This window comes from Hyla sarda, unplaced genomic scaffold (genome assembly GCF_029499605.1).
Source record: "Hyla sarda isolate aHylSar1 unplaced genomic scaffold, aHylSar1.hap1 scaffold_264, whole genome shotgun sequence".
NCBI lineage: Eukaryota > Metazoa > Chordata > Amphibia > Anura > Hylidae > Hyla > Hyla sarda.
Window position 1 is genome coordinate 286,595 of NW_026609332.1, and position 72,089 is coordinate 358,683.

The 72,089-nt window shown below is 51.0% G+C and overlaps 1 protein-coding gene across 5 annotated transcripts; it reads right to left on the bottom strand.

Annotated features, from left to right (window-relative positions):
- Positions 1–10,920: 10,920 nt before the first annotated feature.
- On the bottom strand, positions 10,921–58,328 carry POMGNT1 (protein O-linked mannose N-acetylglucosaminyltransferase 1 (beta 1,2-)). Of its 5 annotated transcripts, none has more exons than XM_056553248.1 (22): positions 58,193–58,328; positions 52,036–52,246; positions 50,873–50,972; positions 50,680–50,795; positions 45,795–45,860; positions 45,280–45,393; positions 44,950–45,067; positions 44,659–44,757; positions 40,822–40,949; positions 35,907–35,977; positions 34,953–35,028; positions 34,660–34,743; positions 34,513–34,554; positions 32,449–32,507; positions 31,768–31,840; positions 31,563–31,691; positions 22,990–23,115; positions 21,192–21,256; positions 20,191–20,235; positions 17,480–17,615; positions 16,007–16,116; positions 10,921–12,620 (listed from the first exon to the last, which is right to left on the bottom strand). In XM_056553248.1, exons 2-22 carry the CDS (start codon positions 52,216–52,218, stop codon positions 12,542–12,544), a joined length of 2,019 nt encoding a protein of 672 aa, XP_056409223.1. In that variant the 5' UTR covers positions 52,219–52,246; positions 58,193–58,328; the 3' UTR covers positions 10,921–12,541. The 5 variants fall into 5 exon arrangements, with proteins under 5 accessions (XP_056409223.1, XP_056409222.1, XP_056409221.1 ...); XM_056553247.1 differs by having other exon boundaries at positions 17,480–17,611; positions 58,189–58,311; XM_056553246.1 differs by having other exon boundaries at positions 58,189–58,311.
- Between the last annotated feature and the right edge of the window lie 13,761 nt (positions 58,329–72,089).

Genomic DNA, 72,089 nt, shown 5'->3' on the forward strand with positions numbered 1-72,089 from the left:
TCCTCGTCAGTAAAGTGGTCAATATCCCCACCTACTATATGCCAAGAGAAGGGATCAGAAGGTTCATTCTCGTCAGTATAGTGATCAGTATCCTCACCTACCATACACCAGGAGGTTCATCCTCGTCAGTATAGTGATCAGTATCCCCACCTACCATATACCAGGACAATCAGAGGGTTCATCCTTGTCAGTATCCAAATAACACAACAGCAGGCATGAACACCACTTTGTATCGATTATTTAGTTTTTTTCCTCCTCGTCTTCTCACAGCCTAGACTCTTTAACTTTTCCCCCTTCAGACCCAAACTATGTGAGGGGGAAAGCGACTTTAGGGGGGATTCCGTTTCTATGGTAACAATGACGCCTTTTCTTTATTCTGTAGGTCCGTACGATTACAGCGATAACAATTCATAGAGGATTTTATTTTACTAGAAATTAAAGATCAGGGTCATATATACCAGTATGTGCAAACAGATCATGACATGAAACGATCAGCTGCCAGAGATCATCAACCAGTACAAACCTACAGATTAGCGGATTTACTGTAATACTGCCAAAGGGGGGATCAGACGGTTCCTCCCCAGTATAGTGATCAGTATCCCCACCTACCATATACCAGGAGGAGGGATCAGAAGGTTCATCCCCGTCAGTATAGTGATCAGTATGCCCACCTACCATATACCAGAAGGAGGGATCAGAAGGTTTGTCCTCATTAGTATAGTGATCAGTAACCTCGGCAATCACCTACCATATACCAGGAGGAGGAATCAGAAGGTTTGTCCTCGTCAGTATCCCACCATGTACTAGGAGGAGGGATCAAAGAGTTCATCCTTGTCAGTATAGTGATCAGTATCTCCATCTACCACGTACCAGAAGAGATCAGAAGGTTCATCCTCGTCAGTATAGTGATCAGTATCTCCATCTACCACGTACCAGAAGGGATCAGAAGGTTCATCCTCGTCATTATAGTGATCAGTATCCCCACTTACCATATACCAAGAGGAGGGATCAGAAGGTTCATCCTCGTCACTTACCATATCCCAGAAAGAGGGATCAGAGGGTTCATCCTTGTCAGTATAGTGATCAGTAGCCCCGGCAATCACCTACCCTGATGTTCATCTTGTACGCTGTTTGCTCTTATCTACTACTTTCACGTTGCTGATGATGTCCTTACAAATCTCTTGCCGGCACCATGGAGTCTGTATAATCACATGACTACTTCATTCTCCCTGGGGGGGGGAAGTTTTCTTGCGTTTGGGATAAGGCGCACATCTTGTCATAAAACTTTTTACACCGTAAATCCACGTAACGCAACAATTTTCTTGTGTTTGGGATAAGGCGCACATCTTGTCATAAAACTTTTTACACAGTAAATCCACGTAACGCAACAGCAGGCATGAAAACCACTTTGTATCGATTAGTTTTTTACTCCTAGTCTTCTCACAGCCCGGACTCTTCTACTTTTCCCCTTCAGACCCAAACTATGTGAGGGGGAAAGCGACTTTAGGGGCTTCTGTTTCTATGGTAACAATGATGGCTTATCTTTATTCTGTAGGTCCGTACGATTACAGCGATAATAATTCATATAGGATTTTATTTTACAAAAAATTATGGGGGAGATTTATCAAAAACTGTCCAGAGGAAAAATTGCTGAATTGCCCATACACAAGCAAACTGAGTGGTTGCTAATTTTTGAAAAGGCCTCTGAAAAATGAAAGAAGAGATCCGATTGGTAGCTATGGGGAACTCAGCAACTTTTCCTCTAGACAGGTTTTGATAAATCTCCCCCTATAACTTTTTGAAAGAAAATAAGTCTGTTTATAATCCTCCTCCTCAGCCCCTATAAGCGGAGGGGGAATGAGGACTGAGCAAGGAGGCAGAAAAAGGAGGGGTCACAACTGTCCTGTCACTAGGAAGGATAGCGCACACTGCACTAATTGTCCTGACTGCTGGACACACCACAATAGGGAGGTCTATGTTTTTCATGTTTCATTGGAGCAACAAGTGAGTCTCTTCATTCTGCCCATTAAAGCTCCTCCCTCCAGACTTCTCTGTCCTCCTCCTACCTCCATACTCCTCTGTCCTCCTGATTTGCTCCTGCTCTGGACAGTTTCTAAAAGAAACAGAGGTGTCAGCAGAGAGCACTGTGGTCAGACTACACAACTTCCTCTGTCATATACAGCAGCTGATACTGGAAGGGTTAAGATTTTTATATAGAAGTGATTTACAAATCTGTATAACTTTCTGGCAACGGTTGATTTGAGTGCGGAGATTCCATAGTTATTGCCAGAGGTTGTATCTCCAGCCCTGGTCGCACTCACACCTGAGATGTCTTCATCTTCTTAGACTCGGCAGATGATTAGAAATGAGCGAACGTTTGAAAAATTTGATTCGGCCGATTCGCCCAATTTTTCAAAAAGATTTGTTTCAATCCGAATGTATTCGCTGCTAATCTACATTAAAAACTGTTGTGGCAGCATGAGGAGACCATATAGTGGCTGAACGACACAGCGTGGAGGTGTTGGCAGCATGAGGAGACCATATAGTGGCTGAATGACACTGCTTGAATGAGGCTGAAGCATGAGGAGATCATATAGTGGCTGAATGACACTGCTTGGATGAGGCTGAGGAGACCATATAGTGGCTGAATGACACAGCGTGGAGGTTTTGACAGCATGAGGAGACCATATAGTGGCTGAAAGACACAGCTTGAATGAGGCTGAAGCATGAGGAGATCATATAGTGGCTGAATGACACTGCTTGGATGAGGCTGAGGAGACCATATAGTGGCTGAATGACACAGCGTGGAGGTTTTGGCAGCATGAGGAGACCATATAGTGGCTGAAAGACACAGAGTGGAAGTTTTGGCAGCATGAGGAGACCATATAGTGGTTGAATAGCACAGCGTGGAGGTGTTGGCAGCATGAGACCATACAGTGGCTGAATGACAGCCTGAAGTTGGCGGCAGATGAGGAGACAATAGAGCCTCACAATCTCTAATAATAAAAGATGAATTTTGAAATTTCAATTGAAGATGTATAGAAAAGGTAAAAGAAAAAAACAGGGATATGCGCCCCTAGTGAAGGATGTTTTAAAGGTGAGATGGAGACAGGTTAAATTGTTGCACTCACCGATTTTCGTTGTGCTGAGAGCACAACACCTATGATAGCCTTAGATGAGATCTCAGGTCTGCAGCCACGGTCCTCTGGAGCAAAAACGATTTCTGGTCTGCACGTTGCCAGTTGAAGGGTCCAGTTCGGACCAGAAACGCGTTGCTTTCTGTGCTAATAAACCCCATTTTAGATACTGAGAAGTAGGGGTGTGAATCGCCAATAATTTGGCGATTCGATTCGAATCGCGATACCAGGGTGGCGATTCGATATATCGCAATATATTGCGATACTGTCATGTTGACGATATATCACGATATATCGCTATATTCCCTATTAAAAGCTTGGGAAAACTTATTCTAGATGAGAAAGAACAAGATCCCGCGAGAGTTGTCCTGTGAGTGCGTACGTTCTCCTTCCTGTTTGTTCTGAGTCTGTAGTCTCGCGGTAGCAGCCTGCGAGTGGGACAGAGCTGATAACAGGTACACTGCCAACTAGTGGTCAGGAGTTTAAGTGTTATAAAAAAAATAAGACAGACAAATAGGACTGTGACTCAGTGAGTGAAATACAGTAAATGTTAATTATAATAATTTATAAAAAAAATCGATTCTCAGAATTTTAAAATTGATTCAGTATCGCGGAACAAAAAATCGCGATAATCGATTTTTTCTTACATCCCTACTGAGAAGGGTCTATAGAGCTTTCTTTCCATCAGGACCAGCGCCATCAACGGCCCAACTTTGCTTTTTCTTGTTACTTAATTGAAGATGTATGGTACCTAGTGCTACCATAAACTTATATAGGTAATGTCCTAGGCTCAGCAGCATCACTAACTGATGTAGTTGCTATATGACACATACAGGAGCAGGCAGCAGCATGAGTACACAAGCGGGATTCACAACTCCTAACATTAAAAAGGTGACTGTTGAAATCTCTATTGAAATGCATGTTAGCTAGTGCTACCATCCAAAAATGTAAGGCCCGAGCCCAGCAGCATCACTAAACCATGTAGTTGATGAATGACACAGACAGGAGCAGTCAGTACAAAAGAGGGTTTCATAACCCCTAAGATTGAAAAATAAACGTTGAAATCTCAATGAAGCATGTATGTAAGCTAGTGCTAACATCCCAAAAATTTAGGCACAGGCCCAGCAGCATCACTAAACCATATATTTGCTGAAACACACAGCCTGGATCAGGCAGCAGCAAAAGTACACAAGGGACCTAATAACCTCTAACATGATAAAGGTGAATATTGAAATCTGTACAGAAGATGTATGTTAGCTAGTGCTAACATTAAAAAAAAATTTTGGCACAGGCCCAGCAGCATCAGTAAGCCAAATAATTCCTGAAACACACATGCGGGGTCAGGCGGCAGGATGTGTACATAAGAGGGCTTCACAACCCCTAACATTAAAAGATCAATGTTGACATTTCTATTGAGCATGTATGTTTGCTAGTGCTACCATAAAAAAAATGTAGTTCATATCCAAGACAGTCCCAGCAGCATCAGAAAACAATATATTGGCTGACTGACACAGCCTGGAGATGGGGAAAGCATAAGAAGTCCATATAGTGCCCGAATGGTACAGCCTGAAGGTGGCCGAAGCATGAGGAGACCATATAGTGGCTGAATGGCTCAGCCTGGAGTTGGCAGAAGCATAAAGAGACAAAATAGTGGCTGAATGAAACAGCCTGGAGGTGGCAGCAACATCATCAGGAGTCCAGAAAGTGACCCGGTAACAGAGTGGCAATACCAGGTGGCAATACCAGTACCCGGTGATAAAGATGGCTGGAATGTTTGTGAATGGGGAGCAGTGCCTTAAATCTGTTTGGCACTATCCTTATTTGTGAAGTGTTGGTATAGCACAATGGTCAATCTACTCTGATGCATCTGGCATTGGTAGGTGGAAATCCTGGCTGATCCATCTTCACAAAGGTCAGTCTCCACATTTTTTGTGGACAGACGAGTTCTCCTCGGGGCGAGTATGGACCCCGCCACACTAAACACCTGCTCTGATGGCACACTACTGGCTGGGCAGGACAGCTTTTCCAGGGCAAACTCTGCTAGTTGCGGCCATAAATCAAGTTTGGCTGCCCAGAAGTCCAACAGATCTTTAAGGATTGTTGGCATGGGTATGTCAAGGTATGCCACCACCTGCTGGTTCAGGTCCTGCTCCATGTCTACCTGCTGCTGATGAGTTGCTTCACTATGCGGGTGAAGAAAAGTACTCATCAGCCACTGTGCTGCTGATGGAGCTGGTACTGCTCCTGCCACCCCACCCCTCCCCAGCATCCATGGGAGTGGAAGGTGAGCATAGAGGGCGGCCCCCCATCAGCCAACTGCAACGTAGGATCTCTCTGTAGTAGGTCAGTTTGTCCTCCCTCTCAGTGGGTATAAAAAAAAAGGCCCCCATTTTGTGCTGGTAGAGAGGGTCCAATAAGGTGGAGATCCAGAAGTCATCCCGCTGCCGAATGTTGACAATTCGGCGGTCACTAGGCAAGCAACTGAGCATGCATCGTGCCATTTGTGCAAGTGACTCGGAGGGACTCCCTGCCTCCATCTCCACTGCATACTGCCACAGTGTGTCTGGATCCACTGTCTCGCCTTTCTCATGACCCTCTCGCTCCTCTAGTTAATTATGCTCCTCCTCTCCAGTCAGATGACTATAAACACCGCCCATCTCATGAAACCTAAACTGTGCTCCACTGTGCCCCTCATCCTCATCCAGTTCAGCCCCCACAGGGCTCATCTGGCCGTGAGATGTAGGGGCAACGTCTCCAGTGCCCTGACCAGCCATCGTTTCCAACACTTGTTGTAGGAAATGAAGCAGTTGAATGACGTCGTTCATCCCGTAATCCTGGCGACTTACATATATTGTGGCTATCTCAAAGGGCCTGAGCAAACGGCAGGTGTCACGTATGAGCTGCCACTGGTTCACATTGAAGTTACACAGGAGAGTACCCCTATCCGCTTGGATCATCAAGAAATCGGTGAGGACTTTTCTCTGTTTGTACAGTCGGTCCAACATATGGAGGGTGGAAATCAAACGTGTGGCAACGTCACAAATAAGACTATGTTAGGGGATAACATTTCGACGCTGCAGCTGAAGGAGGGTGTGCTTTACGGTGTACGAGTGGCTGAAGTGCATGCAAAGTTTCCTTCCCATTGTTAGGATTTCTTGTAAATGGGGGGGGGGGGGGGGAACACTTCAGGAACTGCTTGACTACCAGATTTAACATGTGTGCCATGCAGGGCGCATGCACGGCCAAGATGTTCTTCCCGTTGTCGGTCACCATGGTTCCCATTTCCAGTTTTTGCGGAGTAAGCCATGCTCCGATTTCTTTACGAATGACTTAGCAGTTCCTCCCCTGTGTGACTCTTCGCCAAGACAAACCATGTGAAGAACAGCGTGACACCGCCATGGCCTGCACACATGGTATGCTGAAGGGCCACAGACTGGTCCGGGCAGTCGAGGCTGAGGACACAGCGGAGTCGCACACTGTCACAGGACCAACGGGCTGACCGTAGTCACAGCTCCAGACGTCAGCGCTGCCGTGCACTTTGGTACACACCGCCAGGCTCAAGGACTGGCCCACCTTCTCTTGCACAAAATTGTGCAGGGCTGGTACTGCCTTCTTCGCAAAGAAATGACGGCTTGGCACTCTCCACCTCGGCTCGGCACAAGCCATCAGTTCTCTGAAAGGTGCAGAGTCCACCACTTGAAAAGGGAGGGACTGCAGAACCAGCAACTTAGACAGGAGCACATTCAGTTTCTGCGCCTTTGGATGAGTGGGCGCATACGGTTGTCTCTTGGACATGGCTGCGCCGATGGATTGTTGGCGGAATGGCTGACTAAAGGTGGGAGAAGCAGGAGTATCTGGAGCGACAGGAGGGTATGACACACAGCTCCCTTCGCCTGAGGTGTTGAAGCCTTGGCTGGCTGAAAGAGGGAGCTGCGTGCCACAGGGTGATGCATCAGGCTGGACCACTACATCAGAGCCACGGTTCTCCCAGGCTGCTTTATGGTGGCGAAGCATATGTTGATATGCAGGGCGGTGTTGCCAACATTGTGACCCTAGCTACACTTCACCTTCTGCCGACATCTTGCATGTGGCTGTGACCCTCCTTCGGATGCTTCATGAAAAACTGCCACACAGCTGAGTAGCTGATTTTCCCACCAACAGTCCGCACTAATTGACTGTTACTGCTGCCATCTCCAGGAACCCCTGTTCCACTACCTCCCAGGAAGGTAGGCTGCTGCGAAGCAGGTGGTCTCCCCCGGGCACGTTTGGCTCCAGAATTTCAACTTCTGTCACCACGCTAACTGCCAACCATGCTACTGCCTTGCTGGCTTAGCTGCTGCCTCACGGGCAACCTGCAACCCTCTTTTCCTGATGAGGAAGCAGCTCGTTCAGCACCCAGCTCCCAATTGCGATCGGCTTCATCATCATCATCATCAAGTGTCTGCACATCATTGATGTCTGCTTCAGGACCCTGAACCCTGGCAACACTACTTGCCAGCCTAGCGAAGGAAGCGGCGCATGTCTCCTCCCCTTCTTAGCTGTCCAGTAGCTGCTGACTGTCCTTTATTAGATCGTCCTCAGTGAATAGTGGAGCTGAACCCACAGCATAAGATACTTCTCTAGGAGAGGGAACAGCATAGGACAAAGGCAATGGGAGGACAGGGACTGCTCCCGGGCCATGCCAACTGAGGGTTGTGTCAGAGGAACCCACCGTGGACTGGGGGGTGTCAGATTTCACTTGTGATGAAGTGGATGACCGTGATAACCAAATCGACAAAGGCAGATGGGTTGCTGGTCGAGACACAACCGCTAGCTGATAACGGGAGCTCAAGCCTCGTGCAGTGACTCCTGCTGTCACTCGCCCCTAGTCTGCTGCGACCTCTGCCTGAAGGATTTAGGCCTCTGCCACTCCTCTGTGCACGTCCTGACACTTCTCTGCCTGACATACTTAGTGCATATACGAGGGGAGTACAATACGCTTCACTATGCTTAACCCCTTAAGGACGCAGGACGTAAATGTACGTCCTGGTGAGGTGGTACTTAACGCACCAGGACGTACATTTACGTCCTAAGCTTAACCGCGGGCATCGGAGCGATGCCCGTGTCATGCGCGGCTGATCCCGGCTGCTGATCGCAGCCAGGGACTCGCCGGCAATGGCCGACGCCCGCGATCTCGCGGGCGTCCGCCATTAACCCCTCAGGTGCCGGGATCAATACAGATCCCGGCATCTGCGGCAATTCGCGATTAAAATGAACGATCGGATCGCCCGCAGCGCTGCTGCGGGGATCTGATCATTCATAACGCCGCACGGAGGTCCCCTCTCCTTCCTCCGTGCGGCTCCCGGCGTCTCCTGCTCTGGTCTGTGATCGAGCAGACCAGAGCAGGAGATGACCGATAATACTGATCTGTTCTATGTCCTATACATAGAACAGATCAGTATTAGCAATCATGGTATTGCTATGAATAGTCCCCTATGGGGACTATTCAAGTGTAAAAAAAAATGTAAAAAAATGTAAAAGTAAAAAAAAAGTGAAAAATCCCCTCCCCCAATAAAAAAGTAAAACGTCCGTTTTTTCCTATTTTACCCCCAAAAAGCGTAAAAAACATTTTTTATAGACATATTTGGTATCGCCGCGTGCGTAAATGTCCGAACTATTAAAATAAAATGTTAATGATCCCGTACGGTGAACGGCGTGAACGAAAAAAAATTTAAAAAGTCCAAAATTCCTACTTTTTTAATACATTTTATTAAAAAAAAAATAATTATAAAAAATGTATTAAAAGTTTTTTATATACAAATGTGGTATCAAAAAAAAGTACAGATCATGGCGCAAAAAATGAGCCCCCATACCGCCGCTTATACGGAAAAATAAAAAAGTTATAGGTCATCAAAATAAAGGGATTATAAACGTACTAATTTGGTTAAAAAGTTTGTGATTTTTTTTAAGCGCAACAATAATATAAAAGTATATAATAATGGGTATCATTTTAATCGTATTGACCCTCAGAATAAAGAACACACGTCATTTTTACCAGAAATTGTACGGCGTGAAAACAAAACCTTCCAAAATTAGCAAAATTGCGTTTTTCGTTTTAATTTCCCCACAAAAATAGTGTTTTTTGGTTGCGCCATACATTTTATGATATAATGAGTGATGTCATTACAAAGGACAACTGGTCGCGCAAAAAACAAGCCCTCATACTAGTCTGTGGATGAAAATATAAAAGAGTTATGATTTTTAGAAGGCGAGGAGGAAAAAATGAAAACGTAAAAATTAAATTGTCTGAGTCCTTAAGGCCAAAATGGGCTGAGTCCTTAAGGGGTTAAAACAGTATTTGCCTAGAATAGTAGCAGGTGTGCACTTTTGGTTGTCCTTTCACAGTATGTAGGCCCTTGACAGATTAAAAGGAACAAAAAAATAGTACACTACTTAGCTGTAGGTATGCACTTATGAGGGCAGAAAAATGTGCTACAATGCGCCCAAAAACTCTAATTTTTTTTAAAACACCAGCCCGTGATTACTTTTGGCTGTCCTTTCACAATATGTAGGCCCTTGAAAGATTAACAGGTACAAAATAGTACACTACTTAAATGTATGTATGCAGTATGCACTGAGGAGGGAAGAAAAATGCACTACAGTACCCTTAAAAAAATATATATATTTTTGTAAAACACCAGCAATACACAACAGTGCTGCAGCCAAAAAAAAGCTGTGTAATAAACACAAAATTGCACCGTCACAGAGTATTAGGAATGGACTGCTGGGTATTATACCGTCTACAGACTAGTATAACCAGTAGATGATTTTTTTTGTGAAACAAAAGACACTGAATTGTGCTGAAAAATTCTTCCTGCCTCCTCTGCTAAGGTTTATGAAGTTGATGCAGCTTGTTGAAATGTATGAGGCAACACACTGCTCTCTGTAATACTATGCTGAAGAAAGTGACTGGGAGGTTAATGCTGCAGCAAAAATCCTTTCCAGTGAAAAAAAACACTGCTCTCCGTCCACAAGAACGCTGATGTGACTAGGAGGATGTTAAATGCTGCTGGAATGCGCTTTTCTCTGCTGTATGAGTGGTAGCGGGGAAAAAGGAATCCGATCCTGGCGCTCACCCGTGCGGCAGCTGAGGAAATGATGTCAGCTGACATAATTTCCTCAGCTGCCGCACGGGTGAGCGCCAGGATCGGATTCCTTTTCCCCCGCTACCACTCATACTCAGACCGTCCGGCCGGGTGGATCCGGACAGCACACCGTGGATTTCCACTTACCCACACCAGTTGGGCCCCTTCAAGCTGCAACAGGTGTTATGCTCTCAGCATAACACCACCAGGTGAGAGCATTCCTTACGCTTCCTCACCTGTCACTTGTAATAAGGATAACGGCACATAGATAGGCGCATTGTCCCTTTTTGTCTTTCATACTTCTCTTTTCTCTGCTGTAACACACACAGCAATGTCCGTCCTATCTGTATGCAGTGTAATTAATGATATAACGAGCCGCAAAATGGCTGCCGAATATATAAGGCTGTGACATGGGGTCACTAGCTGCTGATAGGCTGCATCCTGCATGCGATTAAGGGTCATCCCAGCTACTTCCCTTCCCAGCATCCCTTGCCCCATGTACTGACATGTGGATTTGCCATTTTAGATGCCCTGGAGCCTTGAACGCTGTAAAATGAAGTTTAATAAAGTGCAAATTGAATATTTCCTGAAATTTGTAATGAATTCAGGCTTGTCAGCTTCAATTCGCTCATCTCTACTGATGATATAAACTCTGCTCAGAAAGTCATTGGTGGATTTTATTGAGTCACACAAACATGATGTCAGCAGGAGGAGGCAGGCCGGGATATGCTCCTCCCCCTCTGAGGCTCTAGTCCTGTAAACTGCGATGCGTCCTTACCTCTGATCACAGCAAAAATCTTATTGTATTGTGTTCTGTTCACATCTGCCTGGTGTGAATAAAGCCGAATGAGCAGCTGCACAATCCTCGGGCTGGATGAATATGGATCCTGGTCACATCACAAGACGTGAGCGGTTGACGGAGAGCAGAGGCGGGGATGTCCAGATCATAAGTCATCCCTCCAGGACTAGGACCATGTGGCCACCTGCCCATGCCATCTGACTGACAGCAATAAGGCACTGAAGGTCATCACCGATCATAGGCAGGCAACGGCAGACCAGCTGTGGACAAGATGTGGCCAATCGCTCCTAGTCATCATCAGATGCGGCTGAACGCTCATCATCACCACCAGACACGGCCGACCGATCATCATCACCACCACCTCCACCACCCACCATCAGCGGCGGCCGACCACTCATCATCATCACCACCAGACACAGTCGACCGCTCATCATCACCACCACCTGACACGGCCGACCACTCATCATCATCATCACCACCACCAACATCCGCGGCCGACCGTTCATCATCATCAGACACGGCCGACCTCTCATCATCAGCAGCCAACCAGGATGAGGCCGACCACTCGGCATCATTATATGCGGCCGACCGCTCATTATATGCGGCCGTCCACTCATCATCACATGCAGCTGAATACTCATCAGACACGGCTGACCGCTCATCATCATAAGACACAGCCAACCACTCATCAGATGCACCCAACCGCTTATCAGATGCAGCCGACCACTCATCATCATCATCAGCAGCAGATACGGGCCGACCGCTCATCATCATCATCATACGCGGCTGACCGCTCATCATCATCATACGCGGCCGACCGCTCATCATCATCATCATACGCGGCCGACCGCTCATCATCATCATCATCATCATACGCGGCCGACCACTCATCATCATCATCATCATCATCATACGCGGCCGACCACTCATCATCACAAGACGTGGCCGACCGCTCATCATCAGCAGCAAATGCGGCCAACCACTCGTCACAAAATGCGGCCTACCACTCATCATCATCATCATCATCATCAGCCACGGACAATCAGGCCGTTTATCAATAAATAATTTCACACCAAAAAGAAAATCCATAAAATGAGGTTAGAAACTCCCTCAGGTTCAGTCCGAACCGCTCATCACTGATCAGTGCGACGGCGGCAGCGGACGAGTGCAGCGCCGCCATTTTCTGCCAGACACCACATATTCCAGTGGATAAACCCAAAAACAGAATTCATCAAAGTACAGAACGCTACAACCAGAACCGCTCAGTAAAACGTGCAGGAATTACACGAAAATGGTGCCACGACATGGGAGGGTCCTCGAGAATAGCGCCATGACATGGGAGGGTCCTCGAGAATAGCGCCACAACATGAAAGGATCCTCCAGAAAGGCACCATGACACAGGAGGGTCCTCCAGAATGGCACCACAACATGAAAAGGGTCCTCCAGAATAGCGCCAGGACATGAGAGCTGAAGAACAAGTGTCAGGACTGGTCGGCTCCAGCGTCTTCTTTGGGTGGAGGCTCCAGGTAGATGGGGGTCAGGGACGGAGGCTTCTTACTCCTACAACACAGACCAATCCGTTATCTCAGGAGAAGGACAACAAGTCCCAGCCTTATCTGCGTCCACTCCCCAGAAACATCAGATCTGCCAGACCCCTCAGGAGGACATCACTGTACATCCCCCCCCACACACTATAATATACCAGACTAAGGGAAGACATCTGCCTAAAATCTGTGCATAATGTGCACCATGACACCCCCCACTATACACAGATGGAGGCGCCGCTGCTCAGGTCTTACTATACTCCCTATACAGATGGAGGCGCCGCTGCTCAGGTCTTACTATACTCCCTATACAGAGGGAGGCACCGCTGCTCAGGTCTTACTATACTCCCTATACAGATGGAGGCGCCGCTGCTCAGGTCTTACTATACTCCCTATACAGAGGGAGGCACCGCTGCTCAGGTCTTACTATACTCCCTATACAGATGGAGGCGCCGCTGCTCAGGTCTTACTATACTCCTTATACAGATGGAGGCACCGCTGCTCAGGTCTTACTATACTCCCTATACAGAGGGAGGCACCGCTGCTCAGGTCTTACTATACTCCCTATACAGAGGGAGGCACCGCTGCTCAGGTCTTACTATACAGATGGAGGCACCGCTGCTCAGGTCTTACTATACTCCCTATACAGAGGGAGGCACCGCTGCTCAGGTCTTACTATACTCCCTATACAGATGGGGGCACCGCTGCTCAGGTCTTACTATACTCCCTATACAGATGGAGGCACCGCTGCTCAGGTCTTACTATACTCCCTATACAGATGGAGGCACCGCTGCTCAGGTCTTACTATACTCCCTATACAGAGGGAGACGCCGCTGCTCAGGTCTTACTATACTCCCTATACAGATGGAGGCACCGCTGCTCAGGTCTTACTATACTCCCTATACAGATGGAGGCACCGCTGCTCAGGTCTTACTATACTCCCTATACAGAGGGAGACGCCGCTGCTCAGGTCTTACTATACTCCCTATACAGATGGAGGCACCGCTGCTCAGGTCTTACTATACTCCCTATACAGAGGGAGGCACCGCTGCTCAGGTCTTACTATACTCCCTATACAGAGGGAGGCACCGCTGCTCAGGTCTTACTATACAGATGGAGGCACCGCTGCTCAGGTCTTACTATACTCCCTATACAGAGGGAGGCAACGCTGCTCAGGTCTTACTATACTCCCTATACAGATGGGGGCACCGCTGCTCAGGTCTTACTATACTCCCTATACAGATGGAGGCACCGCTGCTCAGGTCTTACTATACTCCCTATACAGATGGAGGCACCGCTGCTCAGGTCTTACTATACTCCCTATACAGATGGAGGCACCGCTGCTCAGGTCTTACTATACTCCCTATACAGAGGGAGGCGCCGCTGCTCAGGTCTTACTATACTCCCTATACAGAGGGAGGCACCGCTGCTCAGGTCTTACTATACTCCCTATACAGAGGGAGGCACCGCTGCTCAGGTCTTACTATACTCCCTATACAGAGGGAAACGCCGCTGCTCAGGTCTTACTATACTCCCTATACAGATGGAGGCACCGCTGCTCAGGTCTTACTATACTCCCTATACAGAGGGAGGCACCGCTGCTCAGGTCTTACTATACTCCCTATACAGATGGGGGCACCGCTGCTCAGGTCTTACTATACTCCCTATACAGATGGAGGCACCGCTGCTCAGGTCTTACTATACTCCTTATACAGAGGGAGGCACCGCTGCTCAGGTCTTACTATACTCCCTATACAGATGGGGGCACCGCTGCTCAGGTCTTACTATACTCCCTATACAGATGGAGGCACCGCTGCTCAGGTCTTACTATACTCCCTATACAGAGGGAGACGCCGCTGCTCAGGTCTTACTATACTCCCTATACAGATGGGGGCACCGCTGCTCAGGTCTTACTATACTCCCTATACAGATGGAGGCACCGCTGCTCAGGTCTTACTATACTCCCTATACAGAGGGAGGCGCCGCTGCTCAGGTCTTACTATACTCCCTATACAGAGGGAGACGCCGCTGCTCAGGTCTTACTATACTCCCTATACAGATGGAGGCGCCGCTGCTCAGGTCTTACTATACTCCCTATACAGAGGGAGGCACCGCTGCTCAGGTCTTACTATACTCCCTATACAGATGGGGGCACCGCTGCTCAGGTCTTACTATACTCCCTATACAGATGGAGGCACCGCTGCTCAGGTCTTACTATACTCCCTATACAGAGGGAGGCACCGCTGCTCAGGTCTTACTATACTCCCTATACAGAGGGAGGCACCGCTGCTCAGGTCTTACTATACTCCCTATACAGATGGAGGCACCGCTGCTCAGGTCTTACTATACTCCCTATACAGAGGGAGGCGCCGCTGCTCAGGTCTTACTATACTCCCTATACAGATGGAGGCGCCGCTGCTCAGGTCTTACTATACTCCCTATACAGATGGAGGCACCGCTGCTCAGGTCTTACTATACTCCTTATACAGATGGGGGCACCGCTGCTCAGGTCTTACTATACTCCCTATACAGAGGGAGACGCCGCTGCTCAGGTCTTACTATACTCCCTATACAGATGGGGGCACCGCTGCTCAGGTCTTACTATACTCCTTATTCAGATGGAGGCACCGCTGCTCAGGTCTTACTATACTCCTTATTCAGATGGAGGCACCGCTGCTCAGGTCTTAATATACTCCTTATACAGATGGAGGCACCGCTGCTCAGGTCTTAATATACTCCCTATACAGATGGAGGCACCGCTGCTCAGGTATTAATATACAGTATACAGATGGGGACACCGCTGCTCAGGTCTTACTATACTCCTTATACAGATGGGGGCACCGCTGCGCAGGTCTTACTATACTCCCTATACAGAGGGAGGCACCGCTGCTCAGGTCTTACTATACTCCCTATACAGATGGGGGCACCGCTGCTCAGGTCTTACTATACTCCCTATACAGATGGAGGCACCGCTGCTCAGGTCTTACTATACTCCCTATACAGAGGGAGACGCCCCTGCTCAGGTCTTACTATACTCCCTATACAGATGGAGGCACCGCTGCTCAGGTCTTAATATACAGTATACAGATGGGGACAACGCTGCTCAGGTCTTACTATACTCCTTATACAGATGGGGGCACCGCTGCTCAGGTCTTACTATACTCCTTATACAGATGGAGGCACCGCTGCTCAGGTCTTACTATACTCCTTATACAGATGGAGGCACCGCTGCTCAGGTCTTACTATACTCCCTATACAGAGGGAGGCACCGCTGCTCAGGTCTTACTATACTCCCTATACAGATGGGGGCACCGCTGCTCAGGTCTTACTATACTCCCTATACAGATGGGGGCGCCACAAATAAAATGGAGTCCAATATTTTTTGGTTTGCTTAGGACTTACGAGTACGGAGAAGAAGGGAACCCGACCACCAGGTAATGGTTCTTCTTGCGGAAAAGACGCCAAAGTCCCTTATGGTTTCCTCTAACATCAAGGTCCCAAATGTGGAGGCACTGAGGAGAGAACATTGTATTACATCATCAGGTGGGGGGGAGGGCATAGAGTAATGAGCCCCTCACTAGAGGAGGCCGGGGGGGGGAGGGGGGGGGAGGAGTAATGAGCCCCTCACTAGAGGAGGCCGGGGGGGGGGGGAGGGGGGGGAGGAGTAATGAGCCCCTCGGGAGAGGAGGTCGGGGGGGTAGTAATGAGCCCCTCGGGAGAGGAGGTCGGGGGGGTAGTAATGAGCCCCTCGGGAGAGGAGGTCGGGGGGGTAGTAATGAGCCCCTCGGGAGAGGAGGTCGGGGGGGTAGTAATGAGCCCCTCGGGAGATGAGGTCGGGGGGGTAGTAATGAGCCCCTCGGGAGATGAGGTCGGGGGGGTAGTAATGAGCCCCTCGGGAGATGAGGTCGGGGGGTAGTAATGAGCCCCTCGGGAGATGAGGTCGGGGGGTAGTAATGAGCCCCTCGGGAGATGAGGTCGGGGGGTAGTAATGAGCCCCTCGGGAGATGAGGTCGGGGGGTAGTAATGAGCCCCTCGGGAGATGAGGTCGGGGGGTAGTAATGAGCCCCTCGGGAGATGAGGTCGGGGGGTAGTAATGAGCCCCTCGGGAGATGAGGTCGCGGGGGGTAGTAGTGAGCCCCTCGGGAGATGAGGTCGGGGGGTAGTAGTGAGCCCCTCGGGAGATGAGGTCGGGGCGTAGTAGTGAGCCCCTCGGGAGATGAGGTCGGGGCGTAGTAGTGAGCCCCTCGGGAGATGAGGTCGGGGGGTAGTAGTGAGCCCCTCGGGAGATGAGGTCGGGGGGTAGTAGTGAGCCCCTCGGGAGATGAGGTCGGGGGGTAGTAGTGAGCCCCTCGGGAGATGAGGTCGGGGGGTAGTAATGAGCCCCTCGGGAGATGAGGTCGGGGGGGTAGTAATGAGCCCCTCGGGAGATGAGGTCGGGGGGGTAGTAATGAGCCCCTCGGGAGATGAGGTCGGGGGGTAGTAATGAGCCCCTCGGGAGATGAGGTCGGGGGGTAGTAATGAGCCCCTCGGGAGATGAGGTCGGGGGGTAGTAATGAGCCCCTAAGGAGAAGAGGTCGGGGGGTAGTAGTGAGCCCCTAAGGACAGGAGGTCAGGGGGTAGTAATGAGCCCCTCAGGAGAAGAGGTCGGGGGGTAGTAGTGAGCCCCTAAAGAGAGGAGGCCAGTGATAATAGGAGAGGTGGACATGGTGACCTCCTGCAGTCAGTGTTGCCCTCACTTGTCCTACATATACTACACCGCCCATCATGTTCCCAGGCCTCCAGCCTCTCTCTCCAGCCACCAGCCTCCAGCCTCTCTCTCCAGCCTCCAGCCTCTCTCTCCAGCCTCCCTCAGACGTGGCTGTTTGGCCCCCGCACCTTCGCCAGCTGAGACCATGTGGTGAAGTCGTTCTCCTGCTCCATGCGGATGTACAGGACGTAGGTTTTCCCTTCAGTGTCGGGGACGGAGGAATCTTCACAGGGATTCCTGGAGTGATCCAGCACCTCCGCCTGACTGGAGGAAGCAGAGCTGAGTGAGCGCAAGACAGTGATGAGAGAGGGGCCACACACACAGAGGTCATATATAGAGGGGCCACACACACACACAGGTCATATATAGAGGGGCCACACACACACACAGGTCATATATAGAGGGGCCACACACACACAGGTCATATATAGAGGGGCCACACACACAGGTCATATATAGAGGGGCCACACACACAGAGGTCATATATAGAGGGGCCACACACACACGTCATATATAGAGGGGCCACACACACGTCATATATAGAGGGGCCACACACACACACAGGTCATATATAGAGGGGCCACACACACACAGGTCATATATAGAGGGGCCAAATACACAGGTCATATATAGAGGGGCCACACACACACACACACAGGTCATATATAGAGGGGCCACACACACACAGGTCATATATAGAGGGGCCACACACACACAGGTCATATATAGAGGGGCCACACACACACAGGTCATATATAGAGGGGCCACACACACACACACACACACGTCATATATAGAGGGGCCACACACACACACGTCATATATAGAGGGGCCACACACACACAGGTCATATATAGAGGGGCCACACACACACACACACGTCATATATAGAGGGGCCACACACACAGGTCATATATAGAGGGGCCACACACACAGGTCATATATAGAGGGGCCACACACACAGAGGTCATATATAGAGGGGCCACACACACACGTCATATATAGAGGGGCCACACACACGTCATATATAGAGGGGCCACACACACACAGGTCATATATAGAGGGGCCACACACACACAGGTCATATATAGAGGGGCCGCACACACACAGGTCATATATAGAGGGGCCAAATACACAGGTCATATATAGAGGGGCCACACACACACACACAGGTCATATATAGAGGGGCCACACACACACACAGGTCATATATAGAGGGGCCACACACACACAGGTCATATATAGAGGGGCCACACACACACACACACGTCATATATAGAGGGGCCACACACACAGGTCATATATAGAGGGGCCACACACACACAGGTCATATATAGAGGGGCCACACACACAGGTCATATATAGAGGGGCCACACACACACAGGTCATATATAGAGGGGCCACACACACACACGTCATATATAGAGGGGCCACACACACAGGTCATATATAGAGGGGCCACACACACACACGTCATATATAGAGGGGCCACACACACACAGGTCATATATAGAGGGGCCACACACACACACAGGTCATATATAGAGGGGCCACACACACACAGGTCATATATAGAGGGGCCACACACACACACGTCATATATAGAGGGGCCACACACACAGGTCATATATAGAGGGGCCACACACACACACGTCATATATAGAGGGGCCACACACACACACACGTCATATATAGAGGGGCCACACACACAGGTCATATATAGAGGGGCCACACACACAGGTCATATATAGAGGGGCCACACACACACGTCATATATAGAGGGGCCACACACACACGTCATATATAGAGGGGCCACACACACAGGTCATATATAGAGGGGCCACACACACAGGTCATATATAGAGGGGCCACACACACAGGTCATATAGAGGGGCCACACACACAGGTCATATATAGAGGGGCCACACACACACACACAGGTCATATATAGAGGGGCCACACACACACACACAGGTCATATAAAGAGGGGCCACACACACAGGTCATATATAGAGGGGCCACACACACACACACACAGGTCATATATAGAGGGGCCACACACACACACACACACAGGTCATATATAGAGGGGCCACACACACACACGTCATATATAGAGGGGCCACACACACACACGTCATATATAGAGGGGCCACACACACAGGTCATATATAGAGGGGCCACACACACAGGTCATATATAGAGGGGCCACACACACAGGTCATATATAGAGGGGCCACACACACGTCATATATAGAGGGGCCACACACACGTCATATATAGAGGGGCCACACACACGTCATATATAGAGGGGCCACACACACACGCGTCATATATAGAGGGGCCACACACACACGTCATATATAGAGGGGCCACACACACACACACGTCATATATAGAGGGGCCACACACACACAGGTCATATATAGAGGGGCCACACACACACACACACAGGTCATATATAGAGGGGCCACACACACACAGGTCATATATAGAGGGGCCACACACACACACACACAGGTCATATATAGAGGGGCCACACACACACACAGGTCATATATAGAGGGGCCACACACACACACAGGTCATATATAGAGGGGCCACACACACACACAGGTCATATATAGAGGGGCCACACACACAGGTCATATATAGAGGGGCCACACACACACAGGTCATATATAGAGGGGCCACACACACACAGGTCATGTATAGAGGGGCCACACACACAGAGGTCATATATAGAGGGGCCACACACACAGAGGTCATATATATAGAGGGGCCACACACACACACACACACAGGTCATATATCGAAGGGCCACATGCAGAGGCCAAACCTGAGGAGCCGATGCACTTCTATCTCATATGCGTCCTTTCTTAGGCTGCCCAATACAGGGAGAAAAGTGTTATACAACAGTCACTATATAAAGGTTGTACATCAGGGGGCGCTCCTGAGCTATATATTTATATATGATCTGAGGAGAGGCAGCCATCAGGGGGAAATCCATCTCTGCCCCTAAGAAGTCACCAGCACATGAAGACTGTGCCCCCATAACATTACATCAGTCACATGAAGACTGTGCCCCCCATAACATTACAGAGTCACATGAAGACTGTGCCCCCATAACATTACATCAGTCACATGAAGACTGTGCCCCCCATAACATTACATCAGAGTCACATGAAGACTGTGCCCCCCATAACATTACATCAGAACCACATGAAGACTGTGCCCCCCATAACATTACATCAGAGTCACATGAAGACTGTGCCCCCCATAACATTACATCAGAGTCACATGAAGACTGTGCCCCCCATAACATTACATCAGAGTCACATGAAGACTGTGCCCCCCATAACATTACATCAGAGTCACATGAAGACTGTGCCCCCCATAACATTACATCAGTCACATGAAGACTGTGCCCCGCATAACATTACATCAGAGTCACATGAAGACTGTGCCCCCCATAACATTACATCAGAGTCACATGAAGACTGTGCCCCCCATAACATTTCATCATTCACATGAAGACTGTGCCCCCCATAACATTACATCAGAGTCACATGAAGACTGTGCCCCCCATAACATTACATCAGAGTCACATGAAGACTGTGCCCCCCATAACATTACATCAGAGTCACATGAAGACTGTGCCCCCCATAACATTACATCAGAGTCACATGAAGACTGTGCCCCCATAACATTACATCAGAACCACATGAAGACTGTGCCCCCATAACATTACATCAGAGTCACATGAAGACTGTGCCCCCATAACATTACATCAGTCACATGAAGACTGTGCCCCCCCATAACATTATAGTAACAACCCACCTTTCAACGTTGTAGAGCTGAACATTCGGGACGGTGTTGAACTTGTGTTTTTTAAAATAAGCTTCCTATAAGAGAAAGAGTTATGTGAGGAGGAGGGGCTAAGTGAGGAAGAGGAGGAGCTGGAGCTAAGAGAAGAGAAGAGGAGCTGGAGCTAAGAGAAGAGAAGAGGAGCTGGAGCTAAGAGAAGAGAAGAGGAGCTGGAGCTAAGAGAAGAGAAGAGGAGCTGGAGCTAAGAGAAGAGAAGAGGAGCTGGAGCTAAGAGAAGAGAAGAGGAGCTGGAGCTAAGAGAAGAGAAGAGGAGCTGGAGCTAAGAGAAGAGAAGAGGAGCTGGAGCTAAGAGAAGAGAAGAGGAGCTGGAGCTAAGAGAAGAGAAGAGGAGCTGGAGCTAAGAGAAGAGAAGAGGAGCTGGAGCTAAGAGAAGAGAAGAGGAGCTGGAGCTAAGCGAAGAGAAGAGGAGCTGGAGCTAAGCGAAGAGAAGAGGAGCTGGAGCTAAGCGAAGAGAAGAGGAGCTGGAGCTAAGCGAAGAGAAGAGGAGCTGGAGCTAAGCGAAGAGAAGAGGAGCTGGAGCGAAGCGAAGAGGAGCTGGAGCGAAGAGAAGAGGAGCTGGAGCAAAGAGAAGAGAAGAGGAGCTGGAGCGAAGAGAAGAGAAGAGGAGCTGGAGCGAAGAGAAGAGAAGAGGAGCTGGAGCGAAGAGAAGAGAAGAGGAGCTGGAGCGAAGAGAAGAGAAGAGGAGCTGGAGCGAAGAGAAGAGGAGCTGGAGCGAAGAGAAGAGGAGCTGGAGCGAAGAGAAGAGGAGCTGGAGCGAAGAGAAGAGAAGAGGAGCTGGAGCGAAGAGAAGAGAAGAGGAGCTGGAGCGAAGAGAAGAGAAGAGGAGCTGGAGCGAAGAGAAGAGGAGCTGGAGCGAAGAGAAGAGAAGAGGAGCTGGAGCGAAGAGAAGAGGAGCTGGAGCGAAGAGAAGAGGAGCTGGAGCGAAGAGAAGAGAAGAGGAGCTGGAGCTAAGAGAAGAGGAGCTGGAGCTAAGAGAAGAGGAGCTGGAGCTAAGAGAAGAGGAGCTGGAGCTAAGAGAAGAGGAGCTGGAGCTAAGAGAAGAGGAGCTGGAGCTAAGAGAAGAGGAGCTGGAGCTAAGAGAAGAGGAGCTGGAGCTAAGAGAAGAGGAGCTGGAGCTAAGAGAAGAGGAGCTGGAGCTAAGAGAAGAGGAGCTGGAGCTAAGAGAAGAGGAGCTGGAGCTAAGAGAAGAGGAGCTGGAGCTAAGAGAAGAGGAGCTGGAGCTAAGAGAAGAGGAGCTGGAGCTAAGAGAAGAGGAGCTGGAGCTAAGAGAAGAGGAGCTGGAGCTAAGAGAAGAGGAGCTGGAGCTAAGAGAAGAGGAGCTGGAGCTAAGAGAAGAGGAGCTGGAGCTAAGAGAAGAGGAGCTGGAGCTAAGAGAAGAGAAGCTGGAGCTAAGAGAAGAGAAGCTAAGAGAAGAGAAGAGGAGCTGGAGCGAAGAGGAGCTGGAGCGAAGAGGAGCTGGAGCGAAGAGGAGCTGGAGCGAAGAGGAGCTGGAGCGAAGAGGAGCTGGAGCGAAGAGGAGCTGGAGCTAAGAGAAGAGGAGCTGGAGCTAAGAGAAGAGGAGCAGCTAAGTGAGGAGGAGGAGGACGACTCCCATAATCCATAGTGACCATGGATGATGGGAATCACAGTGCATGGATAGAAGCCAAAAGGATCTACATCAGTGGTCCTGGGGAGACAATGGCTACATGGGGAGGTCCATGGGTCAGAGACCACTGGTGTAGACCCCCAGCACATTATGAGAGAGACTCACGTGGAAATATCCGTTCATATTCAGGCCAACGATCCCGAAGTGGTAGGATCTGGACACGTCTGGGATCAGACACTCCCGCCCCTTCCTCTGCTCCGGCATCCGCATCCACATATCCCAGTCCCACAGCTGGAGGAAAGAGACAGGTTACCAAATGCTAGAGCACCCACCCATCAGTAACCGCCACTTACCCCATCACCACTGCCACAGCACCCACCCATCAGCAACCACCACCTACCCCATTACCACTGCCACAGCACCCACCCATCAGCAACCGCCACCTACCCCATCACCACTGCCACAGCACCCATCCATCAGCAACCGCCACCCACCCCATCACCACTGCCACAGCACCCACCCATCAGCAACCACCACCTACCCCATTACCACTGCCACAGCACCCACCCATCAGTAACCGCCACCTACCCCATCACCACTGCCACAGCACCCATCCATCAGCAACCGCCACCTACCCCATCACCACAGCACCCATCCATCAGTAACCGCCACCTACCCCATCACCACTGCCACAGCACCCATCCATCAGCAACCGCCACCTACCCCATCACCACAGCACCCACCCATCAGTAACCGCCACCTACCCCATCACCACTGCCACAGCACCCATCCATCAGCAACCGCCACCTACCCCATCACCACAGCACCCACCCATCAGCAACCGCCACCCACCCCATCACCACTGCCACAGCACCCACCCATCAGCAACCGCCACCCACCCCATCACCACTGCCACAGCACCCATCCATCAGCAACCGCCACCTACCCCATCACCACTGCCACAGCACCCACCCATCAGCAACCGCCACCTACCCCATCACCACAGCACCCACCCATCAGCAACCGCCACCTACCCCATCACCACTGCCACAGCACCCACCCATCAGCAACCGCCACCTACCCCATCACCACTGCCACAGCACCCATCCATCAGCAACCGCCACCTACCCCATCACCACTGCCACAGCACCCACCCATCAGCAACCGCCACCTACCCCATCACCACTGCCACAGCACCCACCCATCAGCAACCGCCACCTACCCCCATCACCACTGCCACAGCACCCACCCATCAGCAACCGCCACCTACCCCATCACCACAGCACCCATCCATCAGCAACCGCCACCCACCCCATCACCACTGCCACAGCACCCACCCATCAGCAACCGCCACCTACCCCATCACCACTGCCACAGCACCCATCCATCAGCAACCGCCACCTACCCCATCACCACAGCACCCATCCATCAGCAACCGCCACCCACCCCATCACCACTGCCACAGCACCCACCCATCAGCAACCGCCACCTACCCCATCACCACTGCCACAGCACCCATCCATCAGCAACCGCCACCTACCCCATTACCACTGCCACAGCACCCACCCATCAGCAACCGCCACCTACCCCATCACCACTGCCACAGCACCCACCCATCAGCAACCGCCACCTACCCCATTACCACTGCCACAGCACCCACCCATCAGCAACCGCCACCTACCCCATCACCACTGCCATAGCACCCACCCATCAGCAACTGCCACCCATCATCACTGCCACAGCACCCACCCATCAGCAACCGCCACCCACCCCATCACCACTGCCACAGCACCCACCCATCAGCAACCGCCACCCATCACCACTGCCACAGCACCCACCGCCCACCCCATCACCACTGCCACAGCACCCATCCATCTGCAACCACCACCCACCCCATCACCACTGCCACAGCACCCACCCACCGGCAACCGCCACTTACCCCATCACCACTGCCACAGCACCCACCGATCAGTAACCGCCACCTACCCCATCACCACTGCCACAGCACCCACCCATCAGTAACCGCCACCTACCCCATCACCACTGCCACAGCACCCACCCATCAGTAACCGCCACCTACCCCATCACCACTGCCACAGCACCCACCCATCAGTAACCGCCACCTACCCCATCACCACTGCCACAGCACCCACCCATCAGCAACCGCCACCTACCCCATCACCACTGCCACAGCACCCATCCATCTGCAACCACCACCCACCCCATCACCACTGCCACAGCACCCACCCACCGGCAACCGCCACCTACCCCATCACCACTGCCACAGCACCCATCCATCAGCAACCGCCACCCACCCCATCACCACTGAAACAGCACCCACCCAACAGCAACTGCCACCTACCCCATTACCACTGCCACAGCACCCACCCATCAGCAACTGCCACCCACCCCATCACCACTGCCACAGCACTCACCCATCAGCAACCGCCACCCACCCCATCACCACTGCCACAGCACCCACCCATCAGTAACCGCCACCTACCCCATCACCACTGCCACAGCACCCACCCATCAGCAACCGCCACCTACCCCATCACCACTGCCACAGCACCCATCCATCAGCAACCGCCACCTACCCCATCACCACTGCCACAGCACTCACCCATCAGCAACCGCCACCCACCCCATCACCACTGCCACAGCACCCACCCATCAGTAACCGCCACCTACCCCATCACCACTGCCACAGCACCCACCCATCAGCAACCGCCACCTACCCCATCACCACTGCCACAGCACCCACCCATCAGCAACCACCACCCACCCCATCACCACTGCCACAGCACCCATCCATCTGCAACCACCACCCACCCCATCACCACTGCCACAGCACCCACCCACCGGCAACCGCCACTTACCCCATCACCACTGCCACAGCACCCACCCATCAGTAACCGCCACCTACCCCATCACCACTGCCACAGCACCCACCCATCAGTAACCGCCACCTACCCCATCACCACTGCCACAGCACCCACCCATCAGCAACCGCCACCTACCCCATCACCACTGCCACAGCACCCACCCATCAGTAACCGCCACCTACCCCATCACCACTGCCACAGCACCCACCCATCAGTAACCGCCACTTACCCCATCACCACTGCCACAGCACCCACCCATCAGCAACCGCCACCTACCCCATCACCACTGCCACAGCACCCACCCATCAGCAACCGCCACCTACCCCATCACCACTGCCACAGCACCCATCCATCAGCAACCGCCACCCACCCCATCACCACTGCCACAGCACCCACCCATCAGCAACCGCCACCTACCCCATCACCACTGCCACAGCACCCACCCATCAGCAACCGCCACCCATCACCACTGCCACAGCACCCACCACCCACCCCATCACCACTGCCACAGCACCCACCACCCACCCCATCACCACTGCCACAGCACCCTACACCCACCCCATCACCACTGCCACAGCACCCATCCATCTGCAACCACCACCCACCCCATCACCACTGCCACAGCACCCACCCACCGGCAACCGCCACTTACCCCATCACCACTGCCACAGCACCCACCCATCAGTAACCGCCACCTACCCCATCACCACTGCCACAGCACCCACCCATCAGTAACCGCCACCTACCCCATCACCACTGCCACAGCACCCACCCATCAGCAACCACCACCTACCCCATCACCACTGCCACAGCACCCATCCATCAGCAACCGCCACCCACCCCATCACCACTGCCACAGCACCCATCCATCTGCAACCACCACCCACCCCATCACCACTGCCACAGCACCCACCCATCAGCAACCGCCACCTACCCCATCACCACTGCCACAGCACCCACCCATCAGCAACCGCCACCTACCCCATCACCACTGCCACAGCACCCATCCATCAGCAACCGCCACCTACCCCATCACCACTGCCACAGCACTCACCCATCAGCAACCGCCACCCACCCCATCACCACTGCCACAGCACCCACCCATCAGTAACCGCCACCTACCCCATCACCACTGCCACAGCACCCACCCATCAGCAACCGCCACCTACCCCATCACCACTGCCACAGCACCCACCCATCAGCAACCACCACCCACCCCATCACCACTGCCACAGCACCCATCCATCTGCAACCACCACCCACCCCATCACCACTGCCACAGCACCCACCGGCAACCGCCACTTACCCCATCACCACTGCCACAGCACCCACCCATCAGTAACCGCCACCTACCCCATCACCACTGCCACAGCACCCACCCATCAGTAACCGCCACCTACCCCATCACCACTGCCACAGCACCCATCCATCAGCAACCGCCACCTACCCCATCACCACTGCCACAGCACCCACCCATCAGCAACCGCCACCCACCCCATCACCACTGCCACAGCACCCACCCATCAGCAACCGCCACCTACCCCATCACCACTGCCACAGCACCCACCCATCAGTAACCGCCACCTACCCCATCACCACTGCCACAGCACCCACCCATCAGTAACCGCCACTTACCCCATCACCACTGCCACAGCACCCACCCATCAGCAACCGCCACCTACCCCATCACCACTGCCACAGCACCCACCCATCAGCAACCGCCACCTACCCCATCACCACTGCCACAGCACCCATCCATCAGCAACCGCCACCCACCCCATCACCACTGCAACAGCACCCACCCATCAGCAACCGCCACCTACCCCATCACCACTGCCACAGCACCCATCCATCAGCAACCGCCACCCACCCCATCACCACTGCCACAGCACCCACCCATCAGCAACCGCCACCCATCACCACTGCCCCAGCACCCACCACCCACCCCATCACCACTGCCACAGCACCCACCACCCACCCCATCACCACTGCCACAGCACCCTACACCCACCCCATCACCACTGCCACAGCACCCATCCATCTGCAACCACCACCCACCCCATCACCACTGCCACAGCACCCACCCACCGGCAACCGCCACTTACCCCATCACCACTGCCACAGCACCCACCCATCAGTAACCGCCACCTACCCCATCACCACTGCCACAGCACCCACCCATCAGTAACCGCCACCTACCCCATCACCACTGCCACAGCACCCACCCATCAGCAACCACCACCTACCCCATCACCACTGCCACAGCACCCATCCATCAGCAACCGCCACCCACCCCATCACCACTGCCACAGCACCCATCCATCTGCAACCACCACCCACCCCATCACCACTGCCACAGCACCCACCCATCAGCAACCGCCACCTACCCCATCACCACTGCCACAGCACCCATCCATCAGCAACCGCCACCCACCCCATCACCACTGCCACAGCACCCACCCATCAGCAACCGCCACCTACCCCATCACCACTGCCACAGCACCCATCCATCAGCAACCGCCACCCACCCCATCACCACTGCCACAGTACCCACCCATCAGCAACCACCACCCATCACCACTGCCACAGCACCCACCACCCACCCCATCACCACTGCCACAGCACCCACCACCCACCCCATCACCACTGCCACAGCACCCATCCATCTGCAACCACCACCCACCCCATCACCACTGCCACAGCACCCACCCATCAGCAACCGCCACCTACCCCATCACCACTGCCACAGCACTCACCCATCAGCAACCGCCACCTACCCCATCACCACTGCCACTGCACCCACCCATCAGCAACCGCCACCTACCCCATCACCACTGCCACAGCACTCACCCATCAGCAACCGCCACCTACCCCATCACCACTGCCACTGCACCCACCCATCAGCAACCGCCACCCACCCCATCACCACTGCCACAGCACCCATCCAACAACCGCCACCCATCACCACTGCCACAGCACCCACCACCCACCCCATCACCACTGCCACAGCACCCACCCCATCACCACTGCCACAGCACCCATCCATCTGCAACCACCACCCACCCCATCACCACTGCCACAGCACCCACCCATCAGCAACCGCCACCCACCCCATTACCACTGCCACAGCACCCATCAGCAACCACCACCTACCCCATCACTACTGACAGCACCCACCCACCAGCAACCACCACCCACCCCATCACCACTGCCACAGCAGCCATCCATCCGCAACCACCACCCACCCCATCACCACTGCCACAGCACCCATCCATCCGCAACCACCACCCACCCCATCACCACTGCCACAGCACCCATCCATCAGCAACCGCCACCCACCCCCATCACCACTGCCACAGCACCCATCCATCCGCAACCACCACCCACCCCATCACCACTGCCACAGCACCCATCCATCAGCAACCGCCACCGACCCCATCACCACTGCCACAGCACCCATCCATCCGCAACCACCACCCACCCCATCACCACTGCCACAGCACCCATCCATCAGCAACCGCCACCCACCCCATCACCACTGCCACAGCACCCACCCATCAGCAACCGCCACTTACCCCATCACCACTGCCACAGCACCCACCCATCAGCAACCGCCACCTACCCCATTACCACTGCAACAGCACCCACCCATCAGCAACCGCCACCTACCCCATCACCACTGCCACAGCACCCACCCATCAGCAACCGCCACCTACCCCATCACCACTGCCACAGCACTCACCCATCAGCAACCGCCACCCACCCCATCACCACAGCACCCACCCATCAGCAACCGCCACCCACCCCATCACCACAGCACCCACCCATCAGCACTGCCACTGCACCCACCCATCAGCAACCGCCACCCACCCCATCACCACTGCCACTGCACCCACCCACCAGCAACCGCCACCCACCCCATCACCACTGCCACAGCACCCATCCATCAACAACCGCCACCCATCACCACTGCCACAGCACCCACCACCCACCCCATCACCACTGCCACAGCACCCACCACCCACCCCATCACCACTGCCACAGCACCCATCCATCTGCAACCACCACCCACCCCATCACCACTGCCACAGCACCCACCCACCAGCAACCGCCACCTACCCCATCACCACTGCCACAGCACCCACCCATCAGCAACCGCCACCCACCCCATTACCACTGCCACAACACCCACCCACCAGCAACCACCACCCACCCCATCACCACTGCCACAGCAGCCATCCATCCGCAACCACCACCCACCCCATCACCACTGCCACAGCACCCATCCATCCGCAACCACCACCCACCCCATCACCACTGCCACAGCACCCATCCATCAGCAACCGCCACCGACCCCATCACCACTGCCACAGCACCCACCCATCAGCAACCGCCACCCACCCCATCACCACTGCCACAGCACCCATCCATCAGCAACTGCCACCCATCATCACTGCCACAGCACCTATCCATCAGCAACCGCCACCCACCCCATCACCACTGCCACAGCACCCACCCATCAGCAACCGCCACCCACCCCCCATCACCACTGCCACAGCACCCACCCATCCGCAACCACCACCCACCCCATCACCACTGCCACAGCACCCATCCATCAGCAACCGCCACCCACCCTATAACCACTGCCACAGCACTCACCCATCAGCAACCGCCACCAACCCCATCACCACTGCCACAGCACCCACCCATCAGCAACCGCCACCCACCCCCCATCACCACTGCCACAGCACCCATCCATCAGCAACCACCACCCACCCCATCACCACTGCCACAGCACCCACCCAACCATCAGCAACTGCCACCCACCCCATCACTACTGCCACAGCACCCATCCATCAGCAACCACCACCCACCCCATCACCACTGCCACAGCACCCACCCACCAGTAACGCTGCCTACCCATCAGTAATCACCATTGCCACAGCACCAACCCACCCATCAGTAACCACCACCCACCCCATCACCACTGCCACAGCACCGCCACCTACCCAGTTATCACCACTGCCACAGCACCAACCCACCCACCAGTAACCGCCACCCACCTATCAGTAACCACCATGTGCCACAGCACCAACCCACCCATCAGTAACCACCACCCACCCCATCACCACTGCCACAGCACCGCCACCTACCCAGTTATCACCACTGCCACAGCACCAACCCACCCACCAGTAACCGCCACCCACCCATCAGTAACCACCATGTGCCACAGCACCAACCCACCCATCAGTAACCACCACCAACCCCATCACCACTGCTACAGCACCGCCACCTACCCAGTTATCACCACTGCCACAGCACCAACCCACCCACCAGTAACCGCCACCCACCCATCAGTAACCACCATGTGCCACAGCACCAACCCACCCATCAGTAACCACCACCCACTCCATCACCACAGCCACAGCACCAACCCACCCATCAGTAACCACCACCCACCCCATCACCACATGCCACAGCACCAACCCACCCATCAGTAACCACCACCCACCCCATCACCACTGCCACAGCACCAACCCACCAGTAACCGCCACCCACCCATCAGTAACCAACATGTGCCACAGCACCAACCCACCCCATCAGTAACCACCACCCACTCCATCACCACAGCCCCATCACCACAGCACCCACCCATCAGTAACCGCCACCCACCCCATCACCACCCAACCCCATTACCATGTGCCACAGCACCCACCCCATCAGCACTGACACAGCACCAACCCACCCATCCCCATGTGCCCAGCATAAGCACCAACCACCCCCCCAACCAGCACCACCAGCCATGTGTGCCCATACCCCTGGATAACACCGCTCTCCACAACCACCACTTACCTTCTCTGGAGTTGGCCATTTTGGCTCCAGTTCATCCTTGTAAAGATTTTTCCTGAGCACCCAGCCCAGCCCAGGCATAGTCTCCACCCGATAAAGGAGGGAAGGGTCCTCGGCCGTGTGCTCGTACCCCTGCAAAAGACAGCGGTGGTCACTACCCGTATACCACATGAGTGGCAGCACCGTGTACACATCACCATCCGTATACCTGATCATTCCAGGCGGAGATGCAGTACAGACTTTCGTCCTCCTCCAGGAGATGGATGGTCTGACTAAGGAAACTGAGGAGGACACGAAGAGGGTCAGCAAGGAAGGAGCCGAGGGGGGGAGCGCTGCGCAGGTACAGGCGGGGCAGGTGCGGCGCAGGCACAGACGGGGTGGATGTAGGGGTGGCACAGACGGGGCAGCGGTGAAACCACACAGACGGGGCAGGGGTGGCACCGTGCAGGCACTGTACAGACGAGGCAGGGGTGGCACCGCGCAGGCACAGACGAGGCAGGGGTGGCACCGCGCAGGCACAGACAAGGCAGGGGTGGCACCGCGCAGGCACAGACAAGGCAGGGGTGGCACCGCGCAGGCACAGACAAGGCAGGGGTGGCACCGCGCAGGCACAGACAAGGCAGGGGTGGCACCGTACAGACAAGGCAGGGGTGGCACGTGCAGGCACAGACAGGGCAGGGGTGGCACCGCGCATAAGGGGCAGGGGTGGCACCGTACATAAGGGGCAGGGGTGGCACCGCACAGACGGGGCAGGGGTGGCACCGCGCAGACGGGGCAGGGGTGGCACCGTACATAAGGGGCAGGGGTGGCACCGCACAGACGGGGCAGGGGTGGCACCGCACAGACGGGGCAGGGGTGGCACCGCACAGACTTCTATCATTAAATTCACCTGAAGAAGTCCACAGAGATGTCCAAGTCTTCTTCAAGAACAACGGCAAATCGGGAATCCTGAGGATGAAAAGAGGAATAAGGCGACATTCGTATACAGTCAGGTCCTCTCCTCTCTACAGATCATACACGTGTATACAGTCAGGTCCTCTCCACAGATCATACACGTGTATACAGTCAGGTCCTCCCCACAGATCATACACGTGTATACAGTCAGGTCCTCTCCTCCCCACAGATCATACACGTGTATACAGTCAGGTCCTCTCCTCTCTACAGATCATACACGTGTATACAGTCAGGTCCTCTCCACAGATCATACATGTGTATACAGTCAGGTCCTCCCCACAGATCATACATGTGTATACAGTCAGGTCCTCTCCTCCCCACAGATCATACACGTGTATACAGTCAGGTCCTCTCCTCCCCACAGATCATACACGTGTATACAGTCAGGTCCTCTCCACAGATCATACACGTGTATACAGTCAGGTCCTCCCCACAGATCATACACGTGTATACAGTCAGGTCCTCCCCACAGATCATACACGTGTATACAGTCAGGTCCTCCCCACAGATCATACACGTGTATACAGTCAGGTCCTCCCCACAGATCATACACGTGTATACAGTCAGGTCCTCCCCACAGATCATACACGTGTATACAGTCAGGTCCTCCCCACAGATCATACACGTGTATACAGTCAGGTCCTCTCCTCCCCACAGATCATACACGTGTATACAGTCAGGTCCTCTCCTCCCCACAGATCATACACGTGTATACAGTCAGGTCCTCCCCACAGATCATACACGTGTATACAGTCAGGTCCTCCCCACAGATCATACACGTGTATACAGTCAGGTCCTCCCCACAAATAATACACGTGTATACAGTCAGGTCCTCTCCTCCCCACAGATCATACACGTGTATACAGTCAGGTCCTCCCCACAGATCATAGACGTGTATACAGTCAGGTCCTCCCCACAGATCATACACGTGTATACAGTCAGGTCCTCTCTACAGATCATACACGTGTATACAGTCAGGTCCTCTCTACAGATCATACACGTGTATACAGTCAGGTCCTCCCCACAGATCATACACGTGTATACAGTCAGGTCCTCTCTACAGATCATACACGTGTATACAGTCAGGTCCTCTCTACAGATCATACACGTGTATACAGTCAGGTCCTCTCTACAGATCATACACGTGTATACAGTCAGGTCCTCTCCTCTCTACAGATCATACACGTGTATACAGTCAGGTCCTCTCCTCCCCACAGATCATACACGTGTATACAGTCAGGTCCTCCCCACAGATCATACACGTGTATACAGTCAGGTCCTCCCCACAGATCATACACGTGTATACAGTCAGGTCCTCCCCACAGATCATACACGTGTATACAGTCAGGTCCTCCCCACAGATCATACACGTGTATACAGTCAGGTCCTCCCCACAGATCATACACGTGTATACAGTCAGGTCCTCCCCACAGATCATACACGTGTATACAGTCAGGTCCTCCCCACAGATCATACACGTGTATACAGTCAGGTCCTCCCCACAGATCATACACGTGTATACAGTCAGGTCCTCCCCACAGATCATACACGTGTATACAGTCAGGTCCTCCCCACAGATCATACACGTGTATACAGTCAGGGCCTCCCCACAGATCATACACGTGTATACAGTCAGGTCCTCTCTACAGATCATACACGTGTATACAGTCAGGGCCTCCCCACAGATCATACACGTGTATACAGTCAGGTCCTCTCCTCCCCACAGATCATACACGTGTATACAGTCAGGTCCTCTCCTCCCCACAGATCATACACCTGTATACAGTCAGGTCCTCTCCTCCCCACAGATCATACACGTGTATACAGTCAGGTCCTCCCCACAGATCATACACGTGTATACAGTCAGGTCCTCTCTACAGATCATACACGTGTATACAGTCAGGTCCTCTCTACAGATCATACACGTGTATACAGTCAGGTCCTCTCTACAGATCATACACGTGTATACAGTCAGTGGAGGGGTGCGGGGGTCACTCACCGGGTGCAGGTTGAAGGTCGCGGTCAGGCTGGCCTTGTAATGCTAAGAAAAAAGCAGAAAAGAAAAATCAATGAGCAGTCACATGACCCAACAACATCAGAATAATTGAGGGAGGGGCCCCAGCTCAGGACCTTCCATCTTCATTACCTGCGCCACGCGGGCATTCTTTATGCTTATGGGTGTATGCTGGATGCCCTTCAGACCAAACAGCTCCACAACGTCCATCGGCTCCTGCCAGCGAAACAAGAGGCAGACATGAGCCATGGGGAACCATCACCGCTCCAACAGTACCCCCACATAACTCCTCCCATCATAACAACCCCATGTAACTCCTCCCACCACAATACCATCTCATGTAGCTCCTCCCACAACCTCACCTCATGTAACTCCTCCCACCCCTTACAATGACAGATGACCCCGGGGCATGAAACTTTCCTCACCTCATAGTAACCATCGATGTAGACGGTGACCATCTGGGGACTGACGCCTTGTGCCGAGAGGAGAGAGCGCAGCATCCTGCGAGACAGACACCATGATGGAGGACGACCAGAAAAACAGGAAGCCCAGCACCCGCCTCCAGTCACCAGACAGGAACCCCAACCCCCCCCTCCAGTCACCAGACAGGAACCCCAACCCCCCCCCCCTCCAGTCACCAGACAGGAACCCCAACCCCCCCCCCCCTCCAGTCACCAGACAGGAACCTCAGCGCCCCCCCCCTCCAGTCACCAGACAGGAACCCCAACCCCCCCCCCTCCAGTCACCAGACAGGAACCCCAACCCCCCCCCCCCTCCAGTCACCAGACAGGAACCCCAACCCCCCCCCCCCCCCCTCCAGTCACCAGACAGGAACCTCAGCGCCCCCGCCTCCAGTCACCAGACAGGAACCCCAGCGCCCCCCCCTCCAGTCACCAGACAGGAACCCCAGCGCCCCCCCCCTCCAGTCACCAGACAGGAACCCCAGCGCCCCCTCCAGTTACCAGACAGCATCCCCAGCGCCACCTCCCCCCCTCCAGTTACCAGACAGAAACCCCAGCGCCACCTCCCCCCCTCCAGTCACCAGACAGGAACCCCACCTCCCCCCCTCCAGTCACCAGACAGGAACCCCAGCGCCCCCTCCAGTTACCAGACAGCATCCCCAGCGCCACCTCCCCCCCCTCCAGTCACCAGACAGGAACCCCACCTCCCCCCCTCCAGTCACCAGACAGGAACCCCAGCGCCCCCCCCCCCCCCCCCCTCCAGTCACCAGACAGGAACCCCAGCGCCCCTCCCCCCCTCCAGTCACCAGACAGGAACCCCAGCGCCCCCCCCTCCAGTCACCAGACAGGAACCCCAGCGCCCCTCCCCCCCTCCAGTCACCGGACAAGAACCATTGCTTGTTCTTCAGGATTGTTTACCTGTACAGGTAATTCGGTCTGTTCCCAGCGATCACTGCCACCGGCACATTGATCACTTTGTTATCTTTAAGCTGCAGGTAAAACAAGATCAAAGAAATCCCATAAATATCCTCTATGTGAGGCTGTATACAGTACAGGGGGTGTAATCCCTTCTCTATGTGAGGCCGTATACAGTACAGGAGGTGTAATCCCTTCTCTATGTGAGGCCGTATACAGTACAGGAGGTGTAATCCCTTCTCTATGTGAGGCTGTATACAGTACAGGAGGTGTAATCCCTTCTCTATGTGAGGCCGTATACAGTACAGGAGGTGTAATCCCTTCTCTATGTGAGGCTGTATACAGTACAGGAGGTGTAATCCCTTCTCTATGTGAGGCCGTATACAGTACAGGAGGTGTAATCCCTTCTCTATGTGAGGCCGTATACAGTACAGGAGGTGTAATCCCTTCTCTATGTGAGGCTGTATACAGTACAGGAGGTGTAATCCCTTCTCTATGTGAGGCTGTATACAGTACAGGAGGTGTAATCCCTTCTCTATGTGGGGCTGTATACAGTACAGGGGGTGTAATCCCTTCTCTATGTGAGGCTGTATACAGTACAGGAGGTGTAATCCCTTCTCTATGTGGGGCTGTATACAGTACAGGAGGTGTAATCCCTTCTCTATGTGAGGCTGTATACAGTACAGGGGGTGTAATCCCTTCTCTATGTGAGGCCGTATACAGTACAGGAGGTGTAATCCCTTCTCTATGTGGGGCTGTATACAGTACAGGAGGTGTAATCCCTTCTCTATGTGAGGCCGTATACAGTACAGGGGGTGTAATCCCTTCTCTATGTGAGGCCGTATACAGTACAGGAGGTGTAATCCCTTCTCTATGTGGGGCTGTATACAGTACAGGAGGTGTAATCCCTTCTCTATGTGAGGCTGTATACAGTACAGGGGGTGTAATCCCTTCTCTATGTGAGGCCGTATACAGTACAGGAGGTGTAATCCCTTCTCTATGTGGGGCTGTATACAGTACAGGAGGTGTAATCCCTTCTCTATGTGAGGCTGTATACAGTACAGGAGGTGTAATCCCTTCTCTATGTGAGGCTGTATACAGTACAGGGGGTGTAATCCCTTCTCTATGTGAGGCTGTATACAGTACAGGGGGTGTAATCCCTTCTCTATGTGAGGCTGTATACACTACAGGGGGTGTAATCCCTTCTCTATGTGAGGCTGTATACAGTACAGGGGGTGTAATCCCTTCTCTATGTGAGGCTGTATACAGTACAGGAGGTGTAATCCCTTCTCTATGTGAGGCTGTATACAGTACAGGAGGTGTAATCCCTTCTCTATGTGGGGCTGTATACAGTACAGGAGGTGTAATCCCTTCTCTATGTGAGGCTGTATACAGTACAGGAGGTGTAATCCCTTCTCTATGTGGGGCTGTATACAGTACAGGAGGTGTAATCCCTTCTCTATGTGAGGCCGTATACAGTACAGGAGGTGTAATCCCTTCTCTATGTGGGGCTGTATACAGTACAGGAGGTGTAATCCCTTCTCTATGTGAGGCTGTATACAGTACAGGAGGTGTAATCCCTTCTCTATGTGGGGCTGTATACAGTACAGGAGGTGTAATCCCTTCTCTATGTGAGGCCGTATACAGTACAGGAGGTGTAATCCCTTCTCTATGTGAGGCCGTATACAGTACAGGAGGTGTAATCCCTTCTCTATGTGAGGCCGTATACAGTACAGGAGGTGTAATCCCTTCTCTATGTGAGGCTGTATACAGTACAGGGGGTGTAATCCCTTCTCTATGTGAGGCCGTATACAGTACAGGAGGTGTAATCCCTTCTCTATGTGGGGCTGTATACAGTACAGGAGGTGTAATCCCTTCTCTATGTGAGGCTGTATACAGTACAGGAGGTGTAATCCCTTCTCTATGTGAGGCTGTATACAGTACAGGAGGTGTAATCCCTTCTCTATGTGGGGCTGTATACAGTACAGGAGGTGTAAACCCTTCTCTATGTGAGGCTGTATACAGTACAGGAGGTGTAATCCCTTCTCTATGTGAGGCTGTATACAGTACAGGAGGTGTAATCCCTTCTCTATGTGAGGCTGTATACAGTACAGGGGGTGTAATCCCTTCTCTATGTGAGGCTGTATACAGTACAGGAGGTGTAATCCCTTCTCTATGTGAGGCTGTATACAGTACAGGAGGTGTAATCCCTTCTCTATGTGAGGCCGTATACAGTACAGGAGGTGTAATCCCTTCTCTATGTGAGGCTGTATACACTACAGGGGGTGTAATCCCTTCTCTATGTGAGGCCGTATACAGTACAGGAGGTGTAATCCCTTCTCTATGTGAGGCCGTATACAGTACAGGAGGTGTAATCCCTTCTCTATGTGGGGCTGTATACAGTACAGGGGGTGTAATCCCTTCTCTATGTGAGGCTGTATACAGTACAGGAGGTGTAATCCCTTCTCTATGTGAGGCTGTATACAGTACAGGAGGTGTAATCCCTTCTCTATGTGAGGCCGTATACAGTACAGGAGGTGTAATCCCTTCTCTATGTGGGGCCGTATACAGTACAGGAGGTGTAATCCCTTCTCTATGTGAGGCCGTATACAGTACAGGGGGTGTAATCCCTTCTCTATGTGAGGCCGTATACAGTACAGGAGGTGTAATCCCTTCTCTATGTGAGGCCGTATACAGTACAGGGGGTGTAATCCCTTCTCTATGTGAGGCCGTATACAGTACAGGAGGTGTAATCCCTTCTCTATGTGAGGCCGTATACAGTACAGGAGGTGTAATCCCTTCTCTATGTGAGGCCGTATACAGTACAGGAGGTGTAATCCCTTCTCTATGTGAGGCCGTATACAGTACAGGAGGTGTAATCCCTCCTCTATGTGAGGCTGTATACAGTACAGGAGGTGTAATCCCTTCTCTATGTGAGGCTGTATACAGTACAGGAGGTGTAATCCCTTCTCTATGTGAGGCTGTATACAGTACAGGAGGTGTAATCCCTTCTCTATGTGAGGCCGTATACAGTACAGGAGGTGTAATCCCTTCTCTATGTGAGGCCGTATACAGTACAGGAGGTGTAATCCCTTCTCTATGTGAGGCCGTATACAGTACAGGAGGTGTAATCCCTTCTCTATGTGAGGCCGTATACAGTACAGGAGGTGTAATCCCTTCTCTATGTGAGGCTGTATACAGTACAGGAGGTGTAATCCCTTCTCTATGTGAGGCTGTATACAGTACAGGAGGTGTAATCCCTTCTCTATGTGAGGCCGTATACAGTACAGGAGGTGTAATCCCTTCTCTATGTGAGGCCGTATACAGTACAGGAGGTGTAATCCCTTCTCTATGTGAGGCTGTATACAGTACAGGAGGTGTAATCCCTTCTCTATGTGAGGCCGTATACAGTACAGGAGGTGTAATCCCTTCTCTATGTGAGGCTGTATACAGTACAGGAGGTGTAATCCCTTCTCTATGTGAGGCTGTATACAGTACAGGAGGTGTAATCCCTTCTCTATGTGAGGCTGTATACAGTACAGGAGGTGTAATCCCTTCTCTATGTGGGGCTGTATACAGTACAGGGGGTGTAATCCCTTCTCTATGTGAGGCTGTATACAGTACAGGAGGTGTAATCCCTTCTCTATGTGGGGCTGTATACAGTACAGGGGGTGTAATCCCTTCTCTATGTGAGGCCGTATACAGTACAGGAGGTGTAATCCCTTCTCTATGTGGGGCTGTATACAGTACAGGAGGTGTAATCCCTTCTCTATGTGAGGCTGTATACAGTACAGGAGGTGTAATCCCTTCTCTATGTGAGGCTGTATACAGTACAGGGGGTGTAATCCCTTCTCTATGTGAGGCTGTATACAGTACAGGGGGTGTAATCCCTTCTCTATGTGAGGCTGTATACACTACAGGGGGTGTAATCCCTTCTCTATGTGAGGCTGTATACAGTACAGGGGGTGTAATCCCTTCTCTATGTGAGGCTGTATACAGTACAGGAGGTGTAATCCCTTCTCTATGTGAGGCTGTATACAGTACAGGAGGTGTAATCCCTTCTCTATGTGAGGCTGTATACAGTACAGGAGGTGTAATCCCTTCTCTATGTGAGGCTGTATACAGTACAGGGGGTGTAATCCCTTCTCTATGTGAGGCTGTATACAGTACAGGGGGTGTAATCCCTTCTCTATGTGAGGCTGTATACACTACAGGGGGTGTAATCCCTTCTCTATGTGAGGCTGTATACAGTACAGGAGGTGTAATCCCTTCTCTATGTGAGGCTGTATACAGTACAGGAGGTGTAATCCCTTCTCTATGTGAGGCTGTATACAGTACAGGAGGTGTAATCCCTTCTCTATGTGGGGCTGTATACAGTACAGGAGGTGTAATCCCTTCTCTATGTGAGGCTGTATACAGTACAGGAGGTGTAATCCCTTCTCTATGTGGGGCTGTATACAGTACAGGAGGTGTAATCCCTTCTCTATGTGAGGCTGTATACAGTACAGGAGGTGTAATCCCTTCTCTATGTGAGGCTGTATACAGTACAGGAGGTGTAATCCCTTCTCTATGTGAGGCTGTATACAGTACAGGAGGTGTAATCCCTTCTCTATGTGGGGCTGTATACAGTACAGGAGGTGTAATCCCTTCTCTATGTGAGGCTGTATACAGTACAGGAGGTGTAATCCCTTCTCTATGTGGGGCTGTATACAGTACAGGAGGTGTAATCCCTTCTCTATGTGAGGCTGTATACAGTACAGGAGGTGTAATCCCTTCTCTATGTGGGGCTGTATACAGTACAGGAGGTGTAATCCCTTCTCTATGTGAGGCTGTATACAGTACAGGAGGTGTAATCCCTTCTCTATGTGGGGCTGTATACAGTACAGGGGGTGTAAACCCTCTACAGGGTGATACTCACGGCCATGGGGTTAAACTCTATAGGGGTAGGGTCCTTGCAGCTGCACACACTGCCGTATCCCTCCACTTTGCTGCAGAAGCGTTTCCTCCGGCGGTTTTGCTCTGTGTCCGGCCAGTGACATTCCGCATCTGCAGACAACGGAGGGTTAAATACAGCTCCATGACAGGAAGTCAGAGGTGACGGCCCCCACAAAATAGAAATGATGGCAATGGAGCTCACAGCCCAGAATACTGAGCCCCCTAACACGGAACAGGGGGGGCGGGGGGGAGAGAATAGGAGACACATCATAAGGAGTTCGGAGGGGGGAAGATCAGGGGACGAGTCTGGAGTGAGAGATCAGGGGTCTCAACATGAGGGGAGTCTGGACGAGATCAGGGCTCTCGTCATGAGGGGAGTCTGGACGAGATCAGGGCTCTCGTCATGAGGGGAGTCTGGAGGAGATCAAGGCTCTCGTCATGAGGGCAGTCTGGAGGAGATCAGGGCTCTCGTCATGAGGGGAGTCTGGACGAGATCAGGGCTCTCGTCATGAGGGGAGTCTGGACGAGATCAGGGCTCTCGTCATGAGGGGAGTCTGGACGAGATCAGGGGTCTCGTCATGAGGGCAGTCTGGACGAGATCAGGGCTCTCGTCATGAGGGGAGTCTGGAGGAGATCAGGGGTCTCGTCATGAGGGGAGTCTGGAGGAGATCAGGGGTCTCGTCATGAGGGGAGTCTGGACGAGATCAGGGCTCTCGTCATGAGGGGAGTCTGGAGGAGATCAGGGCTCTCGTCATGAGGGCAGTCTGGAGGAGATCAGGGCTCTCGTCATGAGGGGAGTCTGGAGGAGATCAGGGCTCTCGTCATGAGGGGAGTCTGGACGAGATCAGGGCTCTCGTCATGAGGGGAGTCTGGAGGAGATCAGGGCTCTCGTCATGAGGGGAGTCTGGAGGAGATCAGGGGTCTCGTCATGAGGGGAGTCTGGAGGAGATCAGGGCTCTCGTCATGAGGGGAGTCTGGAGGAGATCAGGGCTCTCGTCATGAGGGGAGTCTGGAGGAGATCAGGGCTCTCGTCATGAGGGGAGTCTGGAGGAGATCAGGGCTCTCGTCATGAGGGGAGTCTGGAGGAGATCAGGGCTCTCGTCATGAGGGGAGTCTGGACGAGATCAGGGCTCTCGTCATGAGGGGAGTCTGGACGAGATCAGGGCTCTCGTCATGAGGGGAGTCTGGACGAGATCAGGGCTCTCGTCATGAGGGGAGTCTGGAGGAGATCAGGGCTCTCGTCATGAGGGCAGTCTGGAGGAGATCAGGGCTCTCGTCATGAGGGGAGTCTGGACGAGATCAAGGCTCTCGTCATGAGGGGAGTCTGGAGGAGATCAGGGCTCTCGTCATGAGGGGAGTCTGGAGATCAGGGCTCTCGTCATGAGGGGAGTCTGGAGGAGATCAGGGCTCTCGTCATGAGGGGAGTCTGGAGGAGATCAGGGCTCTCGTCATGAGGGGAGTCTGGAGGAGATCAGGGGTCTCGTCATGAGGGGAGTCTGGAGGAGATCAGGGCTCTCGTCATGAGGGCAGTCTGGAGGAGATCAGGGCTCTCGTCATGAGGGGAGTCTGGACGAGATCAAGGCTCTCGTCATGAGGGGAGTCTGGAGGAGATCAAGGCTCTCGTCATGAGGGGAGTCTGGAGGAGATCAGGGCTCTCGTCATGAGGGGAGTCTGGAGGAGATCAGGGCTCTCGTCATGAGGGGAGTCTGGAGGAGATCAGGGCTCTCGTCATGAGGGGAGTCTGGAGGAGATCAGGGCTCTCGTCATGAGGGGAGTCTGGAGGAGATCAGGGCTCTCGTCATGAGGAGTCTGGAGGAGATCAGGGCTCTCGTCATGAGGGGAGTCTGGAGGAGATCAGGGCTCTCGTCATGAGGGGAGTCTGGAGGAGATCAGGGCTCTCGTCATGAGGGGAGTCTGGAGGAGATCAGGGCTCTCGTCATGAGGGGAGTCTGGACGAGATCAGGGCTCTCGTCATGAGGGGAGTCTGGACGAGATCAGGGCTCTCGTCATGAGGGGAGTCTGGACGAGATCAGGGCTCTCGTCATGAGGGGAGTCTGGACGAGATCAGGGCTCTCGTCATGAGGGGAGTCTGGACGAGATCAGGGCTCTCGTCATGAGGGGAGTCTGGACGAGATCAGGGCTCTCGTCATGAGGGGAGTCTGGACGAGATCAGGGCTCTCGTCATGAGGGGAGTCTGGACGAGATCAGGGCTCTCGTCATGAGGGGAGTCTGGACGAGATCAGGGCTCTCGTCATGAGGGGAGTCTGGACGAGATCAGGGGTCTCGTCATGAGGGGAGTCTGGACGAGATCAGGGCTCTCGTCATGAGGGCAGTCTGGAGGAGATCAGGGGTCTCGTCATGAGGGGAGTCTGGAGGAGATCAGGGGTCTCGTCATGAGGGGAGTCTGGAGGAGATCAGGGCTCTCGTCATGAGGGCAGTCTGGAGGAGATCAGGGCTCTCGTCATGAGGGCAGTCTGGAGGAGATCAGGGCTCTCGTCATGAGGGCAGTCTGGAGGAGATCAGGGCTCTCGTCATGAGGGGAGTCTGGAGGAGATCAGGGCTCTCGTCATGAGGGGAGTCTGGAGGAGATCAGGGCTCTCGTCATGAGGGGAGTCTGGAGGAGATCAGGGCTCTCGTCATGAGGGGAGTCTGGAGGAGATCAGGGCTCTCGTCATGAGGGGAGTCTGGAGGAGATCAGGGCTCTCGTCATGAGGGGAGTCTGGAGGAGATCAGGGCTCTCGTCATGAGGGCAGTCTGGAGGAGATCAGGGCTCTCGTCATGAGGGGAGTCTGGAGGAGATCAGGGCTCTCGTCATGAGGGGAGTCTGGAGGAGATCAGGGCTCTCGTCATGAGGGGAGTCTGGAGGAGATCAGGGCTCTCGTCATGAGGGGAGTCTGGAGGAGATCAGGGCTCTCGTCATGAGGGGAGTCTGGAGGAGATCAGGGCTCTCGTCATGAGGGCAGTCTGGAGGAGATCAGGGGTCTCGTCATGAGGGCAGTCTGGAGGAGATCAGGGGTCTCGTCATGAGGGGAGTCTGGAGGAGATCAGGGGTCTCGTCATGAGGGGAGTCTGGAGGAGATCAGGGGTCTCGTCATGAGGGGAGTCTGGAGGAGATCAGGGGTCTCGTCATGAGGGGAGTCTGGAGGAGATCAGGGGTCTCGTCATGAGGGGAGTCTGGAGGAGATCAGGGCTCTCGTCATGAGGGGAGTCTGGAGGAGATCAGGGCTCTCGTCATGAGGGGAGTCTGGAGGAGATCAGGGCTCTCGTCATGAGGGGAGTCTGGAGGAGATCAGGGCTCTCGTCATGAGGGGAGTCTGGAGGAGATCAGGGCTCTCGTCATGAGGGGAGTCTGGAGGAGATCAGGGCTCTCGTCATGAGGGCAGTCTGGAGGAGATCAGGGCTCTCGTCATGAGGGGAGTCTGGACGAGATCAGGGCTCTCGTCATGAGGGGAGTCTGGAGGAGATCAGGGCTCTCGTCATGAGGGGAGTCTGGAGGAGATCAGGGCTCTCGTCATGAGGGGAGTCTGGAGGAGATCAGGGGTCTCGTCATGAGGGGAGTCTGGAGGAGATCAGGGGTCTCGTCATGAGACGAGTCTGGAGGAGATTGGGGTTTCAACATGAGGGGTCTGGAGGAGATCAGGGTTTTCGTCATGAGGGGAGTCTGGAGGAGATTGGGGTCTCAACATGAGGGGTCTGGAGGATTCTCATCAAGGGGCAAGGGTTTTCTCTCAGTAATCTGGATGTCTTCAGTATTAGGGTGAGGACATATAAACAGATGATGAGGAGACTCACTACATGAACCAGCAGTCACAAATCTTACCTTCAGGAGGAACCAGCTGGATGTCCGTCTTTAGCAGAACAGGATCTCCCCACGTAGACAAAGCTGGAGACTTGGAATGCTTCTCTCCATAGATCTGCCCTACAGAAGGCAATTCACAGGTTTGTGTTACAGAGAGTCGAGAGCCACACGGCAACCCCGCAGGAGCAACGGCAACCCCAAAGGAGCAACCCCAAAGGAGCAGCCCTGCAGGAGCAACGGCAGCCCCGCAGGAGCAACGGCAACACAGGCACTGGAAAGATCCTAACATCTGGGGATGGAAGATGGAATTACCTCCTTTTTTCACTACAAATGTCCACATGTCCCTCCAACCAAGACTCGGCGCTATCTGACTCCCCAAACTCTTTAACAAGTTCTTGGCCGTGTCCTTAAGATGGAACGAGCCTTCATCCTGCCAGACATTAATGGAGACTTAGAGGAAACAGAGGCCTTTACCATCCTGAGGCAGCACTACAGAGAAATTATGTCTTACTGCAGCACAACAGGGGGGGTGGTTACCATTTGATTGTTCAGTGGTGCAGCCTCAGAAAGAAAAAAAAAAAAAAAGACAGAAAGATCTACGAATCATAAAAGGGAAGGAAAATGAGAAACTCCTGGAGTCACCTTGACTGTGAAGATAAGAATGCGGCCTCGGGCGACCATGTTAAGGAACAGCACCATCGCCTCGTCCTCATGTGGGGAGTACGTGTCAAACACCCTCTTAGCCATAACGTGACCCTGCGCACAGAACACAAAGCCTTCATTATGTATCACAAGGCAGCACCACATCCGGTGACTTCAAGGGCGACCGGTTACTATAGGTATATGGAGGCATGGCTGGAGGTCTCCCTATGATTATCTGAGGGAACGGACGAGAATCCTGTGACCAAAACAGCCATAGGAAAAATCGGCACCCGAGACAATCGGCCCGATCCACCCCTATGGCGTCCTGACAGACTACATATATCACACACACACTGAATAATAGAGGGCACAGAAGGGTACGAGCCTCAATGGAGATCCGGATCCGATACCCTTGTCCAGATGGTGATCAGAGCCACCAATACAAGCATGACACCGGCCTGGAGATAAGGAAGGACTCCGCCACATGATACGGAGCACCCCAGCACCCATCGTACCGTTGCCTGATTCAGGATGATGACATGGATGCCTCTTCCTTGCTCTCTGGCCTCATCTTCAAGCACCTGTAAAAGAGATGAGAGGTTAAGTGGGTACTCTGGTGGAAAAAAAAGATTTTTTTTGTACTCACCGTAAAATCTCTTTCTCGTAGCCTTCTTTGGGGAACACCTTATTGATGGGTATATGCTCTTGCCACTAGGAGGCGCTGACACTAGGAAAAAAAAAAAGTTGGCTCCTCCCTGGCAGGATATACCCGCCCACGTGCAGTGAGGCAATCAGTTTTGTCACAAAGCAGTAGGCGAAGCCAACAAAGAAATATGTCCGAAGGACCCTAGAAAGGAATCCCGCATGGACAACCCAAGAACCGGAAAAACAATAAAAAAATATAAATAAAAAAATAAAAAAAAAGAGGGTGGGTGCGGTGTGTGCTACGAGAAAGACATTTTACGGTGAGTATAAAAAAAATAAAAGATTAGATTAGATAGATATACATTTTTATTTATTTATTTTTATTTTCTAGGTCGTTCATTAGGGGACACCATACTGATGGGACATACCAAAGCAATCCCCTAGGGTGAGGGAAAAACTCGAGACTGTCCATAAGATCTGCGTACGAGACCCCAGGTCCGATACGAACTAGGCCCAGAAACTGAGCTCCCGGAAGATGCCCTGTCCATGGAGATGGACCAGGACGCCAAAGAAGGGACCATCCTATGTAGAGACCTAAGGCACCCGGTCCCTAAAAAGAGACAAGAAAAGGTCAACCAGGAAGCCAGATGGGCTAGAACCATCCCAGAAGCCGATAGGAAACAACCCCCAGGAACCAGTAGGGAGATCAGTGTATGCCTGAGCAGAAGACGTGACAGGAGGTGGAGACCAGAAACCACAGGAAAAAAGAAAGACGGAAATCTGCTCTAGAGAGGTCTGGAGCATGAGAACAAAGACCTGAACAGCTGCAGACCCAAAAACTCCTGTCACAGGGGCCAGTCATGAGCACCAGAAGGTGACAATAGCCAGACTGGTGTAATCCGGATGGCCTGAACGCCCTCTAACTCGGGAGGACATGGACCTAGAAGGATGAAAGGAATGGAATGCTCTGAAAAGGGGGCATCCCAGATACCAGAGAGACAGACATGGAAACTGGAGAAGTCAGAGTCACCTGGAAGACGAATCCCTGAAGAGTAAAGAAAACAGACGTCCACGAAAACACTCTGGACGATAAACTTCCTTGTCGAAACAGGAAGAAGAGAAGAAGTGTAGTATAAAAAGATCGCTCCACCAAATGGGATTGCGGAGGAGACTGGGCCGATCGTTACACATGCCCAAGACCTCAACCATCACCAAGACCCAAAGAACCCCCTGAAAAGAAGGCACACCACAGCATCCTAGGACAGAGTCCAAGCCAAGGAGACTAACTGGTCTTGGACTCCAGGGGACCAGAGCACTCCGAAGAAACATCCCGCCAGAATGGGAACATAGGAGAAACAAAGGGGAACTCAGCTGAGACTCTCAGGTTCTGGGCCTAGGAAGGTTACTCCAGAAGACTATGGAGTCAGTAAATACAACTGACACAGACAAAAGGGAAGGAAGAATGGTAGGACCCGAACAACAGGCGGTGGCTACACAGCTGTCGCCAGCCATACAAGATTACATAGACTCCTCCAACAAAGGATAGAGCCAAGGCTGCGTGAGCTCCATTGCTCTCAATGGAAAAAGACAAAGACCAAGCCAGAACCCCCACTTATATAGTGGGAACAGAGAGATGGCATCATCTTGACTGCAGAAAAAAATTCAACAAAATAGTCCCCCTAGTGAAGCGAAAACAAGGGAGGACGAGAGGAAAGTCAGGTACTGACCATGCCAAGCACCCTGATCCCCATGGCCCTTGTGGAAAGGGGGTTAGCAAAGTGCACTGTAGGAGCAAGGAAATGCTTCCCCACAGCCACCTTGCGTCCCCAGAGGGATCGGAATCCTGCAAACTGGAGCTGGGCAAAAATACAAGGCATGTGGAGAGCCATTCCGGACAATGACAAAGGCAACAGAGTAGGTGCCCGAGCCACCCTGGGCAGAAACCCCAGAAAAGTACCTGGAAGCATAAGGAGGGCTGAACTAACTGTGTCGCCCCATCAGGCCCCATGCCAGAACAGAAGGGCTCAACGGCCTCAGGACTGCAGAAACAAATGCACAGGAAGCCCCAAGGCACACCCCAACAAACAGAAGGAAAGGTGGGATCTACACTTACAGAGCGGCCTTAGCATATGTAGGGACACAGACATATTTACCTCACGACAGTAGGCAGGAAAGGAGGTATGTCTCTAGCAGACCAACATTGCAACCTTAGAAAGTGGAACAGAGTGATGCTGCTGTGAAAGTCCTTGGAACCTGCAGAAAAAAAAAATAAAAAAAATAAAAAAAAACACACCTCATCTCCTAATGGTGCCACACACCAAAACTGCAGGCGCAGACTCAAGAGATGAAGAATGTATGTGGGGCAGGAAACACCCAGACGCAGTCTGACTTACACGTAGAAAAAGTCCAATAAACCCGCAGAGACAAACTCTGCAGAACTTCACCGGAAAGAGAGACACCGGACTGCAGCCGCAGCATCGTCAGAAACAGGGAAGACACAGTCTCGCTATGTGTCATAGGGGCCGTGGCCACGCTGGATCCCGCATACGGAAACACACAGTGACGTGAGATACCAGCCTTCGGACAGAGTAGCAGGCATGCAGAGAGGGACCTGGTAAAGTAGGGAACCCCATGGAATAACACAGGGAGACACAATCGGAACTACACCTTGGAAGTCAAGTAACCATCCACTGAGTGGAAACTGTATGGTAGTTGGCCCGACCAAGCAGTAAGCCATGCGGGAAAACCATCTGGCCGACTGGTATAGGATACCTGAGCGCACAGGGCACTCCATTCAATCTCCAACAGAAAGCGGGGTACTGGAGTGCAGCCCATCCAACGGGCGACCTAGTGGTGTAGAAGACCCAACAGACGAAGGACTGTGACTGGCATCAATCCCGTGTACCTGTAGGGACCCTTCTCCAGATCCCTCACCCAGAAGTGAGGTCCGGGAAACCGGGCAATGTCCGCGGCAGCCGTGAGATCAGAGACAGATGGTGGTGGAAACCATGCAGACAACAGTCTGGCTGAACAAAGAACACTTCCAGGTGCTGGCGAAAAGGGGACAGTCAAATAGGCGATAACTGTGCCCTTTGCCATAGGTGGGAGGGTGGGAAGGCCTAGGAGACAAGGATAGAAACCCTGCCCCCCAGGGAGACAGGGGAAGGCTGAGGAGCCCTGGAATGCATCCCTGTCATCCCAAATAGAGTCCGTAGGGCCCTCTGGGTCAGTTCTACGTACACCGCCCACAGCAGTGGAGAACCGGGACTCCAGACACATCAACCGTGTGATGTGTGACAGGCGGTGTAGGAAACCATGAAGACCACTGTCTGGCTTACTGGTATGGGTCCATAGTAGACAACGAGCGAGTCCCCTTGCACAGAAGTGAGGTACCGGGACTCCAGCCGCCGATACCTCCACTGTGTGATGAGGGGCAAAATACCACTGCTCGTTAAACAGGGGGAGGGGGAGTCTGTATACTCATCTCAGTTGCCACATACTCACCTCCTCAAGATGTGTTCAGCCAGCTTTTTAGTCACCTGCATCACGTCATGCTGAGACAGACAGGACGAGCAGGGAAGATAGGGGGACCCGGACCCTAGGTGAAACCCCAGGCGCTGGCCGTTAGCGGGAATTGGGTTATCGGTGGACACTTTTACGACCCGTGCCCCTTAGCCTCATATGGGGGGGGGGGGCTGGGGGACAGGTAGCGCCATGCTCCTGAACCCCCACCTGAAAATGAAACAAAAAGGAGTAAAAGAACCTGACTAAACAGCCCTTACTAGAAAATAAAAAGAGACTAGGTCTGGGGTGCTCCCAGACCTGTGTCTGCCTCCCGCTAACACTAGCTAAAACTGATTACCTCACTGCAGGTGGGCGGGTATATCCTGCCAGGGAGAAGACTACTTTTTTTCCCTTGTGTCAACGCCTCCTAGTGGCAAGAGCATATACCCATCAGTAAGGTGTCCCCAATGAAGAGCGACCGAGAAACAAGTTTTTTCAAATCAACTGGTGATAGATTTGTAAATTACTTAAATAAAAAAATCTTAACCCTTCCAGTACTTACCAGCTGCTGTATGCTCCACAGGAAGTTGTGTAGTTCTTTTCAGTCTGACCACAGTGCTCTCTGCTGACACCTCTGTCCATGTCAGGAACTGTCCAGAGCAGGAGAGGTTTGTTATGGGGATTTGCTCCTACTGTTAACAGTTCCTGACATGTACAGAGGTGTCAGCAGAGAGCACTGTGGTCAGAAGAAATTCAAAAAGAAAAGAACTTCCTGTGGAGCATACAGCAGCTGATAAGTAATGGAAGGATTAAGATTTTTATATAGAAATCAATTACAAATCTGTATAATTTTCTAGCTCCAGTTGATTTGAGACTGCCGGAGCGCCACTGAGGAGATCGGACCCCCTGCGACCTACAACTTATCTCCTACCCTTTAAATAGGGATATAAGATATTTTTTCAGTGCAGCTCCCATGGATTTAGACATGGACTACATCTCTCTCCAGGCCACTGAAGGGTTAATAGTAATAACAGGTCTCCCTCCAATGATATCCACAGACGACGGGGAGGTCCAGCCATTACCTGATCTCCTGATTATAATGGGGAGTGGCCACCCACGTATGGGTGCAACACCAGGTATAGGGTGAGAGAACCCCATAGTGTGGAAGCGGCCATCACCAGAGGATCACACAATAACTTAAGACCCCCAATAAGGGCACAGTCCTGACCGCACACGAGGATCCGCACTCACCGTCGTCCCATCCACAGCAATGTAAACTTTAGAGCGACTGGAGTAAACTTCTATGTCCAGCACCTTCTTTCCCCCAGAGCCTCGATGAGGGAAATCCACGTTCTGAGCCACGTCCTCTGTACAACAAATATGAAGAGAAATATCACGTAATGGACGAGGAGAAAAAAAGGACGCAGATCAGTAATGAACCTACCATAATCCTGCTCCACGACCTCATTCACTGCTCGCCGCGTGTCCAGAATCAGCTTAATGTTCACAATGACGGTGACGAGAAGGAAGAGAACGGCCGCTGTCTGTAGAGGACGATCAAAAGATACAGATCAGTAATCCTTTATTATACTCCAGAGCTGCACTCACTATTCTGCTGGTGAGGTTGTCAAGGATGCCTTGCAGTGAGGCCTTAAACTGTGAGTGAGTACCGCTGGGCTATTTTGCTGAATGTTGACATAAGCAAATTCCCACCAGACAATGTTGGTATAAATCCCCTTCTCAGCACTGACTCCCAAGGAGTTCCGTTCTTTATTAGAAAATCACATTAGTTTTTACAAATGACAAAAAGGGGAGGGTAAAACTATCGCATCAAATCATCGTTTTATATTCTGATTGGCCATTTGAGTGTGGCGTAGCATAGGTCCCTTATGTTGCCTCTTCTCCATCCTTCCACTAAAGCTCAATGTTTAGACTTCTTGTATCTTCAGACTCCATCCAAGGTTCTCATCTTAATTACAGGCAAAGAGGCAGCGCAAATGTTTTGAATTAAGGAAAACAAAGTTCTTCTGCAATATTGAGCAATAGCATTTAGCAAAGGCATACGAGTAAAGATATAGCGATCAATAAATCAGAATATCATAGACCCAACAATGTCACTGTGTATATACACATTACATTACTTATCCTGTACTGATCCTGAGTTATATCCTGTATTATACCCCAGAGCTGTACTCACTATTCTGCTGTATAGAGGTCACTGTGTATATACATTACATTACTTATCCTGTACTGATCCTGAGTTATATCCTGTATTATACTCCAGAGCTGTACTCACTATTCTGCTGGTGAGATCACTGTGTACATACATTACATTACTTATCCTGTACTGATCCTGAGTTATATCCTGTATTATACTCCAGAGCTGCACTCACTATTCTGCTGGTGAGGTCACTGTGTACATACATTACATTACTTATCCTGTACTGATCCTGAGTTATATCCTGTATTATACCCCAGAGCTGTACTCACTATTCTGCTGTATAGAGGTCACTGTGTATATACATTACATTACTTATCCTGTACTGATCCTGAGTTATATCCTGTATTATACTCCAGAGCTGTACTCACTATTCTGCTGTTCCTCACCTGGCACATCCTTCGTATTGCTCTCTGATTGCTCATCTTGTATTTCCAGGCCAGGTACCAGCTGCGTTTCTTATGGGGTATTGGGGGCTTCCCCTGGGGGTTGGGGTCCCACTTCTCCATAGCTCCCTGGGGGGCTGGAGGCCCCTGTGGCTGCATCACTCTCTGTCCTCTGGTCATGGGCATCTGGGGGTCCCAGGAGGTAACATGAACGCTGAAGAGATGGGGAGACACTACATCAGGTACATGGATAGGGGGGCGGCCTTACTGTCCAGGGGTAGGAGGAGGGGGCGGCGGCCTTACTGTCCAGAGGTAGGAGGAGGGGGCGGCGGCCTTACTGTCCAGGGGTAGGAGGAGAGGGCGGCCTTACTGTCCAGGGGTAGGAGGAGGGGCGGCCTTACTGTCCAGGGGTAGGAGGAGGGGGCGGTCTTACTGTCCAGGGGTAGGAGGAGGGGGTAGTGGGGAGTTTGGTCTTCTCAATTGGATGTTATTAGGGTCCGCTCCCCCCCCCCCCATTAATGGTATCTGCTGAATACATGACTCTGCCCTATACTGTTTGGTCTTCTTGTTGGACGTTATTAGGGTCCGCTCCCCCCCATTAATGGTATCTGCTGAATACGTGACACTGCCCTATAATTTTGGTCGTGTTCACACGGAGGAATATCTGTTCATATTGTTCGGATTTCACAGACACAATCAGACAATGGAATTTCTGCCGCAGAAATACAGCTTCCTGCAAAAAACATAAGAGCGGTCTTATCTTTTGCGGAATCCCAATGAAGTCAATGGGGGTAAATTGTGTGGGAATTCTGTGATCTGAGAACAAAGAAATTCTGCCGCAAAGATTTACTGAACAGAACGAGTGTGAACATAGCCGTACGGGGGGCCACGGAACATTCCCCCAAAGACTCCTCCCCAGACGTGTGCGCTACTTCAAAAGCCCATGAGAACCCAGTATGACCCCCAGAATGAGCCTTCTATGGTCCTGTCCCACCACCACGGTATGACCTTTCAATGGTTACCCCCCCCCCTCAGAATTACCATGTGGGCGTGGCTTTGTAAACCCTCCCTTTTGTTAGGTATAAATAAACATAACCCACACTAGCAAGGGGGATTCTTCCTAAAGCAGGGGGAAGAACGGCGCTGAAGCATCACTGACTTTGTTTTTACACCTATTGCGAACTCGCTATTCTTCAATATTATTACAAGTCTGGATTCTTACAACAGGTCCCCCCCCCCCCCAGTATGACCCTTCTGTGGTCCCCCCCAGTATGACCCTTCTGTGGCCCCAATATGACTCCGACTACAACAACGCAGTTGTCCCCACACGGAACCTCTAGGGGTGAGAGGGCCATAGAAGTGTTGTCCCCGCACGGAGCCTCTAGAGGTGACCAGCCATAGAAGTGTTGTCCCCGCACGGAGCCTCTAGAGGTGACCGGGGCCATAGAAGTGTTGTCCCCGCACGGAGCCTCTAGGGGTGACCGGGGCCATAGAAGTGTTGTCCCCGCACGGAGCCTCTAGAGGTGACCGGGGCCATAGAAGTGTTGTCCCCGCACGGAGCCTCTAGAGGTGACCGGGGGCCATAGAAGTGTTGTCCCCGTACGGAGCCTCTAGAGGTGACCGGGGCCATAGAAGTGTTGTCCCCACACGGAGCCTCTAGAGGTGACCGGGGCCATAGAAGTGTTGTCTCCGCACAGAGCCTCTAGAGGTGACCGGGGCCATAGAAGTGTTGTCCCCGCACGGAGCCTCTAGGGGTGACCGGGGCCATAGAAGTGTTGTCCCCGCACGGAGCCTCTAGGGGTGACCGGGGCCATAGAAGTGTTGTCCCCGCACGGAGCCTCTAGGGGTGACCGGGGCCATAGAAGTGTTGTCTCCGCACGGAGCCTCTAGAGGTGACCGGGGCCATAGAAGTGTTGTCCCCGCACGGAGCCTCTAGGGGTGACCGGGGCCATAGAAGTGTTGTCCCCGCACGGAGCCTCTAGAGGTGACCGGGGCCATAGAAGTGTTGTCCCCGCACGGAGCCTCTAGGGGTGACCGGGCCATAGAAGTGTTGTCCCCGCACGGAGCCTCTAGGGGTGACCGGGCCATAGAAGTGTTGTCCCCGCACGGAGCCTCTAGAGGTGACCGGCCATAGAAGTGTTGTCCCCGCACGGAGCCTCTAGGGGTGACCGGCCATAGAAGTGTTGTCCCCGCACGGAGCCTCTAGGGGGTGACCGGCCATAGAAGTGTTGTCCCCGCACGGAGCCTCTAGGGGTGACCGGGCCATAGAAGTGTTGTCCCCGCACGGAGCCTCTAGGGGTGACCGGGGCCATAGAAGTGTTGTCTCCGCACGGAGCCTCTAGAGGTGACCGGGGCCATAGAAGTGTTGTCCCCGCACGGAGCCTCTAGAGGTGACCGGCCATAGAAGTGTTGTCCCCGCACGGAGCCTCTAGGGGTGACCGGGGCCATAGAAGTGTTGTCCCCGCACGGAGCCTCTAGGGGTGACCGGGCCATAGAAGTGTTGTCCCCGCACGGAGCCTCTAGGGGTGACCGGGGCCATAGAAGTGTTGTCCCCGCACGGAGCCTCTAGGGGTGACCGGGGCCATAGAAGTGTTGTCCCCGCACGGAGCCTCTAGGGGTGACCGGGGCCATAGAAGTGTTGTCCCCGCACGGAGCCTCTAGAGGTGACCGGGCCATAGAAGTGTTGTCCCCGCACGGAGCCTCTAGGGGTGACCGGCCATAGAAGTGTTGTCCCCGCACGGAGCCTCTAGAGGTGACCGGGCCATAGAAGTGTTGTCCCCGCACGGAGCCTCTAGAGGTGACCGGCCATAGAAGTGTTGTCCCCGCACGGAGCCTCTAGGGGTGACCGGGCCATAGAAGTGTTGTCCCCGCACGGAGCCTCTAGGGGTGACCGGGCCATAGAAGTGTTGTCCCGGCACGGAGCCTCTAGGGGTGACCGGGCCATAGAAGTGTTGTCCCCGCACGGAGCCTCTAGGGGTGACCGGCCATAGAAGTGTTGTCCCCGCACGGAGCCTCTAGAGGTGACCGGGCCATAGAAGTGTTGTCCCCGCACGGAGCCTCTAGAGGTGACCGGCCATAGAAGTGTTGTCCCCGCACGGAGCCTCTAGAGGTGACCGGGCCATAGAAGTGTTGTTCCCGCACGGAGCCTCTAGGGGTGACCGGGCCATAGAAGTGTTGTCCCCGCACGGAGCCTCTAGAGGTGACCGGGGCCATAGAAGTGTTGTCCCCGCACGGAGCCTCTAGAGGTGACCGGCCATAGAAGTGTTGTCCCCGCACGGAGCCTCTAGGGGTGACCGGGGCCATAGAAGTGTTGTCCCCGCACGGAGCCTCTAGGGGTGACCGGGCCATAGAAGTGTTGTCCCCGCACGGAGCCTCTAGGGGTGACCGGCCATAGAAGTGTTGTCCCCGCACGGAGCCTCTAGGGGTGAGAGGGCCATAGAAGTGTTGTCCCCGCACGGAGCCTCTAGGGGTGACCGGGGCCATAGAAGTGTTGTCCCCGCACGGAGCCTCTAGGGGTGACCGGCCATAGAAGTGTTGTCCCCGCACGGAGCCTCTAGAGGTGACCGGCCATAGAAGTGTTGTCCCCGCACGGAGCCTCTAGAGGTGACCGGCCATAGAAGTGTTGTCCCCGCACGGAGCCTCTAGGGGTGACCGGGGCCATAGAAGTGTTGTCCCCGCACGGAGCCTCTAGAGGTGACCGGGCCATAGAAGTGTTGTCCCCGCACGGAGCCTCTAGGGGTGACCGGGGCCATAGAAGTGTTGTCCCCGCACGGAGCCTCTAGAGGTGACCGGGGCCATAGAAGTGTTGTCCCCGCACGGAGCCTCTAGAGGTGACCGGGCCATAGAAGTGTTGTCCCCGCACGGAGCCTCTAGGGGTGACCGGGGCCATAGAAGTGTTGTCCCCGCACGGAGCCTCTAGGGGTGACCGGGGCCATAGAAGTGTTGTCCCCGCACGGAGCCTCTAGGGGTGACCGGGGCCATAGAAGTGTTGTCCCCGCACGGAGCCTCTAGAGGTGACCGGCCATAGAAGTGTTGTCCCCGCACGGAGCCTCTAGAGGTGACCGGGGCCATAGAAGTGTTGTCCCCGCACGGAGCCTCTAGAGGTGACCGGCCATAGAAGTGTTGTCCCCGCACGGAGCCTCTAGAGGTGACCGGGGCCATAGAAGTGTTGTCCCCGCACGGAGCCTCTAGGGGTGACCGGCCATAGAAGTGTTGTCCCCGCACGGAGCCTCTAGAGGTGACCGGCCATAGAAGTGTTGTCCCCGCACGGAGCCTCTAGAGGTGACCGGCCATAGAAGTGTTGTCCCCGCACGGAGCCTCTAGAGGTGACCGGGCCATAGAAGTGTTGTCCCCGCACGGAGCCTCTAGGGGTGACCGGGGCCATAGAAGTGTTGTCCCCGCACGGAGCCTCTAGGGGTGACCGGCCATAGAAGTGTTGTCCCCGCACGGAGCCTCTAGAGGTGACCGGCCATAGAAGTGTTGTCCCCGCACGGAGCCTCTAGAGGTGACCGGCCATAGAAGTGTTGTCCCCACACGGAACCTCTAGGGGTGACCGGCCATAGAAGTGTTGTCCCCGCACGGAGCCTCTAGAGGTGACCGGGGCCATAGAAGTGTTGTCCCCGCACGGAGCCTCTAGGGGTGACCGGGCCATAGAAGTGTTGTCCCCGCACGGAGCCTCTAGAGGTGACCGGCCATAGAAGTGTTGTCCCCGCACGGAGCCTCTAGAGGTGACCGGGGCCATAGAAGTGTTGTCCCCGCACGGAGCCTCTAGAGGTGACCGGGGCCATAGAAGTGTTGTCCCCGCACGGAGCCTCTAGGGGTGACCGGCCATAGAAGTGTTGTCCCCGCACGGAGCCTCTAGAGGTGACCGGGGCCATAGAAGTGTTGTCCCCGCACGGAGCCTCTAGGGGTGACCGGCCATAGAAGTGTTGTCCCCGCACGGAGCCTCTAGGGGTGACCGGGGCCATAGAAGTGTTGTCCCCGCACGGAGCCTCTAGAGGTGACCGGGGCCATAGAAGTGTTGTCCCCGCACGGAGCCTCTAGGGGTGACCGGGGCCATAGAAGTGTTGTCCCCGCACGGAGCCTCTAGAGGTGACCGGCCATAGAAGTGTTGTCCCCGCACGGAGCCTCTAGAGGTCACCGGGCCATAGAAGTGTTGTCCCCGCACGGAGCCTCTAGGGGTGACCGGGGCCATAGAAGTGTTGTCCCCGCACGGAGCCTCTAGGGGTGACCGGGGCCATAGAAGTGTTGTCTCCGCACGGAGCCTCTAGGGGTGACCGGGGCCATAGAAGTGTTGTCCCCGCACGGAGCCTCTAGGGGTGACCGGGCCATAGAAGTGTTGTCCCCGCACGGAGCCTCTAGAGGTGACCGGGGCCATAGAAGTGTTGTCCCCGCACGGAGCCTCTAGAGGTGACCGGCCATAGAAGTGTTGTCTCCGCACGGAGCCTCTAGGGGTGACCGGGGGCCATAGAAGTGTTGTCCCCGCACGGAGCCTCTAGGGGTGACCGGGCCATAGAAGTGTTGTCCCCGCACGGAGCCTCTAGGGGTGACCGGCCATAGAAGTGTTGTCCCCGCACGGAGCCTCTAGAGGTGACCGGGCCATAGAAGTGTTGTCCCCGCACGGAGCCTCTAGGGGTGACCGGGGCCATAGAAGTGTTGTCCCCGCACGGAGCCTCTAGAGGTGACCGGGGCCATAGAAGTGTTGTCCCCGCACGGAGCCTCTAGAGGTGACCGGCCATAGAAGTGTTGTCCCCGCACGGAGCCTCTAGGGGTGACCGGGGCCATAGAAGTGTTGTCCCCGCACGGAGCCTCTAGAGGTGACCGGGGCCATAGAAGTGTTGTCCCCGCACGGAGCCTCTAGAGGTGACCGGCCATAGAAGTGTTGTCCCCGCACGGAGCCTCTAGAGGTGACCGGGGCCATAGAAGTGTTGTCCCCGCACGGAGCCTCTAGGGGTGACCGGCCATAGAAGTGTTGTCCCCGCACGGAGCCTCTAGGGGTGACCGGGCCATAGAAGTGTTGTCCCCGCACGGAGCCTCTAGGGGTGACCGGCCATAGAAGTGTTGTCCCCGCTGCTCCCGGTAGTATACTCCTACAGCCCGTTTTCGGCAGACACCATGAAGAGACAGGAGTGGACCCGCACATTACCCGGTGCTGACCTACCGCCGCCTCCCTCTCCGCCGGTACCGGCTGTTCCTCTCATTCTATCCACCAAACCAGCAGCTCTGAGGACGTAAACACGTGACACAAAACGTACAGAAGCGGTCCAATGGGTAAAGGTAATTTAGATGCGTCGCCCCACCCAGGCGAGGAGTTAGCTTGGTTTCTATCGGCCACCGTACACACTAAGGATGCTGTAGCCCCGCCTCCTGGAGGCGGATGGTTATAAATGGCGCATCTGGTTACCTATAGCAGCTGAATACATGGCGGTGTATCTGACGGCTATACGGGGGGGTGGATGGAAGATGTGGGCGTGTCCTATGCGATACAGGTGTCGGGACGGTAATCAATTGTGTAAGACTGAGCGGGAGGAAAAACCCCAATTCTGCCCCCTTCAAGCTTCTATAGGGGCTGTTATTACCCCATAGACCTGTATGACTTCTATAGGATCAGATATTACCTCATAGACCTGTATGACTTCTATAGGATCTGATATTACCTCATAGACCTGTATGACTTCTATAGGATCTGATATTACCTCATAGACCTGTATGACTTCTATAGGATCTGATATTACCTCATAGACCTGTATGACTTCTATAGGATCTGATATTACCTCATAGACCTGTATGACTTCTATAGGATCAGATATTACCTCATAGACCTGTATGATTTCTATAGGATCTGATATTACCTCATAGACCTGTATGATTTCTATAGGATCTGATATTATCTCATAGACCTGTATGACTTCTATAGGATCTGATATTACCTCATAGATCTGTATGACTTCTATAGGATCTGATATTACCTCATAGACCTGTATGATTTCTATAGGATCTGATATTACCTCATAGACCTGTATGACTTCTATAGGATCAGATATTACCTCATAGACCTGTATGATTTCTATAGGATCTGATATTACCTCATAGACCTGTATGACTTCTATAGGATCAGATATTACCTCATAGACCTGTATGACTTCTATAGGATCAGATATTACCTCATAGACCTGTATGACTTCTATAGGATCAGATATTACCTCATAGACCTGTATGACTTCTATAGGATCAGATATTACCTCATAGACCTGTATGACTTCTATAGGAGCAGATATTACCTCATAGACCTGTATGATTTCTATAGGATCAGATTTTACCTCATAGATCTGTATGACTTCTATAGGATCTGATATTACCTCATAGACCTGTATGACTTCTATAGGATCTGATATTACCCTTATAGATCTGTATGATTTCTATAGGATCAGATATTACCTCATAGATCTGTATGACTTCTATAGGATCTGATATTACCTCATAGACCTGTATGACTTCTATAGGATCAGATATTACCTCATAGACCTGTATGACTTCTATAGGATCAGATATTACCTCATAGATCTGTATGACTTCTATAGGATCTGATATTACCTCATAGACCTGTATGACTTCTATAGGATCTGATATTACCCTTATAGATCTGTATGATTTCTATAGGATCAGATATTACCTCATAGATCTGTATGACTTCTATAGGATCTGATATTACCTCATAGACCTGTATGACTTCTATAGGATCTGATATTACCTCATAGACCTGTATGACTTCTATAGGATCTGATATTACCTCATAGACCTGTATGATTTCTGTAGGATCAGATATTACCTCATAGACCTGTATGATTTCTATAGGATCTGATATTACCTCATAGACCTGTATGATTTCTATAGGATCAGATATTACCTCATAGACCTGTATGATTTCTATAGGATCAGATATTACCTCATAGACCTGTATGATTTCTATAGGATCAGATATTACCTCATAGACCTGTATGACTTCTATAGGATCTGATATTACCTCATAGACCTGTATGATTTCTATAGGATCTGATATTACCTCATAGACCTGTATGACTTCTATAGGATCTGATATTACCTCATAGATCTGTATGACTTCTATAGGATCTGATATTACCCTTATAGATCTGTATGACTTCTATAGGATCTGATATTACCCTTATAGATATGTATGACTTCTATAGGATGAGATATTACCCTTATAGATATGTATGACTTCTATAGGATCAGATATTACCTCATAGACCTGTATGATTTCTATAGGGGCTGTTATTACCTCATAGATCTGTATGACTTCTATAGGATCAGATATTACCTCATAGACCTGTATGACTTCTATAGGATCTGATATTACCTCATAGACCTGTATGACTTCTATAGGATCTGATATTACCTCATAGACCTGTATGATTTCTATAGGATCTGATATTACCTCATAGACCTGTATGACTTCTATAGGATCAGATATTACCTCATAGACCTGTATGATTTCTATAGGATCTGATATTACCTCATAGACCTGTATGACTTCTATAGGATCTGATATTACCTCATAGACCTGTATGACTTCTAAAGGATCAGATATTACCTCATAGACCTGTATGATTTCTATAGGATCTGATATTACCTCATAGACCTGTATGACTTCTATAGGATCTGATATTATCTCATAGACCTGTATGACTTCTATAGGATCAGATATTACCTCATAGACCTGTATGACTTCTATAGGATCTGATATTACCTCATAGACCTGTATGACTTCTATAGGATCTGATATTGTCTCATAGACCTGTATGATTTCTATAGGATCAGATATTACCTCATAGACCTGTATGATTTCTATAGGATCTGATATTACCTCATAGACCTGTATGACTTCTATAGGATCAGATATTACCTCATAGGATATAGGATCTGATATTACCTCATAGACCTGTATGACTTCTATAGGATCAGATATTACCTCATAGACCTGTATGACTTCTATAGGATCTGATATTACCTCATAGACCTGTATGACTTCTATAGGATCTGATATTACCTCATAGACCTGTATGACTTCTATAGGATCTGATATTACCTCATAGACCTGTATGACTTCTATAGGATCTGATATTACCTCATAGACCTGTATGACTTCTAAAGGATCAGATATTACCTCATAGACCTGTATGACTTCTATAGGATCAGATATTACCTCATAGGATATAGGATCAGATATTACCTCATAGACCTGTATGACTTCTATAGGATCAGATATTACCTCATAGACCTGTATGATTTCTATAGGATCTGATATTACCTCATAGACCTGTATGATTTCTATAGGATCTGATATTACCTTATAGATCTGTATGACTTCTATAGGATCTGATATTACCTCATAGACCTGTATGATTTCTATAGGATCTGATATTACCTCATAGACCTGTATGACTTCTATAGGATCAGATATTACCTCATAGACCTGTATGATTTCTATAGGGGCTGTTATTACCTCATAGACCTGTATGATTTCTATAGGATCTGATATTACCTCATAGACCTGTATGACTTCTATAGGATCAGATATTACCTCATAGACCTGTATGATTTCTGTAGGATCAGATATAACCTCATAGACCTGTATGATTTCTATAGGATCTGATATTATCTCATAGACCTGTATGATTTCTATAGGATCTGATATTACCTCATAGACCTGTATGATTTCTATAGGATCTGATATTACCTCATAGACCTGTATGATTTCTATAGGATCTGATATTACCTCATAGACCTGTATGACTTCTATAGGATCAGATATTACCTCATAGACCTGTATGATTTCTATAGGATCAGATATTACCTCATAGACCTGTATGATTTCTATAGGATCTGATATTATCTCATAGACCTGTATGACTTCTATAGGATCTGATATTACCTCATAGACCTGTATGATTTCTATAGGATCAGATATTACCTCATAGACCTGTATGATTTCTATAGGATCAGATATTACCTCATAGACCTGTATGATTTCTATAGGATCTGATATTATCTCATAGACCTGTATGACTTCTATAGGATCTGATATTACCTCATAGACCTGTATGATTTCTATAGGATCAGATATTACCTCATAGACCTGTATGATTTCTATAGGATCAGATATTACCTCATAGACCTGTATGACTTCTATAGGATCAGATATTACCTCATAGACCTGTATGATTTCTATAGGATCAGATATTACCTCATAGACCTGTATGATTTCTATAGGATCAGATATTACCTCATAGACCTGTATGATTTCTATAGGATCTGATATTACCTCATAGACCTGTATGACTTCTATAGGATCAGATATTACATCATAGACCTGTATGATTTCTATAGGATCTGATATTACCTCATAGACCTGTATGACTTCTATAGGATCAGATATTACCTCATAGACCTGTATGACTTCTATAGGATCTGATATTACCTCATAGACCTGTATGACTTCTATAGGATCAGATATTACCTCATAGACCTGTATGATTTCTATAGGATCTGATATTACCTCATAGACCTGTATGATTTCTATAGGATCAGATATTACCTCATAGACCTGTATGATTTCTATAGGATCAGATATTACCTCATAGACCTGTATGACTTCTATAGGATCAGATATTACCTCATAGATCTGTATGACTTCTATAGGATCTGATATTACCTCATAGACCTGTATGACTTCTATAGGATCAGATATTACCTCATAGATCTGTATGACTTCTATAGGATCAGATATTACCTCATAGACCTGTATGATTTCTATAGGATCAGATATAACCTCATAGACCTGTATGACTTCTATAGGATCAGATATAACCTCATAGACCTGTATGATTTCTATAGGATCAGATATTACCTCATAGACCTGTATGACTTCTATAGGATCAGATATTACCTCATAGACCTGTATGATTTCTATAGGATCTGATATTACCTCATAGACCTGTATGATTTCTATAGGATCAGATATTACCTCATAGACCTGTATGACTTCTATAGGATCAGATATTACCTCATAGACCTGTATGATTTCTATAGGATCAGATATTACCTCATAGACCTGTATGACCTCTATAGGATCAGATATTACCTCATAGACCTGTATGATTTCTATAGGATCTGATATTACCTCATAGACCTGTATGACTTCTATAGGATCTGATATTACCTCATAGACCTGTATGACTTCTATTGGATCAGATATTACCTCATAGACCTGTATGACTTCTATAGGATCTGATATTACCTCATAGACCTGTATGACTTCTATTGGATCAGATATTACCTCATAGACCTGTATGATTTCTATAGGATCAGATATTACCTCATAGACCTGTATGATTTCTATAGGATCTGATATTACCTCATAGATCTGTATGATTTCTATAGGATCAGATATTACCTCATAGACCTGTATGATTTCTATAGGATCAGATATTACCTCATAGACCTGTATGATTTCTATAGGATCTGATATTACCTCATAGACCTGTATGACTTCTATAGGATCTGATATTACCTCATAGACCTGTATGACTTCTATTGGATCAGATATTACCTCATAGACCTGTATGATTTCTATAGGATCAGATATTACCTCATAGACCTGTATGACTTCTATAGGATCAGATATTACCTCATAGACCTGTATGACTTCTATAGGATCAGATATAACCTCATAGACCTGTATGACTTCTATAGGATCTGATATTATCTCATAGACCTGTATGATTTCTATAGGATCAGATATTACCTCATAGACCTGTATGATTTCTATAGGATCTGATATTACCTCATAGACCTGTATGACTTCTATAGGATCAGATATTACCTCATAGGATATAGGATCTGATATTACCTCATAGACCTGTATGACTTCTATAGGATCAGATATTACCTCATAGACCTGTATGGCTTCTATAGGATCTGATATTACCTCATAGATATGTATGACTTCTATAGGATCTGATATTACCCTTATAGATCTGTATGATTTCTATAGGATCTGATATTACCTCATAGATCTGTATGACTTCTATAGGATCAGATATTACCTCATAGGCCTGTGTGACTTCTATAGGATCAGATATTACCTCATAGACCTGTATGACTTCTATAGGATCTGATATTGTCTCATAGACCTGTATGACTTCTATAGGATCAGATATTACCTCATAGACCTGTATGACTTCTATAGGATCTGATATTACCCTTATAGATATGTATGACTTCTATAGGATCTGATATTACCCTTATAGATCTGTATGACTTCTATAGGATCTGATATTACCTCATAGACCTGTATGACTTCTATAGGATCAGATATTACCTCATAGATCTGTATGACTTCTATAGGATCTGATATTACCTCATAGACCTGTATGACTTCTATAGGATCTGATATTACCCTTATAGATATGTATGACTTCTATAGGTTCTGATATTACTCTTATAGATATGTATGACTTCTATAGGATCTGATATTACCCTTATAGATCTGTATGACTTCTATAGGATCTGATATTACCCTTATAGATCTGTATGACTTCTATAGGATCAGATATTATCCTTATAGATCTGTATGACTTCTATAGGATCAGATATTATCCTTATAGATCTGTATGACTTCTATAGGATCTGATATTACCCTTATAGATCTGTATGACTTCTATAGGATCTGATATTACCCTTATAGATCTGTATGACTTCTATAGGATCTGATATTACCTCATAGACCTGTATGACTTCTATAGGATCTGATATTACCCTTATAGATATGTATGACTTCTATAGGATCTGATATTACCCTTATAGATCTGTATGACTTCTATAGGATCTGATATTACCTCATAGACCTGTATGACTTCTATAGGATCAGATATTACCTCATAGATCTGTATGACTTCTATAGGATCTGATATTACCTCATAGATCTGTATGACTTCTATAGGATCTGATATTACCTCATAGACCTGTATGACTTCTATAGGATCAGATATTACCTCATAGATCTGTATGACTTCTATAGGATCAGATATTACCTCATAGATCTGTATGACTTCTATAGGATCTGATATTACCTCATAGACCTGTATGGCTTCTATAGGATCTGATATTACCCTTATAGATATGTATGACTTCTATAGGTTCTGATATTACTCTTATAGATATGTATGACTTCTATAGGATCTGATATTACCCTTATAGATCTGTATGACTTCTATAGGATCTGATATTACCCTTATAGATCTGTATGACTTCTATAGGATCAGATATTATCCTTATAGATCTGTATGACTTCTATAGGATCAGATATTATCCTTATAGATCTGTATGACTTCTATAGGATCTGATATTACCCTTATAGATCTGTATGACTTCTATAGGATCTGATATTACCCTTATAGATCTGTATGATTTCTATAGGATCTGATATTACCTCATAGACCTGTATGACTTCTATAGGATCAGATATTACCTCATAGGATATAGGATCTGATATTACCTCATAGACCTGTATGACTTCTATAGGATCAGATATTACCTCATAGACCTGTATGGCTTCTATAGGATCTGATATTACCTCATAGATATGTATGACTTCTATAGGATCTGATATTACCCTTATAGATCTGTATGATTTCTATAGGATCTGATATTACCTCATAGATCTGTATGACTTCTATAGGATCAGATATTACCTCATAGGCCTGTGTGACTTCTATAGGATCAGATATTACCTCATAGACCTGTGTGACTTCTATAGGATCTGATATTGTCTCATAGACCTGTATGACTTCTATAGGATCAGATATTACCTCATAGACCTGTATGACTTCTATAGGATCTGATATTACCCTTATAGATATGTATGACTTCTATAGGATCTGATATTACCCTTATAGATCTGTATGACTTCTATAGGATCTGATATTACCTCATAGACCTGTATGACTTCTATAGGATCAGATATTATCCTTATAGATCTGTATGACTTCTATAGGATCTGATATTACCCTTATAGATCTGTATGACTTCTATAGGATCTGATATTACCCTTATAGATCTGTATGACTTCTATAGGATCAGATATTATCCTTATAGATCTGTATGACTTCTATAGGATCTGATATTACCCTTATAGATCTGTATGACTTCTATAGGATCAGATATTATCCTTATAGATCTGTATGACTTCTATAGGATCAGATATTACCTCATAGATCTGTATGACTTCTATAGGATCAGATATTACCCTTATAGATCTGTATGACTTCTATAGGATCTGATATTACCCTTATAGATCTGTATGACTTCTATAGGATCTGATATTACCCTTATAGATATGTATGACTTCTATAGGATCTGATATTACCCTTATAGATATGTATGACTTCTATAGGATCTGATATTACCCTTATAGATCTGTATGACTTCTATAGGATCTGATATTACCCTTATAGATATGTATGACTTCTATAGGATCTGATATTACCCTTATAGATATGTATGACTTCTATAGGATCTGATATTACCCTTATAGATCTGTATGACTTCTATAGGATCAGATATTATCCTTATAGATCTGTATGACTTCTATAGGATCAGATATTACCTCATAGATCTGTATGACTTCTATAGGATCAGATATTACCCTTATAGATCTGTATGACTTCTATAGGATCTGATATTACCCTTATAGATCTGTATGACTTCTATAGGATCTGATATTACCCTTATAGATATGTATGACTTCTATAGGATCTGATATTACCCTTATAGATATGTATGACTTCTATAGGATCTGATATTACCCTTATAGATCTGTATGACTTCTATAGGATCTGATATTACCCTTATAGATATGTATGACTTCTATAGGATCAGATATTACCCTTATAGATATGTATGACTTCTATAGGATCTGATATTACCCTTATAGATCTGTATGACTTCTATAGGGGCTGATAGGAAGTTGTGGGAGATGGAGTTGCAGTCGTCCTGCGGTGATGATGGGTTATGAAGCTGTTGTAGATATTCACCACTTTTCCCGACACTATAGATACATTGCCCTTTGGGATTTTGTGTTTATGCCATTTAGCAGTGTCCTTCAATTAGTCCACATTCTCCCCTCCCCCACCTATATATACAAGAGTGAAATGTTCCTGTAATCTGTGCACCCCTCCGCTGAAGTTACTGGGGGGGTCCTGAGGTTGTGGGGTGCCTTGTTATGAAGAGCTTATCAGGCGCAGTGGGGTGGGGGAGCTGTAGTATTTTTGGATCCTCTTTCTCCCTGGCTGATTGTGTCACTATGATAGAGATCAGGAGCCGTCGGGTGACCTAGTTCTCGCTGAGCTCAGGACATGTTGATCTGCATTGCTGATCGCATCATTGCCCCCAGACACAGCGCCCCCACTCCTCCTGAGCCCCTAATGCCAACAAAGTACATGGGAAAGATAACATTACAGGTGACCTCACATGTATACAGCGCCGTCCTCTATAGATAACATTACAGGTGACATCACGTGTATACAGCGTCCTCTATAGATAACATTACAGGTGACATCACGTGTATACAGCGCCGTCCTCTATAGATAACATTACAGGTGACCTCACATGTATACAGCGCCGTCCTCTATATAGATAACATTACAGGTGACATCACGTGTATACAGCGCCGTCCTCTATAGATAACATTACAGGTGATATCACGTGTATACAGCGTCCTCTATAGATAACATTACAGGTGACATCACGTGTATACAGCGTCCTCTATAGATAACATTACAGGTGACATCACGTGTATACAGCCCCGTCCTCTATAGATAACATTACAGGTGACATCACGTGTATACAGCGTCCTCTATAGATAACATTACAGGTGACATCACGTGTATACAGCGCCGTCCTCTATAGATAACATTACAGGTGACATCACGTGTATACAGCGCCGTCCTCTATAGATAACATTACAGGTGACATCACGTGTATACAGCGCCGTCCTCTATAGATAACATTACAGGTGACATCACGTGTATACAGCGCCGTCCTCTATAGATAACATTACAGGTGACATCACGTGTATACAGCGCCGTCCTCTATAGATAATATTACAGGTGACATCACGTGTATACAGCGCCGTCCTCTATAGATAACATAACAGGTGACATCACGTGTATACAGCCCCGTCCTCTATAGATAACATTACAGGTGACATCACGTGTATACAGCGCCGTCCTCTATAGATAACATTACAGGTGACATCACGTGTATACAGCGTCCTCTATAGATAACATTACAGGTGACATCACGTGTATACAGCGCCATCCTCTATAGATAACATTACAGGTGACATCACGTGTATACAGCGTCCTCTATAGATAACATTACAGGTGACCTCACGTGTATACAGCGTCCTCTATATAGATAACATTACGGGTGACATCACGTGTATACAGCGTCCTCTATAGATAACATTACGGGTGACATCACGTGTATACAGCGTCCTCTATAGATAACATTACAGGTGACATCACGTGTATACAGCGCCGTCCTCTATAGATAACATTACAGGTGACATCACGTGTATACAGCGTCCTCTAGATAACATTACAGGTGACATCACGTGTATACAGCGCCGTCCTCTATAGATAACATTACAGGTGACATCACGTGTATACAGCGCAGTCTTCTATAGATAACATTACAGGTGACATCACGTGTATACAGAGCAGTCCTCTATAGATAACATTACAGGTGACATCACGTGTATACAGCGCAGTCCTCTATAGATAACATTACAGGTGACATCACGTGTATACAGCGCAGTTGTTACGCCTAGCGCTCCGGGTCCCCGCTCCTCCCCGGAGCGCTCACGGCGTCTCTCTCCCCGCAGCGCCCCGGTCAGTCCCGCTGACCGGGAGCGCTGCACTGTCATGGCAGTCGGGGATGCGATTCGCACAGCGGGACGCGCCCGCTCGCGAATCGCATCCCAGGTCACTTACCCGTCCCGGTCCCCTGCTGTCATCTGCTGGCGCGCGCGGCTCCGCTCTCTAGGGCGCGCGCGCGCCAGCTCTCTGCGACTTAAAGGGCCAGCGCACCAATGATTGGTGCCTGGCCCAATTAGCTTAATTGGCTCCCATCTGCTCCCTGCCTTTATCTGACCTCCTCCCATGCACTCCCTTGCCGGATCTTGTTGCCTTGTGCCAGTGAAAGCGTTTAGTGTGTCCAAAGCCTGTGTACCTGAACTTCTGCTACCCATCCTGACTACGAACCTTGCCGCCTGCCCCCGACCTTCTGCTACGTCTGACCTTGCCTCTGCCTAGTCCTTCTGTCCCACGCCTTCTCAGCAGTCAGCGAGGTAGAGCCGTTGCTAGTGGATACGACCTGGTTGCTACTGCCGCAGCAAGACCATCCCGCTTTGCGGCGGGCTCTGGTGAATACCAGTAGCCTCTTAGAACCGGTCCACTAGCACGGTCCACGCCAATCCCTCGCTGACACAGAGGATCCACTACCTGGAAGCCGAATCGTGACAGTAGATCCGGCCATGGATCCCGCTGAGGTGCCGCTGCCAAGTCTCGCTGATCTTCCCACGGTGGTCGCTCAGCAATCGCAGCAGATTGCCCAACAAGGACAGCAGCTGTCGCAGTTGACCGCCATGTTACAGCAAATTCTGCCTCTGCTACAGCAGCAACCATCTCCTCCGCCAGCTCCTGCACCTCCTCCGCAGCGAGTGGCCGCTCCTAACCTCCGCTTGTCCCTGCCGGACAAATTTGATGGGGACTCCAGACTCTGCCGTGGATTTTTGTCTCAGTGTTCCCTGCATATGGAGATGTTGTCAGACTTGTTTCCTACAGAACGGTCTAAGGTGGCGTTCGTAGTGAGCCTTCTTTCAGGAAAGGCCTTGTCTTGGGCCACACCGCTCTGGGACCGCAACGATCCTGCCACAGCCACAGTCCAGTCCTTCTTTGCTGAAGTCCGAAGTGTCTTTGAGGAACCTGCCCGAGCCTCTTCTGCTGAGACTGCCTTGCTGAACCTGGTCCAGGGTAATTCTTCCGTTGGCGAGTACGCCATACAATTCCGTACTTTTGCTTCTGAACTATCCTGGAATAATGAGGCTCTCTGCGCGACCTTTAAAAAAGGCCTATCCAGTCGCATCAAGGATGTGCTGGCCGCACGAGAGATTCCTGCCAACCTCCAAGAACTCATCCATCTAGCTACCCGCATTGACATGCGTTTTTCTGAGCGACACCAAGAGCTCCGCCAGGAAAAAGACTTAGATCTCTGGGCACCTCTCCCACAGCATCCTTTGCAGTCTATGCCTGGGCCTCCCACCGAGGAGGCCATGCAAGTGGATCGGTCTCGCCTGACCCAGGAAGAGAGGAATCGCCGTAGAGAAGAAAATCTCTGTCTGTACTGTGCCAGTACCGAGCATTTCTTGGTGGATTGCCCTATCCGTCCTCCACGCCTGGGAAACGCACGCACGCACCCAGCTCACGTGGGTGTGGCATCTCTTGGTTCTAAGTCTTCTTCTCCACGTCTCACGGTGCCCGTGCGGATTTCTCCTACAGCCAACTCCTCCCTCTCAGCCGTGGCCTGCTTGGACTCTGGTGCCTCCGGGAATTTTATTGTGGAGTCCTTTGTTAATAAATTCAGCATCCCGGTGACCCGTCTCGCCAAACCGCTCTACATTTCCGCGGTCAACGGAGCCAGATTGGACTGCACCGTGCGTTACCGCACAGAACCCCTCCTGATGTCTATCGGACCCCACCACGAAAGGATTGAGTTCTTCATTCTCCCCAGTTGTACCTCTGAGGTCCTCCTCGGTCTGCCATGGCTCCGGCTTCATTCCCCCACCCTTGATTGGACCACCGGGGAGATAAAGAACTGGGACTCTGCCTGCCATAGGAAGTGCCTCTCCCCCCCTCCCAGTCCCGTCAGGCAAACCTCTGTGCCTCCTCATGGCCCCCGTCCTGGTGTCACACTGCCCCGTGCCAGGCTTCGCCCTCTGCCCTCCCTCCCCATTCCCACTCCTGCTGTACTGCCTGCCGTTGAGGAAACCCTCCATTTTTTCCCGGTGTCCTCATCCCAGGGGAGGCAGTTGCCGGTCAAAGAAAAGGGGAGACCTAAGGGGGGGGGTACTGTTACGCCTAGCGCTCCGGGTCCCCGCTCCTCCCCGGAGCGCTCACGGCGTCTCTCTCCCCGCAGCGCCCCGGTCAGTCCCGCTGACCGGGAGCGCTGCACTGTCATGGCCGTCGGGGATGCGATTCGCACAGCGGGACGCGCCCGCTCGCGAATCGCATCCCAGGTCACTTACCCGTCCCGGTCCCCTGCTGTCATCTGCTGGCGCGCGCGGCTCCGCTCTCTAGGGCGCGCGCGCGCCAGCTCTCTGCGACTTAAAGGGCCAGCGCACCAATGATTGGTGCCTGGCCCAATTAGCTTAATTGGCTCCCATCTGCTCCCTGCCTTTATCTGACCTCCTCCCATGCACTCCCTTGCCGGATCTTGTTGCCTTGTGCCAGTGAAAGCGTTTAGTGTGTCCAAAGCCTGTGTACCTGAACTTCTGCTACCCATCCTGACTACGAACCTTGCCGCCTGCCCTCGACCTTCTGCTACGTCTGACCTTGCCTCTGCCTAGTCCTTCTGTCCCACGCCTTCTCAGCAGTCAGCGAGGTAGAGCCGTTGCTAGTGGATACGACCTGGTTGCTACTGCCGCAGCAAGACCATCCCGCTTTGCGGCGGGCTCTGGTGAAAACCAGTAGCCTCTTAGAACCGGTCCACTAGCACGGTCCACGCCAATCCCTCGCTGACACAGAGGATCCACTACCTGGAAGCCGAATCGTGACAGCAGTCCTCTATAGATAACATTACAGGTGACATCACGTGTATACAGCGCAGTCCTCTATAGATAACATTACAGGTGACATCAGGTGTATACAGCGCCATTCTCTATAGATAACATTACAGGTGACATCACGTGTATACAG

What these genes read in the sequence shown, in the direction of transcription:
- POMGNT1 (XM_056553246.1), bottom strand. Translation starts at nt 58,232, where the DNA reads ATGAGAGGAACAGCCGGTACCGGCGGAGAGGGAGGCGGCGGTAG. An exon ending in CAATACGAAGGATGTGCCAG is followed by an intron (nt 50,973 to 52,035) that starts GTGAGGAACAGC and finishes CGTCCTCTACAG; the next exon opens with ACAGCGGCCGTTCTCTTCCT. An exon ending in AATGGCCAACTCCAGAGAAG is followed by an intron (nt 23,116 to 31,562) that starts GTAAGTGGTGGT and finishes TCTTTCCTCCAG; the next exon opens with CTGTGGGACTGGGATATGTG.